The 72,089-nt window shown below is 33.2% G+C and overlaps 1 protein-coding gene across 1 annotated transcript; it reads right to left on the bottom strand.

Annotated features, from left to right (window-relative positions):
• Positions 1–48,943: 48,943 nt before the first annotated feature.
• Positions 48,944–51,787, bottom strand: LOC133194819 (uncharacterized). The gene is made up of 2 exons (XM_061330725.1): positions 51,472–51,787; positions 48,944–49,023 (listed from the first exon to the last, which is right to left on the bottom strand). The coding sequence occupies exons 1-2, from the start codon at positions 51,785–51,787 to the stop codon at positions 48,944–48,946; spliced, it is 396 nt and encodes a 131-aa protein (XP_061186709.1).
• Between the last annotated feature and the right edge of the window lie 20,302 nt (positions 51,788–72,089).

Genomic DNA, 72,089 nt, shown 5'->3' with positions numbered 1-72,089 from the left:
TACAAACAAAATTTTTGTTTCAAAGTATACGGCGTAGTGTTGAACTTTTGCATCTTTGTTGTTATTGAACGACAGAGGAAAGGCTGATCGGGATTTTAAAACACTGCCTGTGTTCATTATAAGAAAACATGGTAAGTATAAATCAGTGTACTCGATTCTTAATCTTTAATTCCTTATGAATCACACATAACATTCACGGTTTATGCTTTAAAACTCCCATTTCATATGTTTGTTGACATGAATTCTCGTCACTTTTAATTTTCACTCGGCAAATATTTGATCAATAGTTACATGTATGACGTCATGGGTTTGGTATTTTACCCCCGTGATAAATACTATTGAAGCTTTTTATACCACCCAAAAACGACAAGATTTAGTTTATATTATGTTTTTGAATTATTCCATTTACTTTTTGGACCTGAAATTAAACTTAAGATATAGATATTAAGAAATCATTAGCTCTAAAGTTCACGTCATACAGTTTACTATGACGTCATACTGTATAGGCAAGTAGGATATCTGAGTGCAGCCTTAACGCAGGTCGCGGGTTTGCTGACGTCATTAAAACTGGGTACGCAATTTATATGGTTTGGGCGACTTTCTTGTGCACATTTGATTATGACGTCACAATGAAAAAGAAATTTCAGTACATCATTATCTTTCGTTGGAATTGGTATTTTACTGTTATATTATTTAAGGCGCAACTTATCACAAATATTGAAGGCTTTTTACGATTTGAATAGTTGATACAATATTTAGATATAACTTTCGTTTGAAATGGTAGTTTAGTGTAATATTATTTATAGAACAAACTGAAGTTATCAAATATAATGAAGGCTTAAATTACGATTCAAATCCAACACTGGAAGTATTAGAAAGCGTTTCATTATTTGTTATTAATCGCATCCCGGAGAGCTCGGAATTTTCGGCTTGTCAGAAAGGTCCGAAAAATCGCGATTGATTAGATATCACATGGTATCGCGAAACGATATTGGCACAAGTTTCAACTGACCTCTTTTACTTTGAACGTATTTGAATTAACTGTTTGTTTAATTAATAAAGAAATCATTATATAAACAATCGCAAATACACCTATTACATTAAAAGTTTAACCTTTATCTTTAAAAAAGACATTTTAAAAATATATTTAAAGGTTTATCACAAATTAAAAACTGCTAAGGTACTATGAAACATAAACTAATACATTTTTTGAGCGACACTGACCTCCTGTAAGTAAACAGAGGCACTTAGGATATGGATTCCCCCTTTCCATTTTTTCTCTTTAAATCTGGGGTCGAGTCACCTTTTTCCTATTTTTGTATTCTAATACCGGCAATTTACTCTTAGACCGTAAAGATGCCCTTAGATGCAGGTGATTTAATCGAAATATTTACTAATCGGGGCACATGAAAATTAAATGGAAATATGGAACGGGAGAAGAATGTGTAAAAAAAAAAAATATTGATGTCTGCATATTTCATGTTTCTTATGCTTTAGATAAATAATCATGCAAAGTTTAAGTTTAAGAAGTGAGTTAAACGACGAGAAAATCTCTCTTTTTATGTATCAGTCGAGACAATATATTTAAAAACAGCTTATAGAGACAAAAGGGATACATTATCGATAGCATATAGTACATGTTAGAATACAAAAATAGGAAAAAGGTGACTCGACCCAAGATTTAAAAAGAAAAAAAAATGGAAAGGGGCGGGAGGGGGAGGGGGGAGCGGTCAATACCCCCAAGCGCCTGTGTAAGTAACGGCTTACAATGCTGTTATCTACAGATTTTATTCGCTGCTTTGCTTTCCATGTCCAACCAGTCGAATTAATGTTATATACATTGAAAGTCTTTTGAAACCAAAAAAAAAAAAAAAAAAAAAAAAAAAAATCTGCCTGTTGATTACGTCAGATAAAATTAATTTTTAGATTCTCGTGCCATTTACCCCTCTAAAAATGTCTCGTTCGTTTGTTTTTTTCCTATTTTTTAATATACGTATAATCATAAAATCAAGTTCAGATTTTTTTGAGTTATACACAGCCAAATGTAGGATACTTATCTACGAAAAAGAAAAGAAAACAAAACAAAAAGAAAAGAAACGATAAGAAAACAACACATAAAGAAAATACACTGAAAGAAACTAAAGGACTGATTGTCGTTTTACGTCCCTTGAGATAATTTTCAATAATATGAGACGTACAAAGAATATTAGAAGAGAAACATGTCTAATAATCATTTCATTGCTATTGAATTATTATGATACGATTCGTGGGTCATATGAAAGCAGATAGACGTGAATAAAAAATATTTTAATTTGTTTTTCTGCGCTGTATACCGAATCGATATTCACGACGTCAAGCGTGACGTCGTGATATTTTATGACGTAGTTCTTAAAAATGTTAAATTTTGCGATATAAAAGCAATTATCTACATTTAAATTACGAGAAAACAAACCCGAAGACATATTTATTTTTTCACATAGATTTATTTCAAATCAATTCTATTTTAAGATACCAGAAGGGGAACAATTTCGTCTGCACCATTTAAAAGTTAATGATATTTTTTGAAATAAAATCTTGCCTGAAAACGAGCCGAAATCGACGTTTTTCCTATATAATTCAAAACAATAACGTCGAAAATGTTACTACAACAATGGCATCTTTGAAATATAATTACATAAAAACGATGCAGACGAATTTTATAAAATTTTCAGAGAATGTAAACCAAAGGTAGAGGAATCATATAACTAATTTTCATGGTATGTTTTCGGACACTTTTAAAAGGCCTGCAAACCCGCGACCTACGTTAACATACCCGCGTAGACAATACACAAGTTGAATGGTACATCTTGTATAAAAGAAAAAGTTTCATTTCAGGGTTAATATACACTGAATTAAGCAAGGCTGTGCACATAAAGGATTTGCCGGAAGCAAAAATACCCTTTAAATTGCCCATTAAATTTTAAAATATTACGATTGTTTGATAAAAATCACAATGTTTTAGAGTTACGTCCGGTTTGTATATATATACACTGAATTAAGCAAGGCTGTGCACATAAAGGATTTGCCGGAAGCAAAAATACCGCTTTAAGTTGCCCATTAAATTATAAAATATTATGATTGTTTGATAAAAATCACAATGTTTTAGAGTTACGTCCGGTTTGTATGAAAAGTCGCGTGACGGTATTAATAGCACAGTCTATGTTGAGAAGTAAACAGTGGAGAAAATTCGGAGAGAAATGTAGTGTAGAAAAAAAAAATAATACCACTATGTAAAGAAGGTACATGTAAACGAAATATTTACTTAACCATCTACTGCTTTAGTAAAATGCTAAAAATTAAACTGCAACATCTCGAAGCGATCGGCAGTTCCATCTGTTTTGTCCATTAAAAAAACAAACATCGTATATTACTACAGTGTTTACTAATGCTCAAAGAAATGCTAATTAACGAAGGTATATTTTATACAACAAAGAAACACACAATTATGCAAACATTTTGACAATTAAATACACGTGTACTCTAAACCTAATGAAAAATGGTTTTTGAAGTCATTTGACACCAATCATAACGCTCAGAAATATTCAACACTGGGTAATCCGACACACTGTCTAATCCGACATTGATTTTATTTCCCGCAGCATGTCGGATAAGACAGGTTTCACTGTACTTGTATTTCTTAATTATCTTATGTTGGAAGAGAATGTGGTCATTCATTTGATCAACAACGTTTGGTTGGTATTGACCCAGTCATTCTTGAAAAGATGAGAATGAGAAAAAAATACAAGTACCAGTTTTACAGCCACAACGTCGATTATGCTTACACCGAGAAAGCCAACATCGAAGTCGGAGAACAAACAAATTATGAGCAGAAAATCTTACTTAACCTTTGGCATGAGAGATGGGGTACTGATTAAAAATTGAAATTATTTTGATATATTCAATATTTTTTTTTTTACGATCGACGTTTTGACGCCCCCCCCCCCAAAAAAAAAAAACTGAAAACTTTTCCTCTGAAGGGAAGCATTTTATCTATTTCGGGGGGGGGGGGGGGGGGGTGGCTGGATACGTACATGTATACTGATGAGAGGAAATTTAATCAACTATCAGTATAAATATTAATGATTGCTTCGGAACATTTGGTTACAATTACATGGCTTTTATATTTATTTATACACGTAAGTTAATGTCAGCTAAGAACTAAATTAACATCTGTTATAGACAAAACAAATAAATTTTTAGCTATTTAGGGTTATCTACATGTATAGATCTATTTGTAAGAACCACTTTTTATAATACAAATTTTCGCTCATGATATATTTGGCACTCTATTTCATTACCATTTTATTCGGATGTCGATCAACACATTTTTTTCCAAAAACCCCGGAGTGCAAAATAAGCGAAATTGGCCAATGATGTTTAGAAATCCTGATTCCGCAATCGCATCATCTCGGGCGTTTCCGTCAGAGGTCGGAAAAACAACTCCGAATGTTTTAACATTACCAGATGTTGAAATTTTATACAAGATGGAGTCGCTTCCTATTTATAAGGGATAGACGGAGTTGAAAGTCCCTTCTAGCTAATTAGTATATTTTAGGTAATATCTTTACATTCAATAAAGTTAAACTCAATAGTCATTTATTTCAAAGTTTGGGAAAGGGGGGGGGGGTCTACATAATACATTCGAAGTTTTTTTCCGTTAGTTGGAAAGGCCCGAGAAGTTGCGACTGACTTATCTTGGTCTAGAAACACTTTGACAAACCCAAATCACGCAGTTTTATTCAAGACACGTGTACAGTGAAATGAAAAAAGTATATTCAATCCAGTTAATTTGAGAAAAAAAATAGTCTGGCATTTTTTCAACCTCGTTCGGTTAATTTATTAATTAATCTTTTTTTCCGTGAAGGAGGAAAGCATGGAAGAAGAATTAAAAAAAAATATTTCCAGGTGTACAAAAGCACCCGTGCATGGACTTCATTTTAGTACTACATATTGTGATTGAAGTTGAAAATAATCAACAAATAGATTTACAGAATAGAGAGATTCTGATTGATATTGTAAATAAAATTAAGAAAATTGAACAATATTTGATACAGGAATTACCTGGTATATATGTACATGAGCAAATCTCTCTGGATTGTATTTTTTTTAAAACTAACCCAGAAAAGTAATGTACGTAAGTTACAAGTCAATTATTTGAACGGTAAACGATACAAATAGTTTAATAGTTTATGATACAAAGGCTGCCGGTTATGATTTTAATATAGTTGTCAAAGTGTATTAATTAAGAATGATAAATTTGTGATATTCAGTAGCTGCACTGAAGTTCACTGGTCTGAAAAAAAAAAATGGGATGGATGACCAGCGACGCCGGTCCGTCAATAAATTGTTTTTTTTTCTCGGAAAGCTACATGTACAGTTCTGCAGTTAGATATTCAAGTGATTCTAAAATTTTCCCAGTGTGTACCTTTTCCGTTCCAATTGATATTTAAAAAAAAATGTTCTATGCATTCTGAAATTTACAGTTCTGGACATACGATATAGGTTTATTGTTATCTACATGTATAACCCGCTACCGATATTTAATCCCACAACAAAATTATGATGTAAGCATTCTATACTTAAAAAAATATCATTTACGGGTTTTGAATTAATTATAAAAACAAAATTCATTGCTTTAAAATCCTGAGGTATTTTATTAAAACTTTACTATCAACCCTGTAATATAAATAGGCATAGTGCAACACAGAAGTCGCTTATGAAGTGCAGACCTTGGCCACGTGACGGAGTTACCTATCAAAAGACAATGTTTAATCCATTTCCTTGTTTACTTTTCAATAAAATAACGAATCATTTTTGAAGTAAGACTGGTCACCCTTATGATTCGTAAGTTGGTATAATCATGATAAAAACCTGTGATGAAAAAAATATGACTGGAAATACTAGTGTTGAAAACGGATTAATTTACTGTTTCAAAACGTAGAGAAAGCGCAAAGCTTGTGCGTTTAATGGTTAAATTAAAGTAACCGCAGATCGCTAGTCCATACGCAATGAATCACCAAGTTAAAAGTAAAATTACACACGGCTGGGAAATAAATTGTTGGTAACGTTAAAACAATTGAAATATGGAGACAACATACATTTAAAATTTAAGACTGATTAAATGCTTAGCGTTTTGTACCTAAATCAAATCTAAGATATTAAGATAATTTATTTGAAAGATGCGATTTACTTAAAGAAAATAATATTTTCCCATAAGTCGTTGTGTTTGTAAATTAGATTTAGAACAACAATGTTTGATCACTGCGCACTGGTTTACATGTACACGATGGACTACTTTGACCATAAGCGATCGAAGGAATGGTTGCGTAATTGTAAACAAACACAAAACCTGGCTAGACGATTTGGATTAAGGCTACTTGTATCATGATCAAATTTAAAACAAAGATAAACCAACATAATCTCAAATACTCAATATTAATAATTGTCCATTAATTGTCGTGTTTACAAAATAGACTTAATACGCCGATTTTTATTTTGTTTACGATTGTAGGTCAATGGTTCACACGCGGTGGATCGCTTTAGATCTTCTCGGCCGCGCGTGATCGAGGGATGGGTTACGTAACGGTAAACAGAATAGAATCTGGGGTTCAGGTGAATGTAAGAATCACGCAGTTAATGACTGTGGATTATTTGACTATTAGAAGTTTTATTGTTACATTGTTTTTAAGTTACATTGTTTGCTTTCAGATTTAAACAAAGAAAAGATACTTGTTCTTTTTTGTACAGTTCCTCTCTCTTTCTCTCTTGGAAGGTTCTTTATTTTAAAACACAATAAAAAGAGAAGGTTGTCACCGAATAATCTGAATAGGAACCAAAGAGCACGTTTAAAACCTAATTTAAAAAAAATTAAGATACAGCGTTAAAAGATGTATTATTTATGGCAAGTTTATTTCAGTTATACGCATAAAGAGTTCTTCTTCACTAGCCAAATGAAAACGGGTCCATGTTTACGGGTCTAGCTTTTTTCCCCTACCATACACAAGACTCGAACAAAATAATATTTTCATGAGACAAAGAAGGTATATAGGAACAACTTTTTATCGACAGCCATATCGAAATATTTTCTCGTGTTTGAGTTATAAAGCAAAAACTTTCAAGGGCCCTAGATCCCTAATTTAAGGGGCCAGCTCCTTTTTAGTGGTGTCAAATAAAAGGTAATTAAATTGTACACAACTTTTATTCTACATGTCTTAATAAAATATCTCTTATTTAAAAGATACAAAGGAAAACATGTGTCAATTTTTGCTCTTTCATGCGTCCTAATTTTTGACCCCTATCTAGCGGCAGTTTGAACGCAGAAAACAAAAAACAAAAACCAATGTTCACAACTTCATTGCTTCTGTTTCTTATATTCAGTAGTATTTATGTTCCAACTTTTGTAGTCTCGGAATATTTGTCTGGAAATTAAAGACCTTAAATTTTCACTTAAAGGGAATTAACTCGAAAGCGGAAGTGGATTTTGGAAAAATGTTATATTATTCTGATAGAGTTATGTAACGTCTATAAACTCTGAAATTTTGATCAAAATCCGTTGAGAAATAAGCAAGATATGAGGCATCAAAGTTAACAAGTAGGAAAAAAGATAAATATTTGGGCTATAGCGGACGTTGATGTCTGGTATTTTGGGTAAAAATGAACATCCAAGTACAAATCTATATATGTTGCTCTATCATCACTGAAAATCTCACGTTCCTGTGTTAAGTGCTTTTCTTGAAAATGCCCGGACAAACTAACCCTCGAAAATCACCAAATCTCGAAAATCTCCGGATCGGAAGTGACGTCATCAAAATAAAAAAATATGTATCTAGATTTTTTATTTCTCTATCAGACCTAAAAGTTTCATGAAAATCGGGCGAGCCGTTTCCGAGAACTCGCGTGCACAAAATCGGTAGGAAAAAAAAAAAACAATAATAAAAATAGTGGAAAAGAAACCTAAGAATAACAGTAAGGTCTTCCGCTGAAGTCGGAAGACCTTAATAATAATAAAAGTGAAAAAGAAACAATAGAATAATAGAAGGGTCTTCCGTTGGAGACGGAAGACCCTAATAATAAGAAGCTTGAAAAAGAAACATAAGAATAATAGAAGGGTCTTCCGCTGAAGACGGAAGACCCTAAAAAAGAAAAGTGAAAAATCAACAATAGAATAATAGAAGGGTCTTCCGCAGAAGACGGAAGACCTTAATAAGAAGAAGCTTGAAAAAGAAACATAAGAATAATAGAAGGGTCTTCCGCTGAAGACGAAAGACCCTAATAAAAACTAGAACAAAGCTCGTTGCAATGCAACGAGTAGGTTTTCCGTCCGATTTACGATGTTGACTGTGATAGATTTACTCAAAAAAAAAAAAAAAAAGGAAGAACATGTACAATTGAATTAAATAGGCGATTGAATTATTCAAAATATGATTAGAAGCACATGAAAGAGTGATATATTTTATTTCAATCCATTTCCGGTTCTTTCAAATTCACTTCCGGTATGACAAGAAGTGCTCAAAACGACGTTAAACGCCACAGTGAGTGTGTAGAAATCTTTCCTGAAATATTGGATGAAAAATATTCATTTTTTGGACAACTTCCGGTTTAGAAGTACAACTTCCGGTGGAAATGAAATGACTTGAAACACTATATATGTCAATGTTAGAAACATTTAAAAATAAAAAAAATCAAAAATTGCATATTTTTAAGCTCCTTCCGGTGGACAACGGAAGTGACGCCGGAGAAAACGAAACACCGGAGACAAATTTACAGATTATGATCTATTATCCCAGAAAGTTTCATGACTCCATCTTCAACCGTTTTTGAGAAGAGGCACAGACAAAATTTCAATTCAAAAAGAGAAAATCAAGTATAACTCGCGACTGGAAGTGACGTCATCAAAATATAAAAAAAAATGCCTTAAGTTCATGTAATTTGCCATCATTGCTGAAAGTTTCATGAAAATCCATCCATGCATTAACGAGAAATCGCGTGCACAAAATCGGTAAGAATAATAATAATAAACTAGAAACTCATTGCGAGCAATGAGAGGTCTTCCTTCCGATTCTGAAAATAAAAAATCACGCTGAAAAAGTGATAAAAGAAATTCAGCGTGAAAATCCAAGAAAGCTAACCATTAACCATTCACTTTTTTGCATCACTTCCTGTCACGACCGGAAGTAACGGCGATACAAGATTTTCTCACGATTCAAATAAACTGATGACTGACTATCAGACCTGAAAGTTTTAGACTTCAGTCGTTTACTATTGCCGAGCAATATTGTGAGAACAAATTCTAATTTTGAGGACAGGTAAACACTCGACCGGAAGTGAATTTTATAAAAATCTCTGCAAACTTTTTCAATCAAAAAGATGAAAACATACATAAAACTCCTAGAAGACTCTCTATTAACCCTGTAAGTCCCAGAGAAAAATATTGAAAAACAAAAAGTTGCAAATTTAACATTTTTGAATTCACTTCCGTTTGCGACCGGAAGTAAGAACGACGAAAAATAATGGTCAATCACCATATCTACATTTGATGCTCTATCACCCCAGCAAGTTTCATATTCATATCTTTAGCCATTCTCTGATGATACTGTTTACTTTCTTTTATTCTTTATGTATTCAACTTTTTATTTCATGTAATTCCATATACAGGCACGTCCATGTAATCTTTTTTCCTGCACTTCTATATACTTCTGCATCAGACCATTTGTCTACTACGAAAGGTTGGTCACGATACATTATTTCGCGCGAAACGTCACGGGTAAATATTCGCGCATTTCCTTTGGAATATATTTTCTATTGAATGGTGATAGCTTCAATGAAATTTCAAAATGTTCTTATAACCTGAATATCGAGCTTGAGAAAGTATATTTATCATATTGTACTTATTATCTATCGTATGGATAAGTAACACTAAAGCATTGATTTAGGTAAGATTTTCTACAAGTTTTATTTTCCTGTTTACCCCCAAAATGGACTATCCCGATTAGTTACACATCTATGAAAAGACTGGAATGTTTCGCCCAATAACATGTCCTGCAACGGTCAAGGAATCTGATACCATTTATGTTCAATAACAACATCTTTTAGAAAAAAAAATATTTATATCAACTTCATTAAACAATCTTTAAAAAAATGGTTTTCTTATTTTTGTCTTCTCTGTTCATTTAATATGACACAAGCCTGCATGGGGAAAAAACAATGGCCACGTAATAATTACTATATATTGATTGCTTTAGTCAGGCAAGTTTCTTGAAAAGCTATTACTTGTAACCATGGTTTAGGATCAGTTTTTCCGTGGTGTAAAACAAAAGGTTGTAGTTATCGTATTTCCACTTGTAGTCATGTCGTTTTTCTACTTTGAGATACAGACAAGAACAATTATAGTAGACGATTGAGGAAACCCCGGATTAAAACTCTAGTTCGAAACAGAATTGCAACGTAATTGTGATGTGACAATCCAACAATTCCTTCACATTTCTTTGATCCTTATGGTACTTTCATTCAAACAAACGCTCGGCTGACTCCGTAAACTCCGACCTACTTATCGGAGTTTACGGAGACAGACGCCATTTTGGACCCGCTTCAAATTTAGAAATGCGAATATCTAGAGTTTGGATTGATCAATTCTAAAACAAATTATATATTAAGCATTTTTAGAAGAGCCTCTATTAACCTTGTTAAAATGAAAGAAAAATATAGAAAAACAAAAAAGTTTAAAAATTCGACTTATTTAAATTCGCATCCGGTAACGACCAGAAGTTTTCCAAATTTTCCTTCTGACGAACAAAGTCCATTTGACGACGCATAATTCCTGAAAGTTTCATTTAAAACCACTGAATAGTTTTTGAGAAATCGCCTGCACAAAATTTTGGGGAAAAAAAATAAGAAGAAGAAGAAACAGTAGAATCACTATAAGGTCTTCCGTGAAGACGAAAGACCTTAAAAAGAAAAGTGAAAAATGAACAATAGAATAATAGAAGGGTCTTCTGCAGAAGACGAAAGACCCTAATAAAGGTAAAAAAGAAACCTAAGAATAATAGAAGGGTCTTCCGCTGAAGACGAAAGACCTTAATAATAATAGGAAAAAAGAAACCGAACGAAAACAATAAGGTCTTCCGTTGGAGACGGAAGACCTTAATAATAAAGGTAAAAAAGAAACCGAAGAATAATAGAAGGGTCTTCCGCTGAAGACGGAAGACCCTAATAATAATAATAAAAGTGAAAAAGAAACAATAGAATAATAGAAGGGTCTTCCGTTGGAGACGCAAGACCCCAATAAAAAGAAGAAACAGTACAATCACTATAAGGTCTTCCGTCTGAAACGAAAGACCTTAATAAGAGAATGCCATGTAAGGTTCACGTCAAAACATGGCTGACGCAAAACAATTCCTGAATTTTCCCCTTCAATATTCGAGCATTTCTGCATTGGACAGGGCTGATGGTTGTTTATGAGATGATAAACTATGTGTAAACTTTCTTAGTTTAGCGGAATCATGAACATTTTCGGCGTGATGAATAATTTGTTTACAGTAGTGATGAGGCTTTCGCGCAACTGCAGGAGCGGATCCAAGGATTTACAAATGAATAAAATTTAATAGAAATGAAGTTTTAATACTTTTAAATATTATTTAATGAAATGATTAATATGCAAGTAATAGATATACAAGAAAACGCGAAATGCTAATGAATGCAGCTGACAATCACTACTTTTTAAAGATAAATTAATTCTAAATAAAATAATTATAAATTCTATAGACAAAACAGAAATAGAATGAATGGTAGCAAAATATCAAATCACATCAGGGGAACCGAATTTTATTAATGAAACTCTTAGGAAGTTCCTGATAAGTTGTAAATTTTATATCTGTGTATTCTACCTGGTTGCTTCGAGGAAGGGGGGGGGGTCTTGAACATAAACATGTAAATTACCCTTATCTTGTAGAAAGAATTAAGGCTTATAATTTCGAAAACGTCAAGAAGAGTTGCTTGTGATATGAGGGTCAAGGTCATTTTATAAAGAATCCAAAACATAAAAGCGAAAAGAGAAAAAAAAAGGGGGGGGGAAGATGACAATGTCTTCTACAGTTGACAAAAAACAGGGGCGAATAAAATGCACACGCATATCATATACAACCGTTTTTATTTAATATAAACTCGTTTCCATGGCAACAGGAAGGTTTTTCTGGCCTATCCCATTCACCAGGTAGGTCTTAACTCTACACCACTTCCTACGTGAATTAGCACTGAGCAGTCCCCGCAAACTATATATACGGGGAAAAAATCAATATTTTGTAGTGTTTAAGAAACGTTGGTCCTACGTTTTCGGAAATTCTAAGATATTTAAAGATATTTAATTCCTTCTTAATCCTCACAAGAAACTGGCAATACGTAAAATCTTCAAAGAGGGGCCTTTACATACCCTATGAATATTACAGCAAAAAGAAGTTAGAAAGACGAAGAAATTGAAAAAATCGACTTTTTAATCCAATTTCTGTGTTGACCGGAAGTATTGACGACGGAAAGAATATTCATGGTGACATCTACAAGTCATTATCCATGATATCTGACAGAGTTAACTTTCATATTTTAAGCTGTTCTGGAGAAATGGAGCGGACAAAGTCCTTTACAAAATTTCGTCTATACAATGATATTAAGAATACTAGAAACTCATTACTAGTAATGAGAAGGTATTCCGTTATACTACTTCCTGTTTGCATGAACATGTCTTCTCCGACGTCGGCATTAGCCTAAAACTGATTTAGAAACAAAATAACTTAAAAAAAATCTTATTTGCTTCGTTTCCTGTCATGACCGGAAGTGATGACGACACAAGATTTTTACACGATGCAAAGGAACTGATGACTACTATAAGTCCTGAAAGTTTTAGACTTCAGTCTTTTACTGTTGTCGAGCAATTGTGGGAACACATTCTAATTTGGGGGACAGGAAAACACACAACCGGAAGTGAATTGAATAAAACTCTGTGATTTTTCCCACGACATTTGTAGTATCTACAGCATATGTAAAAAATGAATTTCAAATACTTATCTGTAAGTGATATTTATGAGAAAGTTAAACATCGAAATAACGTAGTTTATCTCTTAAAACTGGAAGTTTAGATTTTTTGTTTCCGGTGGAATCTAACATATTTCAAAACAGCGAAAGAGATGCAATAAAGTGATGCAAGTTTTAATTTTACAAAGAAAAGTTGAAATTTTCTATTTTTTTTTATCACTTGCTGTGACGACCGGATGTGACGGCTGACGCGTTTAGCCCTATGTGTTTTGCCTTCTCACCAAGTTTTATTACTCCCATAAGTTTGGTGTCTAACTTTCATGCCGTTTCCGAGATCTCGCTGAAATAACTTTTCATTTTGAGGACAAGAAAACACGCGACCGGAAGTGAATTTTACTAAGATATATCACGTCACTCTAGATATCTGCAGTCTCAATAATATATATCAAAATCATTTAAAGAACTCTATCTATAAGCGATATGTTGGGGAAAATTCAAAATCCCTATTATGTAGTTTTTCTCTTATAACCGGAAGTTTTCGTTTTTTGTTTCCGGTGGGACCAACACATATCGTAACTGTGGGAAAGATACAATTATATGATGCAAGTCTTATTCCAAAGGAGAAAAGTTGAAATTTTTAATTTTTTGATCACTTCCTGTGACGACCGGAAGTGACGACTGACGCTCTTAACCCAAATGGTTTTGTCTACTCCTCAAGGTCTAATACTCCTATAAGTTTGGTGTCTAAATCTCTTTCCGTTTCTGAGATATTATCAGTCGTCGAAGTTCTCATTTTGCGGACATTTATACGCGCGACCGGAAGTGAATTTTACAAAGATATTTGACGTTACTCTAGACATTTGCAGTCTTGATAACATATTCAAAAATCAGTTCAAATACTTTATCTATAAAAAAATTTTATTGGAAAGTAAAATACTCAAATTCTGCAGTTTTTCGCTTATAGCCGGAAGTTGACGTTTTTGTTTCCGGTGAGACCAACATATTTCGAATCTACAAATAAGATGCAACAAGGTGATGAAAGAAAAAAATCAAAAAAGAAAAGTTGAAAATTTCGATTTCTTTGATCACTTCCTGTGACGACCGGAAGTGACGGCTGACGCTCTTAACCCAAATGGCTTTGCCTACTCCTCAAGATCTATTACTCATATAAGTTTGGTGTCTTAATCTTTTACCGTTTCTGAGATATGACTCGGACAAAATATTTTTGAAAAAAAAAAAAAAAAAAACGGAAATCGGACATATCTGACGACCGGAAGTGAATTTTGAAAAAAAATGAAAGAAAGACTTGTAGGTATTTTCATTCTCTATTATCCCTGAAAATTTCAAGAAAATCCGTCCAGCCATCTCTGAGAAATCGTGAAAAAAAGAAAAGGAAAAAAAATAAGAAGAAGAAACTAGAAACTCATTACTAGTAATGAGAAGGTCTTCCGTTATACCACTTCCTGTTGGGAGTCGCCTATGTAACACAGTGTTTTGAGCGGTTTTTTGGCCGGTACTTCTAGCGGAAATAATTTGCGTGGACATGTCCTTTCTAACTTCGGTATTATCCTAAAACTAATGTAGAAAGAAAACAACTTGCAAAAATTCACTTTTTTGTATCACTTCCTGTCACAATCGGAAGTAATGGCGACACACGATTTTACACAATGCATTTGAACTGATGATTGACTATCAGTCCTGAAAGTTTTAGACTTCAGTCTTTTACTGTTGTCAAGCAATTTTGAGAACACATTCTAATTTTGAGTACAGGAAAACACGCGACCGGAAGTGAATTGTACAAAAATCTCTGAAATTTCTCTAGACATTTGTAGTATCTACAACATATACAAAAAACATATCAAATACTTTATCTCTAAGTGATATTTATGAGACAGTTAAACATAGAAATAACATAGTTGATCTCTTAAAACTGGAAGTTTAGATTTTTGTTTCCGGTGGAATCTGACATATCACAAAACAGCAAAAGAGTTGCAATAAAGTGATGCAAGTTTTATTTTTTAAAAGAAAACTTAAAATTTTTGATTTTTTTATTCACTTCCTGTGACGATCGGAAGCGACGGTTGACGCGTTTAATCACATACGTTTTGTCTACTCCTCAAGATCTATTATTCTTATAAGTTTGGTGTCTTAATCTCTTACTGTTTCCGAGATCTCGCTCAGAGAACTTCTCATTTTCAGGACAGGAAAACACGCGACCGGAAGTGAATTTTTCAAAGATGTCTGAAATTACTCTAGACATTTGCAGTCTGAATAAAATATCTAAAAATCATTTCAAATTCCTTATCTATAAAAGATATTTATGGGAAAGTATAATTCTCAAATTATGTGGTTTTTCTCTTATAACCGGAAGTTGTCGTTTTTGTTTCCGGTGGGACTGACATATTTCGAAACTACAAATGAGATGCAATAATGTAATGCAAAAAAAGATTCAAAAAAGAAAGTTGAAAATTTCGATTTCTATGATCACTTTCTGTGACGACCGGAAGTGACGGTTGACGCTCTTAACCCAAATGGCTTTGCCTACTCCTCAAGATCTATTACTCATATAAGTTTGGTGTCTTAATGTCTAACCGTTTCTGAGATATGACTGGGACAAAATATTTTTGAAAAAAACGGAAATCGGACATATCTGACGACCGGAAGTGAATTTTGAAAAAATGAAAAAAACTCTTAGGGGTATTTTCATTGTCTATCATCCCTGAAAATTTCAAGAAAATCTGTCCAGCCATCTCTGAGAAATCGAGGGGGACACGAAAAGGGGAAAAAAAAATAATAATAATAAACACTACAATCACTATAAGGTCTTCCGTCTAAAACGGAAGACCTTAAAAACAGTAGAATCACTATAAGGTCTTCCGACTGAAACTGAAGACCTTAAAAAAGTTGAAAAGAAACAACAGAATAATAAGAAGGACTTCCGTTGAGACGGGAGATCTTAATAATAAAAAGAAAAGTGAAAAATCAACAAAAGAATAATAGAAGGGTCTTCCGCAGAAGACGGAAGACCCTAATAATAAAAGTGAAAAAGAAACAATAGAATAATAGAAGGGTCTTCCGCTGAAGACGGAAGACCCTAATAAAAGTGAAAAAGAAACAATAGAATAATAGAAGGGTCTTCCGTTGGAGATGGAAGACCCTAATAATAAAAAAAAACCGTGAGTGACTCAGGTGACCTGAAAAAAGAGGACAGACGGGATTATGCTGGATCATTTCGTAAACTTCATGCATTGAGTTTTACACTGAGCAAGTGTTTAAACATTTTTAAAACTATTTTTACTCAATTCGCAGTTTTCCTTCATTTAAGAAATAAATAACAAGTTTAAGAAGAGGTCCATGGGCCACATCGCTCACCTGAGTAACTTTGGCCATACTGTTCTTTACCAGATTTCCCCCATAGTAATACCTATTGTGGCCCCGCCCTACCCCCGGGGGTCATGACTTGAACAATTTAGAATCTACACTACCCCAGGATGCTTCTACATAAGTTTCAGCTTTTCTGGTCCAGTGGTTCTTGAGAAGAAGATTTTAAAAGATTTTTCTTACATATTTCAATGTCCCTATTGTGGCCCCGCCCTACCCCCGGGGGTCCTGATTTGAACAATTTAGAATCTACACTACTTGAGGATTCTTCCACATAAGTTACAGCTTTTCTAGCCCAGTGGTTCTTGAGAAGAAGATTTTTAAAGATTTTTCCTATATATTTTTATGTAAAACTTGAATTCCCTATTGTGGCTCCGCCCTACCCCCGGGGTCAAGATTTGAACAATTTAGAATCTACACAACTTGAGGATGCTTCCACATAAGTTTTAGCTTTTCTGGCCTAGTTGTTCTTGAGAAGAAGATTTTTATAAAGATTTTTCCTATATATTTCAATGTAAAACTTGGATTCCCTATTGTGGCCCCGCCCTAGCCCCGGGGGTCCTTATTTGAACAATTTAGAATCTACACTACCCCAGGAAGCTTCCATATAAGTTTCAGCTTTTCTAACCAAGTGGTCCTTGAGAAGAAGGTTTTTAAAGATTTTTCTTATATATTTCAATGTACTGTGGAATCATCATTGTTTGTGGGGGATCAATGTTCGTGGATTTCGTGGGTAACCGTTACCCACGAATTAACATCCCCACGAACAAATTTTTTATCAAAGTACTGATTAATTATATCTACCAAATAAACGAGCTGCCCACGAAATTACATCCCCACGAACCAATAAAATTTTGCTTGCCCACGAACATTGACACCCACGAATTTAAATGATTCCACAGTAAAACTTGGATTCCCTATTGTGGCCCCGCCCTAGCCCCGGGGGTCACGATTTTAACAATTTAGAATCTACATTATCCCAGGATGCTTCCACATAAGTTTCAGCTTTTCTGGTCCAGTGGTTCTTGAGAAGGAGATTTTTTAATGACCCCACCCTATTTTTGTCTTTTCTTGATTATCTCCCCTTGTAGCGGGACTTGGCCCTTTATTTTTACAATTTTAACTTTCCTTTACCCAAAGATACTTTGTATCAAGTTTGGTTAAAATTGGCCCAGTGGTTCTTGAGAAGAAGTTGAAAATGTGAAAAGTTTACAGACGGACGGGCGGACAGACGGACGGACAGACGGACAGCTAGACGGACGGACGACGGACAACAGGTGATCAGAAAAGCTCACTTGAGCTTTCAGCTGAGGTGAGCTAAAAACTTCTCTGGGAAATGAAGTGGGTCGGTCACGTGATCAAATCCTTTGAGGGCCGAAGGCCCTCTAAGAAGATTTGATCACGTACTTACCTACTTCATTTCCCAGTGAAGTTTTAAAGCTTGTTATTTATTACTTATGATATACATTTGAGACGGACGATCGAATATAATCGAGCATAAATATTGCACTAACTGTTCGTCGTAGATTTTGACAAATTACGCAAGGTGTAAATCAGCTTGAAAAGCGGTTACGCTTCAAATTCATCTGGCAAAGAACAAGAGCCACGAAGTATCAAAATCCGCCCTGTTACGAAAATAGATGAAACTTTCTCAGTTAATACCCAAGAATCTGTAGATTACAAAACAATTTATTTTTTGACAATATCTTTTCCCGTTTTCTTTTTACAGGTGTTTAAATCTGGTATTGTTTTTCAATGAAAACCCATAACGTCATGACGTTGACGTTTTATACACTGTAATTTCATGACGTTAACGTTATTTATAAGAACATAATGTATTCTGTCATAGAAAAGAATCCACCAAAATGGTTTCTACTTGAAAAATTAAGGAAAATTTATCATAAATTTTGACTTCGAGGAATCGGAAAAATATTCTTTGCTTTGATAACTTAAAGTTATTTTTGAGATTCACTATAATGATTTTAATGAATTAATTTTTTTATACAAAATATGACGCCATGACACTATACAGATTAATACGTGATAAAGAATGTATTACTTCCTAATATAATATAAAGGATTAATTGATTGTTTTTTTTTCCTGTCCCTTTCGAGCATTTTTTTTTTCACTCATATGAGACATCTTCATATACTGGTGCAGGGCTTCAAATTTAGACCTCTACTCAGCACTCAGGGCCATTATATTGAGCTGTGAGGGTTCTTTATCACGAATGCCTACCTCAGAATTTAAGATCTCATCTAATTTACCCATGACTTTCATTTCTAATGTTGGGTGCTTGGTGCTTGGTGAACTTACTTTTGACACGGCTTCAGGAACAAGAATCAAACTTGGTACCTCCCGATTACAAAGCGAGCACTCTACCACAATCGGTAAATATAGGAGGGTAAAAATTACTAGCATTTATTTCAGAGTGTAAATTGGTATTTCATTACTTCAATATAGATATTAATAATAAAGGTTAAAGTCTAAGCTTCCCCTTCAACAACTTTTTGTTATATTGTGTGTAGCAATTCATCCTTTTGTTATACTCCTTTAAAAAACTTATTAGCCAATGAACAGGCCCATAGGAAGCAATTTCAGTTGGGGGGGGGGGGCAGCTTTACATTTTCAGTGTTGGGGGGGGGGCACTATCAACTACAAAAAAATTCCTTGACAAGTCATCAGACGTTTTTATTGAGGGGGCAGAAGCATATACATGTAGTAGCTATGTTTCTATAGTAATCTATATACATGTATCGGCAAAATTATTGGGGGGGGGGGGGCACCCCCCCCCTCCGGTTCCTACGGCCACGATGAAGTTCGAATTCAAATAGAAATTTTTATTGGTTCATGAATGATAATGATTTATCAAAGGATGTGAATGCTAACCAAAGTGATAAACATGAAGAGATTGTGAAGGACATTTGAAAGGCAACATTACTACGATAGAACGTCTGTTTGCTATTTTTATTTTACATGAATTGGCCACAATGAGCAACGTCAATATAAACATGCAGTTACACATGAATGTAGATCAAGATTTCCTTCGGTTATTTTGCATTCATGAAATCTTGAAAGGAGTATCTATATCGAATTTCATTAAAAACATCTATATCAGTATTAGTACTTTATAATAATTAAATAAGCTTCACTAAAAGTTGCACATAATGTATATCAAAACAAATGTAAAATTTCAGTGAGGAGCATACTTTTACTATAATTTCAATTTCTTTCTTACAGGATATGGTCCAGATCGAACTTAAAAGCAAAAACACTTGCATCAGAATTACTGGTGTCATCTCCAAGTTCAAGTGCATTTGTTGTTACAATTCAGCATTTCTCACATTCTAGAGGAAACTGGAATTTGAAAAGTCTACTGTTCGGTAGTTTTGAATACCATTCTTGTACATTGGAAATGGATTTCTTCCTAACTCTGACAGTCATGGATGTTTACAAATCATACAATGTATGTGTTGCTAGTGAAGGACTCGCTGAACGTTAATAAATTTGATGAACCTTTTGTTACTGATGTGAGGAGAAACTGCTTGCTGGGCTGATTAATTTTGAAATTAACTATAATAAATGATTATGTTTAAGCATACATGTATATTTTATTTAAAATTCTTTATAATAAATCTATGTTTAAATGTTCAGTGATGTTATTGATAGTTGTTCCTTACTTGTGACATGGGTACCTTTGAAGTTAAAAATTTTGTTATCTATATATGTACATACCAGTGCATTAATATGCTGTATTTCTAGAAAACTTACCAAATACATTCAGTTTTCTTGTAATTGTTTATCATGTACTAAACAATTGTTCTGGAACCAATGTTGTAGAACTTACGGAAGCCCATTTAGGAAAAAATATTTTTGAATTCGATATAACAAATTGTTGAATTTGTTATAACAAATTTAATTCGTTATAACAGTTTATTTGAATTCGTTATAACCAATTTAATCTGTTAAAACAAATTTGTTGAATTCATTATAACGAATTCCAAAATTGGTTATAACGAATTAAATTCGTTTAAACAAATTCTAAAATTTGTTATAACAAATTAAATTCGTTTAATCAAATTCAACAATCAGGGCCTGTAGAAAAATATATATGAATTCGATATAACGATTTGTCAAATTCGTTCTTACAAATTTAATTCGTTATAACAAATTAAAGAATTCATTTTAACGAATTTAATTCGTTATAACAAAATTTTCAATTCGTTATAACGAATTCAACAAATTTGTTATAACAGATTAAATTCATTATAGCGAATTCAAAGAAACTGTTATAATGAATTAAATTCGTTATAACAAATTTGACAATTCGTTATATAGAATTCAAAAATAGTTTTGATAGGTCCTAAATGGGCTTCCGTAAGAATTAAAAATATTAAGCAACTTAACCCCCTGAAGTTAAAATGTGTTTAGAAATGATCGAGACGTGTTTAGAGCTAAACGTGTAAAAAAAAAGTGAAACAAATTATGTGTTTAGCTAAAAGTGTTTAGGGAGTAAACATGTTTAGCTACTAAACACATGAAGTCTACGTGTTTAGAAATGAGACATGTTTAGAGCTAAACGTGTAAAAAAAAGTGAAACAAATTATGTGTTTAGTTTTGTATTTAGGATCTAAACACTGTTTTTACAGTGTACATGAAATAAACAACAGGTCTACAAGATTAAGTCAGAGCAATGCATCGTATATCCCGAAGGCAAAAACAGAATATTATAGATCTTTTAAAATATACTGCTCGGAAATACATGTATGGAATGAATTGCCATAATTTTTAAAGAGATATCCATATTTACAAAGTTTTAAAGCAGCATATATCAGAAATTATTTCCAGTCTACAAACTGATTAAAATGTATATCTCATTGATTATGTTCAGTTACATCCAAGTTTTACATTACATGTGTAAATATTTTTATTAGACTACATGATTAATATTTATTTGTTTCTGTACATAATTTTGCTGTATGTATAAATATTTTTAAGACCACATTTTGAACTAGTTTTGTAAACTAAATTGCAATCCTGTATAAATAAAGGACATTATTATTATAGTTTGTACCAAAAAAAAAATCTTTTCTTGTACCTATTTCTTTATCTAAATACGGAGATGAATGATTAAGAGATTTTGCGATTACATGACCTAAATCCGATGACTGCAAACAACACATTGAAAATTTCCTTTCTTTATTTCTTTTTTTTTAAATCACGTTTTATCTTGAGAACATAATTACTGCTTGTACATGTATACACAAAGTGATTTGATTGTTTCGTGAATTTCAACCAAATGCAGACGACTGACAGGATTAGTTACGCCTCAGTGCACATGGCACCTGTGACTTTGGGGTACTTGGTTATGCAAATGTTTGTTTTAGCTTAAAATATATTCACCAAGTTAATTCTGATGGCAAATAATTATAATTGTATTTTAGAATATGGCTTGGATGCACTAATTATCATTATCTTTATATTCAAATATTTTAATAAATCGCATAAAATAAACGTCTGTTAGAATAAAGATTTTTATTGTTGACTGTTGAACAGATACTTTAATAATTCATTTCATTCGGGACTCAACATAATATTACAAAGACTAACTAAAAAATAGTAGTTTAATTAAGCAGAATACCAGTTCTCATGCACCTTGATGTCTTAATGAATATATAAAAAGTAAACATGGCAGTGTTCCATAAATTCTTAGAGTTTGGTGATCATACACAGTAAATATCATACACAATATTATCGGTATAATGCAACCGCAGAAATTAAAAACGCAGAAATTAATTTGCTACCTTTCAGGGGTTAAATTACAAAAATTTCCAACCGCAGAAAACACCCGTTTCAATACGTTTCAATACGTGAGATGAGTAGGAATATTTCCATAGTGACCTGATTGAAGTAAAAAAAAATAGTGCAAACTTTTTTTTTCAAAGATGATCGTTGAATGACAAAAATATTTGGCAAATCATCAGAAAATATAATGTGAATATAAAGAATGAATTTGATTTTTGAAAATTCATGAGATACATGAACTACAATTAACGATTCGCGCCTGCATATTTATCATGAAGCGCTAATTAACGCGCTTCTTGAAATATGCCGGCGTGAAGCGTCGTAGGTCACGTCCTCAAAAATTAAATTCATTTCTTAAGTGAATAGCAATGTTCTATATTCTAAATGGTGCACATATATACGTAGGAATTTCCAATTATGACTAACAAAGAAAGTTTGATCCGCCGACATGATTTAACACTTCCACGTGTTTGTAAACAAGTCTATATTTTCAATGGATTACACTGCCATAGGCATAATCAGGTTCCACAATCATGCAAGTTATTACTCCAGTATAATTAAATAAATAAAATTCACAGTTTAGATGCGGCTGCAGAATATTCAAGTGGAACAATGTATGTAAATTTATACATTAAGGAGGTGCAAGATAAAAAAGTGAGATTTCATTGGCCGAGGCACAGATGATTCTCTCAATGAAAAGGGATTCAATACAGGGTTTCATGATCTGGGGAACAATACAGGTTAAATAATAAAATGGAAAACATTTTCGACATAAATGCTATTAATTTCATAATATGTACTTTTCCGTCAAGGTGAAGTACCATCGCAGATTTTCAGTGAACATTGAACAAGTCGGTACCAATTTGCTTATTTTCTCTGGGAAAAAAAGAACTAGAACCTTTAGATTGATATAATCCTTGATTTAATTTGTTAAGTTTGTACGTTTATCATAAAGATTACTGTATTTTCGATAGGATTAGTCTTATAACGTGGACACCCAAAATTTTTCATTTTTGAAACGTTCGTTTATTACCCGGTTTCAACGTTTAACGAATTTTAAGGGAAAAATTAGGAGAAAGGACTTTGAAAATAAAGCATTTCTTATAGTGCTTTAGTTAATTTGGTTAAAGAATTGAACATAAAGCCCCGTAAAAAGAAATGCTATATCACAGTTTTTTATGTGGACAGGAAATTTGTTTTTCCGTTTTTTGTTTTTTTTCCCTTGTGTATTTTTATGTTATACATGTATTCTTGGAGATCAGATTACAATATTCTTACCCACAGATAATCTAATTCTTGCAATGTTTTTTATCTATGAAATGATTACACACACAAGTTATGACCGCCCTTTTCTGATTTTTACTTTTAAATTGTCTTTCTGGATCATTTGCTTAATTAAAACACGAACTGTCTACTTGGCAGTTTACGTCATTGATGAACAGAAACTCTGCTTTATCCGTTGAACAGCTTGGGACTAACCGCTATTGCCTTCATTTTAAAGCTATAGTCTGTTCAAGAGTTCCAATTTACTAGTGCATATTTGCAAAAAGTCTCGTATCCATTTCATTTACCTTAATTTTTGTAAAAAAAAAAAAAAAGGTGGGGGACTAAAATACAATATCATTCAAAAAAGATCAATCATATTGAATATTTAACACATCCTATTTTAACACAGCGTACCGAAAAGAATATTCATTTTCTTTTTATTTGTACGCATTATCTCTGTAATTGAAAAAAAATCTTACCGTATGTGTTAATATATCACTTGGTCTATGTTACATGTTCCTCTGAAGAGTGCGTTGTCAAACAGTGGCCTTATAAACGAAAGACATGCGCATAACTCCTCATGAATATTTATCAAAATAAGCCGATACATTAATTGTACTTATATTTTGAAAAGAGAGGTTTTTAGGGGAACCTTGACTTGCATCCTCACATTATATTATATGGATGTATAAAAACTACAGACTCCATTACTCTTTTTAATTTTAAAACAATATGCTGAAGTCGTTAAAAGTAAGCATGTAATTCAGTATTTATTATGATTATATGAATTTAAATCTTGATTCATTTCCATAAATGTGCAATTACATACTACAAAAATGTATGGCATAACTAAGGTCTTTATAAAGTTGCAAATTGAACAGAAAAATATACATAATTATGGTTTCTTTTTCCATCATGAAAAGCAGAAAGTTACGCTGTATATGATAATTAAACCTGTATATGAATAAGCAATGAAGACAAAACGCCAGATTATATTGCAAATTTTTTTATTTCTCATATTGCATGAGGCAAAAATACTTAAAGATAAAAACGTAAAATACAAATAAAATACAAAAATTGTAATATTATGATAACATATATAATTCATTATTCCTAACAAGACAAAAGACATGCAACAACCTTTAAAGTACCATATACATAATCTCCACAAAACAAAAATACAAAGTAGACCTGGCCTCGTATGGGGTCAACAGTCCCACCAGGAAAGAGAACTCTTTCCTACCCACCTAGGCCAAGCAATGGCAATATATATATATATATATATATATATATATATATATATATATATATATATATATATATATATATATATTTATTATACCTCTGTGAATTTTTTCTATTTAAAAATATTACGAATAAACATGCTATTTTTTCCAAACAGCCCCTACTGTGGAATAGTTTTTGTGCTATTTGCCCACGGTGAAATAATCATTAAACTTTTCACCGGGAGCATTCTGTTTCCCTCGCTTTTCATCTAGGAACTCTTCTGGTTTTATACAGATTGTGACGTAACACAAGTAAAGACTGCTTCGGTATAATAAAACACTTATTTACTGACTATTCGGACAATAGCAAGTTTATCGTTCCCCTCGACAGCAACTGTTTCCCTCGGCTGCGCCTCGGGAAATAGTTGCTGTCTTGGTGAACGATAAACTTGCTATTGTCCTCATAGCCAGTAAATAGGTGTAAAATATATATATATATATATATATATATATATATATATATATATATATATATATATATATATATATATATATATATATATATATATATATATATATATATATATATATAAAATTTCAAAAACAAAATGAAGAACCGGTAGGGTTTTGTTGGGTGTATTAAAAATAATAATCCAAAAAAATCACAAAATATTTTCTGCAAGCGCTTTCGCCATGTTAGGCTCTTCAGGCAGTTATACAGTTATACAAATGTCAGGTAGATTACTTGGTAACGTCCAAAAGCAATAGTTCATTGTGACGTCATAATAGATCAAGGTAGCGTAAAATTGCCGTATTAGATAATGTACAAATATTGCATTAACTTGAACACATATTATACATAAAATCTTATAATATATTATAAAAAAAATATCATTTGCGATTAAGCTTTTCATTTTTCAACTTCCCAATGAAAATGAAAATCTGCGTTTGGCAAAAGAGGACTACTTTATCAAACTCTTTAAACCAAAGCTTAATCGCAAATGATATTTTATTTTATTTTATAACATATTTGGTAGGCATAATATTGGGGATAGTTCACACTGTTTCAAAGAGACATTTGACAGTAAAAAAAAAAGCTTTGTACTCAATGGCCACCCTATTTTTTGACAAATAAGTGAAAACGACAGCGTGTAACAATATCCAAACAATTATTTTTAAAAATCAGAAATTGTAGTTATCCACGTTTGTCTGAAATTCTAACAGATAAAGAAACCTGAATCCATTGAACCCCAAAGGAAAATTTACAACAAGATGCACATGACCAAAACAGCAAAGGTCTGATAAAAGTTTGTTTGTTCGTTTTGTTTGTATGTTGTTTAACGTCCCTCTCGAGAATTTTTCACTCATATGGAGACGCCACCACTTGCCGGTGGAAAGCTGCAAATTTTGTCCTTTGCTCGGCACTTACGGCCATTGAGCAGTGAGGGATCTTTATCGTGCCAGCACCTACTGCGACACGGGACCTCGGTTTATACAGTCTCATCCGAAGGACCGGTCTCCACGTCCCACAGTGGGATTCGAACCCGCGACGTAAGGATCAACTCCTTACTTCGCGACTCTAGAGCAGACTCTCTAACCACTGCGTCACGCGGGCGACGTCTGATAAAAGTAAAGAATTGCAAGAGCACAAAGAAAGTTTTATATTGGATAGAAGTGCATAAGTGACCTCATAAGGTCACCTTATATTGAGCATCATTTAATAGACCACACGTCACATGAAGTTGTATATAAATAAAGACAATAAGTTAAAAAGTGTGGTATATGAAGAATTATTTCCCAAACTCAGACACTGATTTTAATGACAAGAAAAAACAAAAACCCTTACCAAACTGTTTTGTTTGCTGCAGACGACCTGTAGCAAGTCTGCCGCAAGTTTGCTGCAAACAAAATTGTTCGCAGGAAGAAAATTTTCTTGATCGCAGATGATTGCCGCTAGCTGCGATCTTGCGGCAAACATTGCAGCAGTTGCTGTAAGCTTGCAGCAAATTAGCAGGAACTCAACATGTTTACAGGAACATTGCAAGAAACATACAAACCAATCTGTTGTTTGCAGCAAGTTCGCAGGAAATATTTAACAAATTGAATGTTTGCATGAAGTTCGCAAGAACAGTAAACAAGTCAAATCAGCCAATGAAATGCAGATTGTACTGGGGTCAACACAGAATTCGCCATTTTGAAATGTTGGAACTGAAGTTGTAGATGTTTCAGTATTTTGCTAGGAATATATACCATTTTGAATGATTACGAAAGCATAATTCTGGATGTAGGTGTACATTGGCATACACAACATCTAATTGGTAAGATTTGATTTTGTTTTATTTTGATATGAAACAATTATCTTTTAAGCATGTTTAAGTGACTGATGTTCTTGCTAGGTCAAATCTTAATCTAATTATAAATTTTAATCTTTATTTTAATATCACATTTGTATATTTCTTTAAATGTGTTAAAGTTTCCAAATCAATTATAGTAAATGTTTATTTGCTTTCAAATAGATTGGTATTAACTGTAAAATTTTATTCTTAAGTGATGTGCAAAGGTTTTTAATTTTCTGTACATGTCAAAAAAAAATTATATTTTTATTAAGAATAATATGTGAACATCGTCTAGGAACATAAAGAGAGACTATCAACACTGCAGAAACTAGCTTGCATCATTTCAGACACATGTGGTGGATTTTCTCTATAATTAACAGATTAAGGTCAGGACAAAGGCTTTCTGCGAATTTGCTGCTTGTACGCAGAAACGTGCTAAAAACAATAATTATATTGCTTGCCGCAAGTTAGCAGCAATGTTTGCCACAAGCTTGCAGCAAGGTTGTCATATTTGGAAAATCCTGTGTTTGCTGCTAACTTGCAGCAAACCTCATTTGCATGGTAAAATGTTTGCTAGAAGCTTGCTGCATACTTGCCGCAAACTTGGTGCAAGCACAAAGGCTTTGTATAGGCTGTCATGGTTTCTTTAGCTTCATTGCAGCAAGCTTGCAGCAATGTCTGCAGCAAGTTTGCAGCAATGTTTGCTGCAGACTTGCAGCAAATGTTTGTAGGAAGGCAATATTTTTGGTAAGAGAAGGTACACATTTCCATATTCACTAATTTTTTTTCGTCGGAATGGGGTGTGCGTGTTTGGACAATTTGCTTGTCTTCATATACATGTATATGATTCTTAGAAGCAATTCTCATGGAGTCCGTGATTTTCTAGGTCTTTTTTTGGTAAGTCTCTTTTTGGTTAGTTTTGTTTCCCCATTTGCAGAGAAGCGAGGGTGGTGATTGGAATTCAGCATCTCCCTTCCATTAATTTTTCACTTATCAATTACAAGGGGAACACCTGTTCTGTAATACCAATAAGGAGGCCAGAGGTATATTGATAAGGTCGCCTATTGTGGTATGATATATCATTTGGAAGACCAGGAGTCACCTAACATAATATATTATCAAATCATTAAACCATTGTCTTAAAGTATTTGTGAAAAGTCCAAGGGGGCATGATCATCCCCCCTTTTCCCGCTAGATCTGCGCGTGCAGAGACAAAACGTCACCTACTCTGATATTTTAATAAGGAGACCAGAGGTTAGCTAGTGTGTTACTTTGATACGGCCGCTTAACGTTAAACATCATTAGGGACTTTAAAGTCTGATCATGAATTTTTTTAAAGGACATAACAGATAGAACTGTCGATCGCTTCGAAATGTAGCGATTTTACTTACTGACAGTAGATATTAAAGTAAAAAGTTCAACCTTCTCTCCACAATGGTACGTTTTTTCTATCCTATTTTCTCTGATTTTTCTCCACTGTCTACTGCTCAACAAAGAATGTAATATAAATAGCGTCACGCTACTTTTCATTCAAACAGGGCGTACAAGTAACTCTAAAACTATTAATCAAACAGACGTAATATTATTAGAATATAAATTTTAATGAGCAACTTTTTTAAAAATTATTTATTTCTTTCTCCATGGAATTTTTTTTTATAAATACAGCCTTGCTTAATTCAGTGCATATTAACCCAGAAATGAAACGTTATTTATCAGACAAGATGTTGCCTTCAATCTACACGTTACACAGTAGTTCGCCATACTCATGTTTTCGTAACATGGAGGACTCTGACTGCATCTTTAGTTTTAACTCCAAGCTGAAATTCTTTTTAGTTTGTAAGGTAAAGGCGATCTAATTATCTGTATCTAAAAATTATGTACTGTTTTTATTTTCTATTGCATGGGTGCCTTTTTGTCAATGCGCGATTAAAAATTGATAACATCAAAGAGTATCAGATTGCCTGTTTAAAAATTCGAAAAAATGAAGATAACGAACAGTGATCGATCTCAAAATATCTATGAACAGTACAATTACATTATGAGGGCATAAAACACGGACCACTGGAAATTCCAGAGGTTGGATCATGTGTCTAGAACAAAGAATTATCCATCAGAGTAATGTGACCTGCACGTTCTCTGTAACAAAATTAATTTTTTTTATCCATAATTGATGATGTTCGAATTCCCCAAACTCTCATAAAGCATAATTCGATGCATATTCGAATAGTGTGATTTTCCTCAACTCGTGTAACTTTATGTCCTTAAACCACCTGAGCCCTCCATCTTATACATATTAATACATAACACAGAAAGAACAGGTTATTTTGCACTTTGCCACCATTGTGACTTTATTAATTATCCCAAATTTAGATTACATATAATTACGTAGATCACATTAAATGGTTATGTAATAATAACCTTATTAAAAAATGATATACAATTATAAATATTTGATTATCTACCCAATTAATATTTTAAATCAATATTAATCAATAATTCCAATTAATTATCTAATTAATGATGTGATTACATAATTTCTACAACATCTATTCCTTGTGGTCTGAAACAGCAAATCGTCGGCGTCCTGTAAGAAAGTAAGAACCCACGCTACATCTAAAAAGACGCACCCACAGTTTTCCCGCGAACAATTCCATTGGTTCTGCCTTGCGACACTGCCTTAACTGACCATATAAGAAGATGCCGGCGTAAATTGCAAGCGCGATAACTCCAGCTAATGTGACAAAATAAATTATCAATTTGCATAAAGTATTTTAAGAAACCTTAAAATTCTTTTATCCATAATTGATAATGTTCGAATTCCCCAAATTCTCATAAAGCATAATTCGATGCATATTCGAATAGTATGATTTTCTTCCACTCGTGTAACTTAATGTCCTTAATCCACCTGAGCCCTCCATCTTATACATATTATTACATAACACAGAAAGAACAGGTTATGTTGCACTTTGCCACCATTGTGACTTTATTAATTATCCCAAATTTAGATTACATATAATTACGTAGATCACATTAAATGGTTATGTATTAATAACCTTATTAAAAAATGATATACAATCATAAATATTTGATTTTCTACCCAATTAATACTTTAAATCAATATTAATCAATAATTCCCATTAATTATCTAATTATGTTCCCCAAACGGAGTTTGGGAACATATTGTTAAGGTCTTCCGTCTGCACGGAAGACCTTATAGTGATTCTACTGTTTCTTATTATTATTATTATTTTTCTGACCATTTAATTTTGTGCACGCGATTTCTCAAAGACTACTAGATGCATTTTAATGAGATTTGCAGGAACAATGTGTTGTAATCTGAAGTTATTTTATCCGAGAGATTTTTTGGAAAATCACTTCCGGTGCCAAGTTACAGACCATTTTCTGAATTTAAAAAGACATTTTGTCCGCGGATAATCTCAAGAACGGTAAAATATATCAATGTGAAACTTTCAGGGATTATATATCGTGATAAATCCTAGCCGGGATGTGACTTTTTGTTCGTCGTCGGTACTTCCGGTCGTTACCGGATGCGAATTTAAAAAGTCGAATTTTCTAACTTTTTTGTTTTTCAATATTTTTCTTCGATTTTGGTAGGGTTAATAGAGACATTTCTAAAAAAGGCTTAATACATAATTTGTTTAAAAATTGATAAATCCAAACTCTAGATATTCGCATTTTAAAATTTGAAGCGGGTCCAAAATGGCGGCTGTCTCCGTAAACTCCGACGAGCAGGTCGGCACTCGGAGCTCCTCGGGTGGCTGGTACCTCGCACACTCAACGGTGTTCTACCATTTCGGGTTTAATCCCGATTATGTCTGAATTTTCTTTTTCATTTTTTAGCTCTAATTTACGCTTCCATCTTTATAAGTGATGTTTTTTTTCTGTGTGAATCCTGCGCTATTTTCATTTGTTTTAAATAAATCTTTAAAAATCCTTGCATTTTTGTGAAGGACCCATGTTATATTTTACGGACATTGGTAAGTCAAAGTTTTCCTGAGAAAAAAGGTTAAATACATGGGTTTTTTCACTTATTAAATAGTGATTGAGAGTGATCTCCCGTGTAGAATTCTCTAAGAAATGAAAACCAATAAAGCATATGTTTACAGAAGTAAACAAAGAGCACGTGTACTTCCTTCAATGGGTAGAATCATCTATACAGCAAGAAAGAAATGGCTTTGTTGTACATTGTATTCAGGAAACAAAGAGCCAACAGGTCTTCATTTACCATAGTTATGCTCAGTATGCTGGGAAAGGAAAAGATGTGACATATGCTGAAAGGTAGACCGACTGAGATCAGTTTCTAGGTTGTATGAAAGAAGCAGCATTTAGTAACTACGAATAAAAATTGAAATAAATCCATGCCAATATTTTTATGACAATTTGTTTCAATCAACAGGTAAAAGATTAAAACACCAAAATTTTATGAGTAATAGACTTTGAGGAGTAAGCGAAACCATTTGGATTAAACGCATCAGTCGTCACTTCCGCTTGTCATAGAAAGTGATCAAAGAAATAAAAAAAATTCAACTTTTCTTTTTTAAATTTAAACTTGCATCACTTTATTGCATCTCTTTCACTGTTTTGAAATATGTTAGATTCTACCGAAAAAAAAAAACCCCGTCAATTTCCAGTTTAAGGAGATAAACTACGCTATTTTTATATTCAACTTTCTCATAAATATTTCTTATCAATAAAGTGCTTGAAATAATTTTATGTATGTTGTAGGTACTGCAAATGTCTAGAGAAAAGTCAGAAATTTTTATCAAATTCACTTCTGATCGTGTGTTTACCTTCCTCAAATTAGAATTTATTCTCACAATATTGCTCGGCAACAGTAAACGACTGAAGTCTAAAACTTTCAGGACTGATAGTCAGTCATTAGTTTATTTGAATCGTGAGAAAATCTTGTATCTCCGTTACTTCCGATCGTGATAGGAAGTGATGCAAAAAAGTGAATGGTTAATGGTTAGCACGTTGGATTTTCACGCTGACGACCAGGGTTAAATCTCCAGAGTGTCTGAATTTCTTTTATCACTTTTTCAGCTTGAATTTTCCTTTTTATTTTCAGAATCGGACGGAAGACCTCTCATTGCTCGCAATGAGTTTCTAGTTATTATTCTTATTCTTATTTTTTTTTACTTTCTAATTTTGTGCACGCGATTTCTCGAAGACTATTAAATGGATTTACATGAAATTTTCAGGAAAAGTGTGTAAGTTGTAACATGAACTTGATCTATCTGAGAGATTTTTTGGAAATTACCTTCCGGTGCCAAGTTACAGACCATTTTCTGATTTCAAAATGACATTTTGTCCGCGGATAATCTCAAGAACGACAAGAGATAGCAATGTCAAACTTTCAGGGATTATAGTTCGTGATAGGTACTAGCCGGGTCGCTACTTTTCGTTCGTCGTCGGCACTTCCGGTCGCTTACGGAAGTGATCAAAGAAATCGTAAAATTTCAACTTTCCTTTTTTAAATTAATACTTACATCACATTATTGGATCTCTTTTGTAGTTTCGAAATATGTTGGTCCCACCGGAAACGAAAACGTCAACTTCCGGTTATAAGAGAAAAACTACATAATTTGAGTATTTTTCTTTCCCATTAATATCTTTTGTAGATAAAGTATTTGAAATGAATTTTAAATATGTTATTCAGACTAAAACTGTCTTGAGTAAAGTCAAATACTTTTGAAAAATTCACTTCCGGTCGCGTGTTTTCCTGTCCTCAAAATGAGAAGTTGTGTGAGGAAGATCTCGGAAACGGTAAGAGATTAAGACACCAAACTTATATGAGCAACAGACCTTAAGATGTAGGCAAAACCATTTGGGTTCAGAGCGTCAGTCGTCACTTCCGGTCGTCACAGGAAGTGATCAAAGAAAACGAAAATTTCAACTTTTCTTTTTTTAATTAAAAATTGCATCACTTTATTGCATCTTTTTCGCAGATTCGAAAGATGTTCGTCCCACCGGAAACAAATACGACAACTTCCGGTTAGAAGAGAAAAACTAAATAATATGAGTTTTTTAATTTCCCGTAAATATTCCTTATAGATAAAGTATTTGAAATGAATTTTAAATGTGCTATTCAGAGTGTAAATGTCTAGAGTAACCTTAAATATTTTTTCAAAAATTCACTTCCGGTCGTGTGTTTTCCTGTCCTCAAAATGTGAAGTTGTCTGAGCGAGATCTCAAAAAACAGGTAAAAGATTAAAACACCAAAATTTTAAGAGTAATGGACGTTGAGGGGTAGGTGAAACCATTTGTGTTAAACACGTCAGTCGTCACTTCCACTTGTCACAGAAAGTGATCAAAGAAATCAAAAATTTTAACTTTTCTTTTTTCAAATTAAAACTTACATGACTTTATTGCATCTCTTTTGCTGTTTTGAAATATGTTAGGTTCCACCGGAAACAAAAACGTCAACTTCCGGTTTTAGAAGATAAACTACGTTATTCTTATATTTAACTTTCTCATAAATATCGCTTATCAATGAAGTACCTGAAATGATTTTATGCATGTTGTAGATACTGCAAATGTCTAGAGAACAGTCAGAGATTTTTATAAAATTCACTTCCGGTTGTGTGTTTACCTGTTCTCAAAATTAGAATTTAGTCCCACAATATTGTTCGGCAACAGTAAAAGACTGAGGACTAAAACTCAGGACTGATATTCAGTCATCAGTTTATTTGAATCGTGAGAAAATCTTGCATCGCCGTTACCTCCGGTCGTGAAAGGAAGTGATGTAAAAAAGTGAATGGTTAATGGTTAGCACGTTGGATTTTCATGCTAACGATTAGGGTTAAATCTCCAGAGTGTCTGAATTTCTTTTATCACTTTTTCAGCTTGAATTATCGTTTATATTTTCAGAATCGGACGGAAGACCTCTCATTGCTCGCAATGAGTTTCTAGTTATTAAGGTCTTCCGTTTCAGACGGAAGACCTTATAGTGATTCTACTGTTTCTTCTTTATTATTATTTTTTTCCCCCCTTTTCTTGTCCCCTCGATTTCTCAGAGATGGCTGGACGGATTTTCTTGAAATTTTCAGGGATGATAGAAAATAAAAATACGCCCAGGCGTTTTTTTCATTTTTTCAAAATTCACTTCCGGTCGTCAGATATGTCCGATTTCCGTTTTTTTCAAAAATATTTTGTCCCAGTCATATCTCAGAAACGGTAAGAGATTAAGACACCAAACTTATGTGGTTAATAGATCTTGAGGAGTAGGCAAAACCATTTGGGTTAAGAGCGTCAGCCGTCACTTCCGGTCGTCACAGGAAGTGATAATAGAAATCGAAAATTTCAACTTTTCTTTTTTGAATCTTTTTTTGCATCACATTATTAAATCTCATTTGTAGTTTCGAAATATGTCAGTCCCACCGGAAACAAAAACGTCAACTTCCGGCTATAAGCAAAAAAACTGCATAATTTTAGTATTTTACTTTCTCATAAATATTTTTTATAGGTAATGTATTTGAACTGATTTTTGAATATGTTATCAAGACTGCAAATGTCTAGAGTAACGTCAAATATCTTTGTAAAATTCACTTCCGGTCGCACGTTTAAATGTCCCCAAATTGAAAACTTGTCCGAGTAAGATCTCAGAAACTGTAAGAGATTTAGACACCAAACTTATAGGAATATTAGACCTTGAAGAGTAGACAAAACCATTTGGGTTAAGAGCGTCAGTCGTCACTTCCGGTCGTCACAGGAAGTGATCAAAGAAATAAAAAATTTCAACTTTTCTCTTTTGGAATAAGACTTACATCATATAATTGTATCCTTTTCACAGTTACGATATGTGTTGGTCCCACCGGAAACAAAAAACGACAACTTCCGGTTATAAGAGAAAAACTACATAAAAGGGGTTTTTAATTTTCCAATACATTTCCCCTATAGATAGAGTTCTTGAAATGATTTATATATATGTTATTGAGACTACAGATGTCTAGAGTGACGTGAAAAATCTTAGTAAAATTCACTTCCGGTCGCGTGTTTTCTTGTCCTCAATATGAAAAGTTATTTCAGCGAGATCTCGGAAACAGCATGAGATTAAGACACCAACCTTATAGGAGTAAGAAACCTTGGTGAGAAGGCAAAACACATAGGGTTAAAAGCGTCAGTTGTCACTTCCGGTCGTGACAGGAAGTGATCGAAGAAATCGAAAATTTCAACTTTTCTTTTTAAAATTAAAACTTTCATCACTTTATTGCTTCTCTTCCGCTGTTTTGAAATATGTAAGATTGCACTGGAAACAGAAACTTTAAACTTCCGGTTTTAAGAGATAAACGACGTTATTTCGTGGTTTAACTTTCTCATAAATATCACTTATAGATAAGTATTTGAAATATTTTTTACATATGCCGTAGATACTGCAAAAGTCAAGAGAAAATTCAGAGATTTTTATTCAGTTCACTTCCGGTCGTGTGTTTTCCTGTCCTCAAAATTAGAATTTGTTCTCACAATTCTTCGGCAACAGTAAAAGACTGTAGTCTTAAACTTTCAGGACTTATAGTCAGTAATCAGTTCATTTGCATCGTGTAGATATCGTGTGTCGTCATTACTTCCGGTCGTGACAGGAATCGAAGCAAAAAAGTAATTTAAGTTATTTTGTTTCTACATAAGTTTTAGGCTAATTCCGACGCTGGAAAAGACCTGTTCATGCAAACAGGAAGTCGTATAACGGAAGACCTTCTCATTACTAGTAATGAGTTTCTAGTTATTATTATTATTATTCTTATTTTTTAGACAAATTTTGTGCACGCAATATCTCGAGAACTATTCAGTGGTTTTTCATCCAACTTTCAGCGATAATGCGCTTTAAAATGCCATTGTTACATTTGAAAGAATTTTGGAGAAATTCGCTTCCGGTTCCAAGTTATGGACATTTTTCTGATTTTGAAATGACATTTAATCCGCGCGAGATCTAAAGAACGGCTAAAGATATGAACTGGAGACTTGTTGGAGAGCATAGAACATGACTTCTAAATATGCGGGTTTGCCTTTTCGTGCGTCGTGAGTACTTCCGGTCGCTACCGGAAGCGAATTTAAAAAGTCAATTTTTTCAACTTTTACGTTTTTCAATATTTTTCTTTGATAGGGTTAATAGAGACTCTTATTGTAATGCTTAATATATAAATTGTTTTTAAAATTGTCAACTAGAATACATTTTAAAAATAGATTTTTTAGACAAATCTTGTGCATGCAATATCTCGAGAACTCTTCAATGGTTTTCCATCAAACTTTCAGGGATAATGCGCTATAAAATGCCATTGTTACATTTGAAAGAATTCTGGAAAAATTCGCTTCCGGTTCCAAGTTATGGACATTTTCTGAGATCTGAAGAACGGCTAAAGATATGAATTGGAGAAATGTTGGAGAGCATGGAACATGACTTCTAGATGTGCGGGTTTGCCTTTTCGTGCGTCGTGAGTACTTCCGGTCGCTACCGGAAGCGAATTTAAAAAGTCCATTTTTTCAACTTTTACGTTTTTCAATATTTTTCTTTGATTTTAGTAGGGTTATATTCCTTCATAGATGCAAGTTACCGAACATAATAGGTATCAGAATCCTTGAGCGTCATATGGCGAGACGTGTTTTGTTGCAAAACATTCAAGACTTTTCATTAATGTGTTACTAATTGGAATAGTCCACTTTGGGGGTTAAGAGGAATATAAAATGTGTCAGAAAACTTAGCGCTGCCTTTATGTTACTTGACCGTATACGATATGTTATATGTACAGTGTGATAAATAAACATTCTTAGGCTCCAAAATCAGGCTATAGCAACATATATATATTTTTTTTAATTTCATTGAAGCTATCACGTACACTCATTCAATTGAAGACACATTTCAAAGAAAAGGTGCGAAGATTTACTCGTGACGTTTGGCGCGAAATAATGTATCTTGACCCGCCTTTCACAAATGGTCTGATGCAGTAGTGTAGAAGTACAGAAAAAGATTACACGGACATGTCTGTATTTGGTATTGCATAGAATAGAAAGCTGAATGCATAAAGAATAAAGGAAGTAAACACAATAGTGTTTTTTTAGTTTTTATCAGTAACAGATTATTTTCTGTTATCAGTTATTGTTAAAACTCAAGTAACAAATCCGATGTAAATCTACTAGCACTTGCACAAAATTTAGCTGGCTAGTTTTCATCCTATAATTCCGCACTATAGGAAAAAAAATTAACCTGCCTGACACTCGTTACTTCAGAGAATGAGTGCAAGGTAAACATCGATAATGGCTGGTACATTGCGCTAGTGTAGTGGTTTCAATATTAAAGAACAAGGTTCACTTAGGGCCTTTTTTGGTCCTGTGAATTTCAGAAAAACTGAAACTGCTTGGCTTTAGTTGACAATGCATTAAATATCATTTAGACCTTTGATGACTGCGTATCTATCAAAAATTACGTAATTTTCTGGCTAGCATATGCATTAAGACGTCATGAAATGCGTCATTTTCCTCGTATCCTGAAAATTTCTACAAAACAGCAATTTTTAAAGCTATTTTTCGATATCGATATTTAATATAGGACGTAACCTCTGATCTTAAATATGCAACTATTAAATGATAGAACTATTTCTGAGGATTACAAAACCTGTTTTATCATTTTAGATCAGAGGATGCGCTCATGTTATTTCTCGTCTTTCTTTTTTAAATTAAAACTTGCATCACTTTATTGCATCTCTTTCGCTGTTTTAAAATATGTTAGATTCCACCGGAAATAATCGTCATCTTCCGATCTATTGCTCGACAACAGTAAACGACTGAAGTCTAAAACTTTCAGGACTGATAGTCAGTCATCAGTTTATTTGAATCGTGACAAAATCTTGTATCGCCGTTACTTCCGATCGTGACAGGAAGAGATGCAAAAAAGGGAATGGTTAATGGTTATTTAGCACGTTGGATTTTCAGGCTGACGACCAGGGTTAAATCTCGAGAGTGTCTGAATTTCTTTTATCACTTTTTCAGCTTGAGTTTTCTTCTTTTTTTTTCAGAATCGGACGGAAGACCTCTCATTGCTCGCAATGAGTTTCTAGTTAAGGTCTTCCGTTTCAGACGAAAGACCTTATAGTGATTCTACTGTTTATTATTATTATTTTTTTTTCCCGTTTTTTGTCCAAGCAATTTCTCAGAGATGGCTTGGTGGATTTTCTTGAAACTTTCAGAGTTTATGACAAATATAATAAACTTAAGACATTTTGAAGGATTTTGCAAAATTCAGTCCCGGTCGTCAGATATGTCCGATTTCCGTTTTTTCAAAAGAGATCATGTCCGGACGAGATCTAAAAAACGGCAAAAGCTTAAAACACCAAACTTTCACGAGTGATAGATCATGACAAGCAGGTTTGCAGAATTGGTTTAGATCCGTCAGTTGTTACTTCCGGTCGTCACAGGAAGTGATCAAAGAAATCGAAAATTTCAACTTTTCTTATTTTAATTAAATCTTGCATCACATTATTGTATCTGTTTTGCAGCTTCGAAATATGTTGGTCCCACCGGAAACAAAAACGTCAACTTCCGGTTATAAGCGAAAAAGAACATAATTTTAGTATTTTACTTTCCCATAAATATCGCTTATGGATTAAGTATTTGAAATAGTTTTTAGATATGTTATTTAGACTGCAAATGTCTAGAGTAACTTCAAATATCTTGGTAAAATTCACTTCCGGTCGCGTGTTTTACTGTCCGCAAAATAAGAATTTGTCAAAGTGAGATCTCAGAAACTGTAAGAGAATAAGACATTAAACTTATAAAAGTAATAGAACTTAAGGAGTAAGCTTAACCCTTTGGGTTAATAGCGTCAGCCGTCACTTCCGGTCGTTACAGGAAGTGATCAAAGAAATCAAAAATTTCAACTTTTCTCTTTTGAAATAAAACTTGCATCATTTAATTGAATCTCTTTCACAGTTTCTATATGTGTTAGTCTCACTGGAAACAAAAAACGACAACTTCCGGTTATAAGAGAGAGACTTTGTAATCGGGCTTTTTAACTTTCTCAAAAATATCTCTTATTGATAAAGTTTTTGCAATGATTTTTACATATGTTATTGAGACTGCAATTGTCTAGTGTGAAGTCAACCATCTTAGGAAAATGCACTTCCGGTCGCGTGTTTTTCTGTCCTCAAATTGAAACATTGTTCACCTCATTGCTCAAAAACAGTACATGACTGAAGTCTAAAATTTTCAGATCTGATAGTCAGGCACCAGTTTATCTACATCATGTAAAAATCGTACGTTGCCGTCACTTCCGGTCGTGACAGGAAGCGATGCAAAAAAGTGAATTTTTAAAGTTTTTTACTTTTTACAGAAATGTTTGGCTAATGCAGATGTTAGATAGACCATAACCATGCAATTTATTTTCACCGGAAGAGCCAAACAAAAAACCGGAAGTTGTCTCAAACATGAGCAGTTTTTCATAGAAACTTTTAGAGAGGATCAGTTGTGAAAAATTTAGGTGTAGAATGAACATTTTATTCGTTTGGAGCACTTTCGTTCATGACGAAGTACATAAAGAAAACAGGAAAGTAATTCAGTTTGTTTTTTATTTGTATTTACATATCTTTGGAAGCCTTGAGATAACTTTTGTTAATTATTTAGAGTAATCTTATTGACAAGATTGTGTTTTTTTCTGAAGAAGTCAAGAAAACGGAAGACCTGTTATTGCCTAGGCAATAAGTATCTAGTTATTATTATTATTATTATTATTTTTTTTTTTTTGACCAAATTTTGTGCAGGCGTTTTCTCGAAAACTATTCAGTGGTTTTTCGTGAAACTTTCAGGAAAAATTAGTCATTGTATGAACTTGTTTCATCACAAGGAAAATTTGGAAAATTCCATTTTGGTTCCAAGTTACGGGCAATTTCCTGATTTTAAAATGAAATTTTGTCCGCGAATGTTCTCAAGAATGACTAAAGATATGAACTGGAGACTTATTGGAGAGCATAGAACGTGACTTCCAAATTTGTGGAATCACATTTTCGTTCGTCGTCGGCACTTCCGGTCGTTTATGGAAGTGATCAAAGAAATCATAAAATTTCAACTTTCTTTTTTTAAATCAATACTTACATCACATTATTGCATCTCTTTTGTAGTTTCGAAATATGTTGGTCCCACCGGAAACAAAAACGCTAACTTCCGGTTATAAGAGAAAAACTACATAATTTGAGTATTTTTCTTTCCCATTAATATCCTTTGTAGATAAAGTTTTTGAAATGAATTTTAAATATGTTATTCAAACTGCAGATATCTAGAGTAACATCAAATATCTTTGTAAAATTCACTTCCGGTCGCGTGTTTTCCTGTCCTCAAAATGAGAAGTTGTCTGAGCAAGATCTCGGAAACGGTGAGAGATTAAGACACCAAACTTATATGAGCAACAGATCTTAAGATGTTGGCAAAACCATTTGGGTTCAGAGCTTCAGCCGTCACTTCCGTTCGTCACAGGAAGTGATCAAAGAAATCGAAAATTTCAACTTTTCTTTTTTTAATTAAAAATTGCATCACTTTATTGCATCTTTTTCGCAGATTCGAAAGATCTTGGTCTCACCGGAAACAAAAGCGACAACTTCCGGTTATAAGAGAAAAACTACATAATTTGAGTATTTTACTTTTCCATCAATATTTTTTCTAGAAAAAGTATCTGAAATGAATTTTAAATATGTTATTCAGACTGCAAATGTCTAGAGCAATCGTAAATATCTTTCAAAAATTCACTTCCGGTCGCATGTTTTCCTGTCGTCAAAATGTGAAGTTGTCTGAGCGAGATCTCAAAACCAGGTAAAAGATTAAAACACCAAACTTTTATAAGTAAAAGACCTTGAGGAGTAGGCAAAACCATTTCGGTTAAACGCGTCAGTCGTCACTTCCGCTTGTCACAGTAAGTGATCAAAGAAATCTTAAAAAAAAATTAACTTTTCTTTTTTAAATTAATGCTTGCATCACTTTATTGCATCTCTTTCGCTGTTTTGAAATATGTTAGATTCCACCGGAAACAAAAACGTCAACTTCCGGTTTTAGGAGATAAACTACTTTACTTTGATATTTAACTTTCTCATAAATATTGCTCATCGATAAAGTACTTGAAATGACTTTATGTATGTTGTATATATTGCAAATGTCTAGAGAGAAGTCAAAGATTTTTATAACATTCACTTCCGGATTCGTGTTTACCTGTCCTCAAAATTAGAATTTGATCTCACAATATTGCTCGGCAACAGTAAACGACTGAAGTCTAAAACTTTAAGGACTGATGGTCAGTCATCAGTTATATGAATCGTGAGAAAATCTTGTATCGCCGTTACTTCTGGTACTTCCGGTCGTGACCGGAAGTGATGTAAAAAATGAATGGTTAACGTTAGCAAGTTGGATTTTCACGCTGACGACCAGGGTTAAATTTCCAGAGTGTCTGAATTTCTTTTATCTCTTTTTCAGCTTGAATTTTCGTTTTTATTTTCAGAATCGGACGGAAGACCTCTCATTGCTCGCAATGAGTTTCTAGTTATTATTATTATTATTCTTTTTTTATTCTTCTTTCTTCTCCGGTACTTTTTGTTCCGCGAGTGTTCTCGGAAACTGCTCATCCAATTGAGTTAAAACCTTTTTAGGGTTAATAGGTATGTTGTGTAGATGTGCGGAACGAAGGTCATTTTGCGCGCACATGCATGCATGTGCGGGCGCGTGCAATGAGTGAAATGGCTGACATAATTTATATAGCCGTAACTTTTACATTTTTTATGAAATGCTTTGAAACTCATAACATAAGTATATATTAGTAGAGTAAACAAGATGAAATAGTTGAATTAGCATGAACTCACGCGCATGCACGTGCGCTTCGCTCTGATTGGCTGAAACAAAAGTCTCAATATCTTCCTTGTTTTTTGACAAAATACTTTGAAATTTAAAACATAGTCATACATTAGAAGGTTCTACAATATAGTATATAAGAATTATCATGAAAACACGCGCATGCGCGTTTGCTGCAATCTGATTGGCTTAAACTTTAAATGGATATATCTCTCTTGGTTCTCAACAAAACAGGATGAAATTTAGAATATAAATTGGTATAATGGAATCCTACATTATGCTACTATCAAAATTGAATGCAAGACCATGCATGAGCGTGCGCGCACGTGCAATGCGAAAAATGACCAATATAATTGATATAGCCGTAACTTCTATACTTTTTGATGAAATGCTTTGATACTTACACTATAGAGAGATACTTAGAGTGTAGAAAAGATGATATGGTCAACATGCACATGCATGCACGTGCGCGCGAGTGCAATGCTAAAATGACCTATAAAATTGATATAGCTGCAACTTTTATACTTTTTGATGAAATGCTTCAATACTTATAATATAGAGAGATATTAATGGTGTAGACAAGATGGTTTGGTCAACATGTACATGCATGCACGTGCGCGCGCGTGCAATGCTAAAATAACCTATACACTTATATTTGTGAAAAGGTCAAGGTCAAACATGGAGTAGACCTTTTTTCAGCTCTAGTGTAATATTATGGTTATTGGTTAATTGAGTAATTTTGAGGAGGGGATTTGTGATCCTACAACTGTATAAATGATCTGTGGACACTAATTTACCAGTATAGAGTGATATACAAAGTGAGTTAAAAAGTTTTCTTTGTGTGATTCATTCATAATCTTTGTACCTCCATATTGACATCTACTCAGTTTATCTAAAGTATTGAAGTTATACTGGAGATACCTGACCCTCCATAGCAAAACAGGTCTGCAAGAGTAAATCAACTTTTATTGATTACAAAACTTTGAAATACTCTTTAAATCCAATATTCAGGATATATGTCAAAATGTCTCTAAATACTGGTAAGCCTAAGAATAACAAGAACTTTGCTACAAGCAAAACCATGGGTCAGGGCTCAGGAGCCAGAAAAGGTAGTGGTCTAAATTCTGCTGTATCCTCTAGTGGACAATCAAGACAGCCTAGTAATAAGAGATTCAGAGAAGGGAGTGAGTCAGGGACATCCTCAGGAAATATTACCTCAATAGATGACACTAATCAGGATCTATCCCAACTTAATTCTCTGCTAGATCAACTCACCAAAGATGAGGAAAGCACCAAGAAAGTGATAAACATTATTCTTGGAAAACCTACAATAAAGTCGTGTATTAGTGAGCACTTCATGTCAGAAATATCTGACATACACAATGAAATGAAGGAACTGAAGAACAGGGTGGATAGTATGGAGCAGTATTCACGGCGCACATGCCTAAAATTTTCTGGAATACCTGAGGAACAAGGGGAACAAACTGGCAACATTATTCTAAAGATTACAAATCAGCTCATTCTTCCCTCAGACAAACCCATGGAAATACATCAAATCAGCAGATCTCATAGAGTAGGCCCACCCAGGGATGATAATATTCCAAGAGATATTATAGTGCAATTTGTAAGTTACCGTGACAAAGCCAGAGTGTTTGGAAACAAGCGGAATCTGAAGAACTTTAATCAAAATCCATCCAACAGATACAAAATATTTATCAATGAGGCACTCACGAAGAAAAGAGCCAAACTCCTATTTGAAGTCAGGAAACTTGTAAAGAACAATCAGCTGGATAGTGCATGGACCTACGATGGGAAAATAATTGTCAAGACATTAAAGAAGAAAAAAATCACCATAGAGACCGATGAAGGCTTCCAAAAACTACAAACTTTTCTTGAGTCACCAAGTGATCCCTTGTCTCCTGAACTGCATCAAGATTTTGTGCCACTTACCTCAACTCCTGCTAATGCTGCCTATAGGGACTAGACGTCTTACGTATTGACTTTTGCCGATACGAATCAACCATTCGACGGCCGTAAACGTTGAAATTCCTTGCAGCATATTTGGTGCAAATCTGTCACTATTCCACGTGTGAAAACACTCCGGGTTACTGGAGCGCTTGTACACGGTTACTTGTATGTTTCACGCAGAGCAGACTAATTAACGAAATACATAACCAGGCCATGTATTTAACACACTGAATAGCTATTGTTATTCGCCATATACTACATCAATATGGTTTTCAACTTTACTGTATATACATGTATTTATATTGTATACTTTTTATTTGTTATGTTCTACCTTTTTTCACCAATTTTTTTCAACTCGGTTCTAACTACTTCCCAAGGCTCAGTAGACTGCACTTTCTGTGTTTACATTTGTTCTATTGCACGCAAAGTGAAAGTTGTTAATTTTATAATGGTTGTGGCATTTCTTGACCATACCTATTTCATTTTTGACACAAATGACTGAGATTTACCTATATTATTTCCCACAACCATGCGGAAAACTATGTGTAAGGGATGGCATTTTTAAAGGTATGTCCCTATATTATAATTTTGTAATATATTATTTACTTATTATAGGAGGCATTGAAACCAATCCAGGTCCTAAATTGAACTCCAATATAAGAATTATACATAACAATGTTTGTAGCCTTCTCCCTAAAATTGACATTATATATAATGAGTTATGTGATTATGATATTGTTGCCATTACTGAAAGCCATTTAGATCATTCTATTACTGATAACGATATTGAACTTGATGGATTTCAGGAACCTGTTAGACTTGACCGTAACAGGCACGGTGGTGGTGTCATGCTTTATGTAAAAAATAACCTTAGTTTTAAGAAACGTGATGATATATTTACCTCCAATATTGAAATTATATGGGTTGAGATTGAAAATGGCAATCATAAATTTTTAGTTGGTGTTATATATAGACCACCAAGTGCAAAAGCAGATTTTGTGAATCAGCTTGCACTATCCATAGAAAGTGCTTTGAATATTGAAATACCAATATTTTTATTAGGTGATTTTAACTTTGATATGTTAGCTGATGGTAACAATGCATTTAAACACATGTTAAAAAATTTTTCTCTGTCAAATGTCGTTACAAAACCAACAAATTTCTCAACATCAAAAGGTACATGTATTGATCTTATTATCACCAATGCTGTTGAAAGAATAGAAACTGTAAATGTCTTAACACCTTTTTGTAGCACACATAGTCCAGTTGGTGTTGATCTGCATTTTAAAACTTTCAAGCAACATTCATATAAAAGATACATAAGAAATTATGCAAATGCTAACTATACACAACTATGCACAGATTTGTCAAATGTTGATTGGAACAGGGAGGTATTTAATACTCATAATATTAATGACATATATGACAACTTTATGAAAGTATATAACTATTATGTTGACAAAAATATACCCAAAAAAGTAGTGACCATTCGACCTTCAGATAAACCATTTATGACAAGTGCTATCAGATGTAAGATGCGACAAAGAAATAGAGTACATTACAAGGCAAAACAAAATAATAACGAATACCAGTGGAGTAAATACCGTCATTTAAGAAATGAAGTAATAAGTATGGTACGTAAATCAAAACAGGTCTATAAAGAAAAAATTACTTCACAAATATTAGATAGAACAATTCCACCTGGGAAATGGTGGCGAATTGTAAAGTCTATTACTAAATTCTCTAAAAAACATATTAAACCCCCACCAATAAAATCCAGTGGTAGAATTTTTATACACCCTATTGATAAAGCTAATATACTCAATAAACACTTTGCAGAAATATCACATATTGATGTTAGCACAGAACCCCAATTACCTCCACAAGGGCCAGGTCCACCATATTCAATAAACACAATTCATATCACACCCCAAGATGTGGAGGATCAATTAAAAAATATCAACCCATCTAAACCCCCTGGACCTGATGAAATTTCTCCACATATACTAAAAAATATAATTCCTTCAATTACTGCACCCTTAGCAAAATTGTTTAATGCATCATTAACCAATAAACAGCTTCCTCATATATGGAAACTCTCAAATATTACACCAGTCTATAAAAATAAAGGGAGTCCTGAAGAGCCAGGAAACTACAGGCCAATTGCTTTAACAAGCATTCTTTGCAAGATTATGGAAAAAATTATATTTAAATATCTTTACAACTATATGCTAGAGCATAATCTTCTATCTAAAAATCAGTCTGGATTCCAACCTGGAGACTCCACTGTAAATCAACTTCTAGAGATATACAATACTATTATAAGCAGTTTAGACCAGGGTAAAGATGTAAGATTTGTATTCTGTGATATATCAAAGGCATTTGACAGGGTCTGGCATAAGGGATTATTATATAAGCTTAAGCAAAATGGTATTGCAGGAAATTTATTGGACTGGATTGAAAATTATCTTACTGATCGTGAACAAAAAGTTTTATTAGAAGGGTACTCCTCAGTTAGAGAAAGTATAAATGCAGGTGTTCCACAAGGCTCTGTATTAGGACCATTTCTCTTCTTAGTATATATCAATGACATAACTGTAAATTTAGAAAATCAAATTAGGTTATTTGCAGATGATACTTCTTTGTTTGTTATTGTAGACTCTGATACATTAGCCCCTACCATCTCTTTAATAGATGACTTGGAAAAAATTAAACAATGGTCCAGACAATGGATGGTGGATTTTAACCCTAATAAAACTGTAAATGTTAATTTTACACGGTCAAATAAATCACATCCACAAATTTCATTTGGTCACACACATAACTACATAGAACAGAAACAAAGTCATTGTCACCTTGGACTTATAATGCAATCCAATGGCGGTTGGTCCGAACATATCTCCAAAATATATGACAAAGCATGCCAACGTTTAAATGTTCTTCGCACACTCAAATATAAACTAAACAGGGATTCCCTTATTAAAATTTATATTGCATTCATTAGACCTATTTTAGAATATGGTAATGTAGTGTGGGATAATTGTACACAGGAGCAGAGTAATCTATTAGAAAGTGTACAAGTAGAGGCTGGGCGTATCATTACTGGACTAAGGCGCAATTCTTCGAAACAAAATTTATATACAGAATTAGGATGGGAAACACTGAGTGAAAGAAGAACTAAACACAAGCTTACACTTATGTACAAAATACTTAATAATTATACACCTGAATATTTGCATGATATGGTTAAACAGTGTCTACCTGTTTCACACAATTATGCTTTACGCAATAGTAATTTGTATCACATACCAATCACTAGAACAGTTGCATATTATAATAGTTTTTTACCATCTACAATTAAGTTATGGAATGATTTGCCAGATAGCACGAAATCTGCAACAAGTGTAGCTAAATTCAAACAAAGTATTCAAAATAAAAATCTTGATGATAAAATAAAATCAAAATTATACAGTTACGGACAAAGGAAATTAAATATATTCCACTGTCAGTTGAGAAACTTGTCAAGTAATCTTAATGCAGATTTGTTTAATCATAACTTAGTTGGTTCACCTAAATGCTTAAAATGTGGTTATTCTTTTGAAGATTCTGTTCATTTTTTCTTTCAATGCCCATGTTATGATCTTGCCAGGAACTCTTTGATCACATATATGATTGATCATGACATACCAAGAGATATCAATATTGTATTGTCTGGTTATGATTGTCTATCTCTTAAAGAAAATTTGTTATTATTTGATCAAGTTCATAATTTTATAAAAAATACTAAAAGATTTTAGAATGTGAAAATGTAATAAGCATTAATGTGCAGCATGTACACTGAAAGTACATATACATATATGGCTCTGAGCCTCTTCCCCTTTTCCGTTATCCCCACCCTCTCTTTTTTTTCTCTCTCTCTCTCTCTTTCCTTTCATTATTCCACCTTATTGTTCAATTCCCCTCTTTTTTCAATTTTGTACATTGTATCCTCCTTAAAAATTAGTCTAAAATACATGTCTTTGCAAAAGTTATGATATATATTATTGTAACATTTCATGATTTGTACCTTGATCTTTAATGGAGAGAACTTATATAGGCCATTTTGCCTGCTGTTCAATCCATATTCATTGTATATACATTTATGTATATCATGAATAAAATACTTCTTAAACTAAACTTATATAACCGTAACTTTTAAATGCATCTGATTTCCATCGACCTAAGAGTCTTATTTAGCTGTCGCTCATGCCAATATCCGCGCAATGAGATGCCATGCCTATCCGGAAAGAATGACTTGTTATTCGACTCATGTCCATGTTTGCAAATGAGAGACAGTTTTTCAGTATTGTGGAAAATTTACACCTAGAAACTGGAATATTTGGCACATAGCAAAACAGTGACCCATTTTGTATCCCTCTTAAACTTGAATTATTATAACTTTTGAGGCATTGAACTGGACAATGGTTTTTGCTACTTGCTGAATGAATTGTAAGAAAAAATGGTTTACCCATGTGATGTTTGTATGTAATAAATTTGATAATAATCTTGTCTTGTTCAATACAAATCTGATTGATGTGAAGTAAATTCCTATTGATTACTTTCTGGTAAGATGCTATTTCTCCAACCCTTAAAAACCCATAGAAAGCTAACAAAAACATTGCTTTGAATATGGCCGATTCAAATGCATTAGAAACTGTAAATGGTAAAACGTCGCATATTTGATGTAAAATATTTTTGGTAATAGGTATCCTAACATCTTGTGAAGGTTTCAGTTTGCGGGTTGATAACAGTAGTTTTTGTATTAAAAAGGATGAGCATGGATCCCCAAAATTTTTAAGCTTATGAATGTAACTAATAGCTGAGAGGTAAGATGTAATAGTTGATGCAGCGTAGTCCCTCGAAAAGAGGTATGCGACATAATATACTAATATATGTTGTTTAACTGGAAGCTCAACCAAAAACCCATATTTCTTTGCAAAGTTTTGAAAAACTGTCCATGCATGGGAGTACGAAGCTGTTAAGGAGCTTGCGAGACTGGAATATCAGGAGTCTCTGGATGTCACTTGTCAATTCGGAAATTTTGGAAGTGGAGCACGTTGACTGGGTTTCTGTCGGCCCATGGCGCCAGTTGCAAGAACTGATTTACCTTAGAACGAGAAAGACAATCACATAGTAAATTTTCTTTTGAAGTCAAATGCTTTGCTCTGAAATAAATGTTATATTGTAAGCATGTCGATACTAGTTTTCGCAAAAGAAACATGATATGTTTATCATCAGACGTTTGCTTATTAATGACATGAACCAATGCTTGATTGTCAGTCTGACAGTCTTAAACAAAATGCACTTATTTGTCATAAATTTAGGCCAGACTTGTACTGCCAGGACTATGGGATACAATTCTAAGACTGCTATGTTTTGGTACTGCCAACTACTATTCCATTCTCCTTTAAACCACTGACTACCAAAACCTGCAGCATATCCAATGACACCTGAGGCATCAGTATATAACTTTAATTCATTTGAACTTATTCATTTATCAGGGAGAAACATTGAAGAACCATTGAAATGGCAAAGAAAATCCAACCAAACATTCAAATCCTCCTTAACTTCTTTTGTCATTCTTATTCTGTAAAAGTGCTTTTTGATTCCAATGGTCAAATCGATTAGTCTTCTTAAAAAGCCTCTGCCTGGCAATACTACATTACAAGCAAAATTCAGTAAGCCTATAAATGACTGCAGTTCTGTTAATGTTAACTTAGTTTGTTCCAAAGCAAATTGAATTTTCTTGACACACTTGAAAATTTTGTCTTCTGGAAGTCTACATTCCATTTTAATTGAATCCAATTCATAACCCAGATAGGTTATCACCTGTTTGGAACCACATGTTTTTTCAAGTGAAATAGGTACCCCAATATCTGTACACATAGCCAAAAAAGTTTTGAGCTTGTAAACACACTGTGTCGGTGATTTGTTTACAATAATAAAGTCATCAACACATGTGAAATGCAAGATATACACAATTTATTTTGTGCAATCCATTGCAAAGCTGGTGAGAATCGTTCAAATATTTTACAAGATGAACTTAGACCAAACTGCAAACAGGTATCAAAATAGTATTTGCTTTCCCATTTAAACCCGACAAACTTAAACTGTGTGTGGTGTAGATTAATTACTCTAAATGCCGACTTAATGTCTGTTTTACAACAGAATGCACCTTCCCCGCATTGTTTTATAAAATGAATCGCATCTAAAATTGATGAGTATTGAACAAATGACTCATCCGGTGGTATGCCATCATTGACAGATTGGTTTTATGGGTATGATAAGTGATGAATCATTCTATATTCACCCGGCTCTTTCTTTTCAACTAAACCTAATGGTGAACATTGTAAATTAGGAATTGGTTTACTTTGAAAAGGGCCACAGTGGCCCTTTTCACAAAAAATCTTACGACTAAGATGAAAATTTGACATCTATGTAATTTTTTGTTTAAAACATATATTTATTTTTTTCTTAAATACTTTTACTAGGTAACTTTAGTCTTACAGAAATGTAATATTTTTTGAGGCCCTACTACAACTTAGATACCTGTTGAGGAATAGGAAAATTTTTGTCTTAGTCGTAAGATTTTTTGTGAAAAGGGCCACAGTGGCCAAAATTTCTTTTTGTATTTTTTGATCAATAATTTCAGGTTTTGCAAGAGCAGAATTCAAATTCTTAGACTCTATTCCCGGACATTCTCCTTCGAATCCTAAATAGAACCCATTTGAAAAACCGTCAATTAAATATATAGTTTCATCTTTATCATAACCAGATAACCAGTGAGCAAGTCTATTTACTTTGATTGGAGTTGGACCCTTGCTTGGCAGTAGAGTTTGTTTTTGTTTGGGTAGACTGTTTATTTGGGCAACCTGTTTGGTTTTGATATTTTTGCATGACACGAAAGGGGTGCTTAGTTGGTTTTGTACAGTGAATAAATGGGTGAGCTCCTGCACAGTTATAGCATCTATGCTGAAAACGACAGGACGTTCCTGCCTGACAGTGTTTACCCGAATGATATTGGAAGCAGGCACCCTTGGGAATTGATCTATACTGTAGGTCTTTACTACCTTTGCTTGGTTTCGTTGTCTGGGTTGTTGTCAGTCTGGCATTGACATACAACTCCATGTGGACATCCCCCAGGCAACTTGTCCCTGAGCAACGAGCATTCTAAAGTCTATATTATACCCTTTCCAATTGCCCTTTGCATCTGCTATCTCCCTGACTGCTTCTAAATGCTTTGCAAGTTTTGCCTGTTGATCAGTGTACTTCATGCAATAAATTGCAGAAAATCTGTTCCATGCAGTAAGCCAGTCATGCATGGAGGAGACAGATGCGTCATTTGATGAATCATTCTCCACCTGTTGGATTGTCAACTTACCAGGACTGTCGCCATCCTCAACTTGTAAAGAAAACTTACCTTTCTTCTGCGCATCTTTTGAAAGAAGTTTTATGAAGTCAACATACTGGTTTGACCATATTTTGGACTTGAGTTGGTCCGACACCCTAGCATCTATTGGGACTGCTGTACTAACAAAACCACTGGGACTCTAACCTGCTATTTTTTCAGTATGGTTAATTACCAAGGCTTCAACCAATTGTTGAATAGCTTGGTCATTGGGTGTACTTGGGGCAGTCGATTCTGACCCACAAATAACAGAATTAGTTATGCTTGGATCATTATTGACAGAAGCCCCCGAAGTATTATTACTAATACTCCCCTGACTAGTGGCTGTGGTGCTGCTGGTCACATTACTTATTAGCGTTGTCAACTCCTCTCTGATTGTAGCAGTGACCCGCTCGGTTACTTGTCTGGTAATGGTTTCCAGGACATCAGGGGATAGAGGCGTAGCTGTCGCGACCGCTTCCATATTTGTTGATACCCGTCGTCTCTTGTTTTGTTGAGAGGCAGGAGTTTGGCACTGTCCGAGATTTGCTAGATATTCTCTTTGGTGGCATGATTATATTTGTTGAATAGGAACCTGAAAGTTCAATAAACTGCATTTGGTTAGTGTACATTTTCATAGATATTGTTCTCTTCTATTGATCACTATAAATAGAAAGGAAAGCGACTTTTTGCAGCTTTTGGTCTATCGAAACATCCCGAAAGTTTGCGCATGCGCGAAATCCGGAAATCATCTTACTTCAACATGGCTGTAAGAAGATGCGGCTTTGCACTTCGGTGTATTGTTTTTGCTGTGGTAAGCTTAGTTTTCTCCCCAGTACTTAAAATATGATAAAAATTATAAAACTTGCATCTTTGATATTTTTTTGTAAACTTTAGTTAATGATTCATTGAAAAAACACAAACAATTGAGCAGTTTCTCCGTACTCTGTGAAGGTGCTTTATTAAAAATGAATGAAGTAGGCCTCATATTATCATTAAACATTATGCTTGTGCCTTATATAATTAAAACAATAAGAAATGATATTTTTTTTTCAATATTTAACCATATATCTGCAATTAACATCAGCTTTGTTTGGAAATCACCATTTTCCCAAGGTCATTGCTTGACATTGTATGCAACTTTGTCTCTGTCAATGTCAATAGTCAGTTCTATTAAAAAAAATTGTTTGAATTATTCACAAAGACATTTTAAGTGTTTGAGAAAAGTGTTCTTATTATCAATACATGCTTCTATCAAGTGATTCAATGAATTCAAAATATTACCCACTGAATTTTGTGTGGAAAAATTTAAAGACCAACACTTTTCAGGTCAACCAAGTGAATTTTTTAATTGGTAGGATGGGATATGATTGTGCCCCCCTCCCACCCCTAAAAAAGGAATTGTGTGAGAACTACAATTCAAAATATTTTTCGAAATGTTATGAAAATAACATTGATTTTTTTTTTCTGAATGGAAGTGGGAATGGTAGCCCACTAAAAATCTGCAAGTACCCTATACCTTTTACCCAGCTGATATCAGGATTTTATCAATTAAGTATTCCTTTTTAGAAAAATTCAGTAACATATTTACTTAATTTCCATCCATGTGGTAGCTCCTACTTTTTTCCACCTGTTTGTAGATGTTGCATGTCATAATCATTTTAAAAGCCCTGGTATTTAGCTTTATTTTTTCAAGGGTTCATAATCAGGGATGGGGTCAATAATTAAAATTACTTTGACTTTTTCTTCAATTAAATTACAATTTAATTACATGCTTTATAAGATATAAGACGTAATTAATTAAATTACACTTACTTTGAAAGAGTAATTAATTAATTACAAATTACATTTTTATTTTATACAATTTTTATAAATCCTTGTGAATGAATATAGATGTATGAAACACCATTGTACAAGATCATGCAGCCTCTGTACAAACAATACAAGAAATAAATATGACTTTAGAAATTGTGCATCTTTATGGTGTTATAACTTTCATTTTCGAAACATTCAAGAATTATCTGTGATCAGTTAGACACTGTTTCCTCCACACAGAACCTACATGTACACAAATTGCATGCCTTGTGAGACTTATTTAGAGTAAATGAGTTAAATGAGTAAACGAGTAACTGAAACTCCTCAGATTATGCTCAATTGTAGATAATCTGAACTTCCAAATTTGCTTTTAATGTTGAACATTTTTACTTCTGTATAATATTTGGATGTAACTTTTTCAGATACAAATTCCAAAACTTTATTCATAAAATAATTGTTGAATTGAAAGTTATTCTTTTCTAAAGCTAGTGGAGCAATTTTAATTTAAATAACCACCTCTATTGTTCTTATCTTCCAAATCGTGGACTGAATGTCTCTTTTTAGGGTTGATTTGTTTTGATTGCAATTTACAGCTGTGATTTTGAGGGCAGTTATCTCTAGCCAAAAAGAGAGATCTTAATGACACACACGGTCCTATTCTTTTAGAATTAATATTATTGATCAAACAAAAATGAATGAAATGTTTCATAGCTAAATAGATAGGTTGTACAAAATTGAAAAACTGTTCAATTAGGGAATAACTGTCTTCTAATTTGGTATTTGCGACCGTTAATGCAGATTTAACAGTCGCAAACTGAGTTTTACCGGCACATGTAAGCGGAGCCGGTAAAACGGATGTTTACGACCATTACAGCCGCAAATACCAAATTAGAAGACACTTATTCCCATTCTAATGCATTTTATACATTTTGTTTGATGTTTATGTCTTATTTTGTTGAGTTTTGTTGCATAAAATACGTTATCGAGCGTTGTGTTTTTACGCGGCTCTATTGTAACATCACGATTAGAAGCTTCCACTTTCTTTAATGATCATTTAACTGCCTCAAACACCACTTCATTGGCCAGTCAAAATGTGTTTTACAAAACAATTGCATTAGAATTACAAATTACATCCAACTACATCATCAGATTGCTTTATTTTTAAATTATTAACATTAAATATTCCCCATATTTCTGAGCCATAAAGTAAATTAGGTTTGATTGTGTGATCAAAGACATTTAGACTGGTGGATATCCCAGGATTTAATCTAAGGAAATCTTTTCGTAGTTTGAAGAACGCTTTTAGTCCCTTTTTGTATAATTCAAGTTTAGCCATTGAGAAAGTCCCCGAGGCTGTGAAATGGATCTCTAAGTATTTATAACTTGATACACATTCAATATTGAAATTTTTGTAATGAAATTTATGTTTAATTGTTCTCACAGCTTTATTATAAATAATAATTTTTGTTTTATTAGAATTTATTTTCATACCCCAGTCAACACAATATATCTCTAAAGAGTTTAATCTTTGCTGAAATCCTTGTGGTGATGATGAAAAAACTACTATATCATCTGCATACATTAAACAATCTATATTTTTTGAGTGTAACTTGACAGAGTCTATACAACTTTGTAAATATGATGGCAAATCATTTATAAACATTTTAAACAAAGTGGGGCTCAAGTTATCTCCCTGACGTACACCTAATTTGATAGGGAATGAGGAAGTAAGGAGATCAGCATACTTGACACATGCTTCACTTTTCATCTACATATCATTAATAATTATATAAAATTTATTTCCAACATTATATTGTAGTAGTTTCAGTTTCAAACCATTATGAACAACACTGTCAAATGCCTTATGAAAATCTACAAAACAGGCATAAAGTCTACCTTCTTTTGTGTTACAATATTTATCGATTAAACATTTGACAATAAAGCAATGATCTGACGTTCTGGCATGTTTTGTGAATCCAACCTGGCAAGGGTGTATTAAATTGTTCTCATTTAAAAAGTTATCTAGTCTTTTATTTAAAATGTTATTAAAGAGTTTACCAAGATTACTTGTTATAGTTATTCCACGGTAATTATTTGGATCACAAGGATCATTTGATTTAAATATAGGAGTAATATAGCCTTTTGCCCATGTCTCTGGGTAATAACCACAAGAAAAGCATAGGTTAAATATATTCAGTAAACAGGGTAATATTATTGTATGCCCACTTTTCAGCATTTCATTTGATATCAGATCTAGTCCTTCGGCTTTTTCATATTTCAATGAAGCAATAGCTGCTGAAATTTCTTTTACAGTTATTCTGTTGTCTAGCTTATTAAAGATGTTGTACGATTCCATTTTTTCTGATAGTAAGGAGTTTAACTTTTTAAATCTATTCTCAAAATTTTTATCAACTGTTGTATGCAAAGATTTAAAATGATTTATCCATTTGTTAGGTTCAACTGAATAGTGAGTTGAGTCAGCTTTTTCTGTCCTTGGATCATTTACTAGTTTCCAGTATTGTTTGGGGTCATTTATGTGCAGAGAGTCTAGTCTATTTATAATATCACTTCTAAATTTCCTATATTTCATTTTCCTTAGTTTATTGTACTCCCTGTATAACTTATAATAATGTCCTCTGATAAAAGGGTCCTTCGGGAATTTAGAATAAAGTTTACCCTCAGCAACAACTCTTGCTCGCATTTTTCTCAGGTCAGCATCAAGCCATTTTAAGGTCTTCCGTTCACAACGGAAGACCTATAGTGATTGTATTGTTTCTTTTTATTATTATTATTATTTCTCCCAAATTTTGTGAGCGCGATTACTCAGAGGTGTTTCAATAGATTTTAGCAATTTTTCACTGGATAATAGGTTGATATGTGAAGTTTATATAAAATTCCGTTTTTTGAAAAATTCACTTCCGGTCCGAAGTTATGGCCGTATTTCAAATTATAAAATGCATTTTTGTCTGGTGTTTTTCTCAGAAGCGGTTTGAGATAAAGATGTGAAATTTACAGGAGTATTAGATCATGATATTCTCTTTGTTTCTACGTGATTTATGTTTGTTTCCGGTACTTCCTGTCTGAACCGGAAGTGAATTTTTGTTTCGGACAATTTTCGACTTTTTTGCTTTTCAATATATTTTGAAGGTATTTTAAGGTGTAATAGAGATAGGTCCACAAGAACCAAATATATAATTTATTTTGAAATCAGATCACCCGTTTTGTAGATTTCAGCTACTTTCGTTTTGCATTTAAAAAATCAAAGTACTGAAAGGGCATTTCTTACTTTTAATTACATGAAGGTTATAATTACATGTTTCTTTGCATACAAAAATCTATACATAAGTATCATATGTATAACGCAGCACTGTTAAGGCCAAACAAAAAAAATATGTGTGGTTCCGGTTACACTTCCAAAAAAATTAGGGTAGGTAGGTAGGGAATTTTTTTTTTATTATTTTTTTTTTTTTATCAAAATGATTTTCTTAATTTTTCTAAATTATACCTAATCACTGCTTTGCAAATGGTATTTAGGTGTGGTGTGATAATAAACTAGTCAATATTGGTAGGGGACACCTACATGCTAGCTTGCATTGGATTTAACACTATTAAACACTAGCACTATGTTTTGCAAGGAGGCCGTCATTGCTGAAACTAAAACTTAAACCGGAGTCATTGATGAAAATAGGGGAAAAATCCGGAAAAAATATGAAAATTGCCAAAAAAAAGTTTAGGGTCGGGGGTATAAAATAGGGAAGGTCGGGTAACCGGAACCACACATATTTTTTTTATTTGGCCTAAGGCGTAATTCGAAGAAATCAACAGAATATAAACGTGTATAAATACATACCTTTTTAAAATGAATTTAATTTTGTAAAGGTACTATATTATCTTATGACTTTAACATTCTTTGAAATAACATTGTATACCTCGCTCTATACTGAATTTGGTTTGGTCACGTTATTTGATAGTCACGTGATAAATGCATGTAATGTGTACTGTATGTAGGTCACAAACAAATTTCAATATCGCAAGGGCATACCCTAGTTAAAATTAAAAATCAAAGTAATAGATTGTTTCTACATAACTTGTAGTTTATGGAAAGTGCTGCTGCTTTAAATAGAATTCGCATTTTATTAGTTTAAATTTCATGTTATCTTGCTAATGTCGAAATATGTGTGACCTTTACAAAGTATTTTATGTAGTTATTAAGTTATGCTATCGATTTCAGGAAAGCAGCAGCACTTTTCAAGTTAAGGAATATGTCCATTATATGTTTTCAAAAAGTGGTCAATTCAAGATCTTTGAAGTGTATACCCTTGCGAAAAGTCGATTTAATGAGGCACCTCGGCGTGAAACATGCACACCCTGTAGACAAAAACACGGTAGAATTAATTCAATACATTCTCTCGATAGTTTTTAAATAATGACATTAAACAAATGTTTCAGATTTGTATTAATGGTCTACCTAAGATTTTCAAAAAATATTCTGTTTAATAATAAAATGCATTTTTCACTGTGAAAAAATTATTTGATCCGCCTCTCACTGCACATAAAATGCGTCAAACTTTACCATGATGACGTCATGTCGACAAGAACATTGCGATCAGTGACTTGTTTATATCTTGCTGTGTGGGATTCAACTAGCGACAAAACCGAATGCAGTGGTAAGTTTTGATGTAGTTCATTACTCTTATGCAGTTTAGATTCGCAAATTATTTCATTTTCTGTTATTATGAGGAATTGCTATATTTGTGTGATGTCACAGTAAACTTTTCCCGTATAAATTAGGCCCCGCCCCCTTTATGCAGCCTTAACAGAGCTGCGAAGGATGAAGATTACATTTAATTGCAGTTAGTTATGGAAGCTATTTTCATTAGCAAGTAAAAATCAAAGTACCACAAGGACTGAAAGGATATTTACTTTTTTTAATTTGACTTACGTATCGATGTTTCTGCAAATGCAAAGGTCAACTCATAAACTCATGTTTTATAATTTGTCATGTTTATATATAAGGACGGTGGATACTTTCATTTTTGTAGTGAAAATCAAAGTACCGTAAGAACTAACATGTTGTTTTCTAGATACTCCCCCTTTAACTTTTAAATTTAAAAATAGCTTAAATATGCTTCTCTTAATGAAAAACCTGCATACATACAATATCATATATAAGGACAAAAAATACATTTATTTTTGCAGTAAAAATCAATGGACTGCAAGTACCGAGAGGACAAATTCTGGATTCTTTACAACTTTTAAATGATTACATCTTGTACATGTTTCTCTACATAAAACAATCAATGCAAACGGTATCAAATAGGAACGGAAGACTTTTTTGTTGCCATGGCAACAAGATTCTAGTTTGTTTTTATTTTTGTTATTTTTATCCTTACATTTTGGTTTTTTAAGAGACAAGTCAGCTGCGGATAAAATTATATTTTCAAAATCAGATATTACTTCAGATACTTTCTCCTTTGTACTTATAGCTGATTTGTTAAGGAAACTTTTAATTTTAGCTTTAATTTCAGGTGAATTCAGAGCTTCTTGAAATTTTATATCATATCCTTCTGTCCAGGTGTAATTGATAGGGGTCTTAGACATTACTTCTTCTGATCTTGGGGAGAATGAATGTTGAAATTTAGCTAATATTTCCCATGATATCTTACAATGACAGTCTGACAGGATGGGAATGAAGTCTGAAACTTTAAAATATAGTATCTGATTTGATTTTTTCAGATGATAATAAATAATCAACTGTACTCTGCCCTAGAGGATTGAAACATAAGAATTTCTTATTCATCTAATAGTAATTTCATACTAAGTGGTTTTTTTTAGCATTTCAGGCCTAGTGGTGATTTCAAGGAAAGGGGGGATTAAATCATTTTATTTGAACCTGATAAGGACTTGAAAATGTTATAGGCAAATATGAATTTCTTTTACAAAACACATAAGTAATTTACTTCAATTCTTATAATGACATGTTGTAACCTTAAAGTTTCCATTTCTCAATTTCCTATATTGCATTTTCTTAATTTCAGATGACAGTGTATTCCATATATGGAATGACGAAGGATGGATTTGACCCTTTAGGTCAATTTGGTGTCCAGTAAGTTGCTTCAAATTTATACAGTCAGACAAGACATATATATTTAGATATGCATTCCACTCAGGTGACCTATTGCTATCCGTTTTCGTCCGTCGTCGTGCGTCGTCTGTCATTAATTCTTTGAAAATCTTCTCTGCTCCTGGGTATTTAGCAAATGAACTAAGTACATAGTTATGATGAGAAAGGGTGCCTCTCTAAAATTGTGAATTTCATGGCCCCTGGGTCAGGGGTTCTTGTGCTTGGGTGGGAGTCTATTGATTAATTAGCAAAAATGTACTAATGCTTTGAAAATCTTTTCCTCTGCCCCTGAGTACTAAGCAAACAAACTAAATGCAATAATATAAATGTAAATGTATTAGGGATGGCAATTTGCATTCGGTTAACCGATTACTCGATCGGAACGATGGCAATCGATTAGAAAATCTGTAATCCGTTAATCGGGAAAAAATAAAATATTTGTTCAATTGAACACATTTTTTAAAAATTTGTTTAAAAAAAAAAGAAATCTCTGCACAAAGGATGATCATTTAGGATTTAACCAATCTAATTTGGACGTACACGTAATTAAGAATCTCCAGATTGAGACCGTTGCGTATATGTAGTGTTAATTACTGTGAAAACACCATGTCGTTACCCAGACTGTCCTGTAATTCTTTAATGATAATAATTGAATCATTGAGCACTGTGAATTGGTGTGTTTGTCGTTTTCCGTTTTCAATCCAATTTCATTATTAAACAAACATTGTATATCCATGAATTAAAGGCTATAGAGTTCACATGTAGTTTTGATTATCATAGTGAAAATGCAGAAAGAACTTGTGTGACATCTGCTCTGGAAAATTATCAAAGATTTTTTTAGGTTTTTTTTTGATGGTTTTCTGAGTTTTTTTTCTTGTCTACTGAAATTTAAATAAAAAATATATACCCGTAGTTTTCTGATCCAGAATCGAGACTAATGGAATGTTTTAACTTTTATCGTCTTATTTGGGTCTATTTGACGTATATATGGACAGAGCTACTTGAAAAACAATTGTCAAGAAAATGTGAATTTTGTTACGATTAACGGTTAATCGGTCGGAACGTCTTGCAGTTAACCGATTAGCAATTCTGTAATCGATTGACATCCCTAAAATGTATTAAATATAATTATGAGTAAATATGCCTTTTCTTTGCTTCTGGGTATCAAGGAGGCAAAAAGAGTACACAATTGTTATAAGTGAAGCAAATGAGAGTTACTCCCCTTTGCTAGATGTTGTTAATCAAGAAATCCTTGTATATAATTTAATTAACAGGTTATTTGATTGAATGAGAATACAAGAAAGAATGTTATATATTTAGAAACGAAATAAAAATTAATGTTTGGTTTAAATGAGCAAAGCATTCTCAAAGTAAGATTCTTGCCTGGAAAGCAATATAGAAGATTGACATAAAGATTATTTATATATTTAGCAAAAGTTGTAATTGTACATAGTATGTTTACACTGTGGTGTTCTGTTTGACAGTAGATGAGTTTTTATTACTGGTAGAGTCATGGTTGACAAGAAACTTGACCAAGTTGTTTTATACTTTATCAAAGTTAATAAAAAAATCACAGAGAGTCAGGGTGACTTATTGTAATTTGTGACAGTGGCAAATAGCCATGTTGTATAACCAAATCTGTATGTACTGAACTGTATGATAAGGCAAGTGACAAAAACATATCTGTATATATTGAATATCTAACACAATAGGCAAGTGTTCATTATATATGAAAGTACAAAGCGTCGAGTTTGATCTGATGATCCGCGCCTGTCAACGAGACGTGATACTGCCCTTCGGATCAAGTTACGTTATAATGATACATTTATTATATACCCCTTTAGAACTAGCAAAATATAATAAAAGGAAACTTTTTGGATCAATTCCATAACTTTTATCCATTGAACAAACCATTTTGTCAAGGAACTTTATGATGCGCGAGAATAAAAACGTCATTTATCTGTGTACTACGTCATCAGTTTCAGAGAGGGGTGATATGGATTAAGAAAACCACAGTGTGGTGATCCGGAACGTCGGATCGCACCGTCACGTGATTGCATAAATTCAACAGTAAAACTGAGTGACAAACAGTTGGGTATATAATAAGTACCGTTATTTGTATATTTTGCATTCATTATCATCCCTGTAAGACTTGGGAAAACCAAGTATGATCCTAAGGAGATCACTCGGGTCTATCACGTTACAATTAGCAAAGGTAATTTTACCAGATTTTCAAAATTCTTGGGCAAAATTGCTTTATCTATTAGTTAATTCTGTTTTTACTTTTATGGACCCTTTTCAGTCTTGTTTTATACTCAGGTGACCGTTAAGGCCCTTGGGCCTCTTGTTTCCTTTATATAAAGAAATTACATTTCATGTTTTGATGCAATTCAAACTTGATGTGACATTATTAATATATACAAGTTGACAATAATAGTAGAAATCTGAGAAAACAAGTTTCTTTTGTTTTAAAGACTTCTATGCAACTATGGGCATAATGTTTTGTCTGAACCATATGTCATTCTGTATTTCTGTCATTAACTTTCACCTTCCTAATAACTTTGAACTACAGAAAATAATAGAGACTTTATAAATAGAAGAGTTCTAGGAATGCACATGTATATAAGTTTAGAGCATTAATATTTTTCATTACATTTTTACCTCATCCAGTTTTCTGAGGATAGGAGAAAGTGTTTGTTTGTTTATTGTTTAACGTCCCTCTCGAGAATTTTTCACTCATATGGAGAAGCCACCACTTGCCGGTGGAGAGCTGCAGATTTATACCTATACTCGGCGCTTACGGCCATTGAGCAGTGAGGGATCTTTTTTGTGCCAGGATCTACTGCGACACGGAACCTCGGTTTTTATGGTCTCATCCGAAGGAGCGGTCTCCGCGTCCTACAGTGGCATTCGAACCTGCGACGTTAGGAGAAAGTAATAAAATGCATGTAAATCAAATTTTAATGATTTGGGATCAGTACTGGGGGCATTCTATAAAATAATACATGATTAGAATGCTCCACATGTGGTAGAGTATATTATTGGTACATCCTGACAAACTTCAAACTGCAACAAACACATAGATGTAGATATTGAACACGCGATTTTTCTGCTGGTACTTTCGATTTTGATTTCAGATACTTGACCGATTAAGATGCATGTAAAAGTTAAATGATTGGCGAGTGACTTCCGGATTTTTACAACGAAAAAATATTTGGGTCGGTGATGAAATATAGGGTCAGTCGGGTAAACGTACACTTACATATTTTTTATTAGGCCTAATTTATTAAAATCCTTTCAATTCATGTCTTTCATTAGCGATCTGGCACTCTGTAGGTTTACCAAAAAAGTAGTGTAAAAAATGTAAACATGAGCATTAAAAATTTGAGAAAATGAGTATTAAAAGTCCCTTTTGCACCATGTAATGTAATAAATTGTGCAAATAAAGTGCAAAAATCAACAGTTTTCTGCTTAGAGGAAATTCAAAACATGGTCATTTCTTTTAAAATGCATTAGTACTGAAAGTAATTTTTGAATTCAAATGAGTAATTAACATAATCAGGCACCTTTAATGTTTTGTGAAGTAACAATGGCACCAGCAGCAAAGCATCCTCTTGCAAAGAGCAAATCTATTTATAAATCAAGGCAGTATTCAAAATTGATCCTGATAAAAATTATGTCACTACCGTTTCGCACAAGGTCAAACTAACACATGCTTAAACACACTCACAAGTACATTACTATATCCCCTCCAACTCCTTAGCGAGGGAATAATAAATATAAAATTTATTATATTTAGGCCAAAAAATAAAAGTCTTGTTTCCTGCTACCAGCCTGAAAAAAAATAGGGTAGATAGGTAGGAAAATTATTTTATTTTATTTTTGCATTTTATTTTTTCCAACAGCATTTTTGGGATATGAACTAATACAAGATCAAATTAAACACATCACAGGTCAATATTGTCTTTTAAAATTAAATTTCATGTCTTTTGATGCACAACTCAAGTGGTATTTTATGAAAGTCCATATTTAAAACAGAGAATTTCATGAAATGCTTGTTTTGTATTAACACAGAAACTGATTACAGTGACAGAACGAAGAAATTTCAGAAATTCCAATTTTTTTTCTTCCAAAACTAAAAAAAAACTTTAGGATCGGGTGCAAAAAAATAGGGTCGGTCGGGTAGCAGGAAACAAGACTATTTTTAATATTTTTGGCCTTATGGAAGTCTATCAACTTGTATATTTCCAGCCTAAATAATAAAAATGCTAGGGTAAAAAAAACTTTCAAGTAATCTCAGTCACATACAATACCATAACCAAATTCCTTCCATTTTGCCTCAGTCAATATCGATAATTTTCTGGTGAATAACCAAAGATATTAAGCATAATTGTAATATTTTTAGTGATACATAAAAACTACAATCTTTGTTCTGAATATGGTGACAATTCAGACATAACTGCCCTCTGGTTTCTAAAACAGAAACTCCCCAATTAAAGTTTAAAATACCATATAACTTTGGTAACTGTTAAATTCATTCTTTAAAATTACGTTAAAGACAGGTTATAATGTAAAATATGAGCAATGATAAACTATGAAAAATTATATCTGATTGAATTTTTAAGTTTTCATGCATCAGTACTCGATTTTAGGAACCAATCGGAATACAGATACCTGGACAGCCGGAACCAGAAGAGATAGCTCCCATTCAGAATTCAGTAAGTTTTGAAAAGTTGCTTTTGTTTTTATGCCCTGCCATGAATATGGACGGGGCACATAGTGTTTGTCATGTCTGTCTTCCATCCGTATGTCTTTCTGTCACTATGCATTTAGCTCAGTTTCAAAGAATTTATTTAAGATACCTTTACAAACTTCATACACTGATATATTGATAAAAGCCATTTTGGTTCATCAGCAGTTTCTGTCCTTGATACAAATTGATGGCAACAATTCAACTTCATCAACATTTTTTGACCTTGACATTTACTTTGACCTCACTTTTCTTAAATTAGGGAATAACTATCATCTCATTTGGTACTTGCAACTGTTAATGCTGATTTAATGGTCCTTTTTACTGACTCAGCTCTCAATTAAAAAAAAACAAACTAAAATGTTATCAAATCTTGTATGCTTATACTGTATATAAACTAGATGAGAGCTGATTAACTGCATTAACTTTTTTTGACCTTGAACTTTCCTTTGATCTTGACCTTGCCTTTCTCAAATTTGTTTTCTGCTCAAAAAAAACTATCCCAGATATTTTTTATGTAAGTTTTTGCACTGATACAATATTTGGTTAGAATTTATCAACTATGTTCATTTTATTTATCTTGAACTTCCCAATGACCTTTGACTTGACTATTTATTGTGTATTAAACTAACTTATAAAGAAACCATTCTGGTATTTTCAACAAAGTCTTGCACTATTACAAATTTTCATGTTGTATTATTAATGAACCCTTGGCGAGGCATTTATGTCCTATCAACATATTTCCAGTTTTATTTAATCACAAATTAAAGTGTCTTGAAATATGCCTATGTGACAATTAAGTGTGTGTGATTTACACACCAATAATTCATACAAAACCGGAAATATTCCTTAATTATACTACATGAGAAATGATTACTTATTTTATTCTAATTTCTAAACCAACAACTAACTTTTTTTTTTAAATCGCTTTTTTTTAAACAAGAGAAAATATCTCAATTTTCTTTCTTATGTTTTTTTTAAATTGTTTTTTATTTTTTACAAATTACTTAAGCTGTGTTAAAGCAACTTCCTAAAAAACAACTACTAGTTAAACCAGTAAATATGGGTAGTGTTTCGGCAGTCTGTGACATGGTTTCAATTCCCATCGCTACCAGACAGCTAGTTACTTTTCAATATTTAACTTTAAGTTACAATTTTATGCATGATTTTAAGTGGTGATGGCTACTAATATGTTTAGGACTTCCTATATTTAGAATTATTTGTTTTATACATGTACTAGGTCGTTTGCTAGGGGATATAATACACACAAGCTAGATAAATATACAGTATTTCACTGAAGCTTTTGATATTTTTATTGCAGCATGTTTTTACCCAACCAACTATAGTTTTACTCCTCTTTTGCCTTTCATTCAACTGCTTTATCAGTCAAGGGCACAATGGAAACAAGTTACTGTAAAAGTATTAAATGATATAATTTTGGGTTATTTGCCCCTGATTTGGTTTTTAGCTCACCTGAGCAGAGGGCTCAAATGGGCATTTATGACCACAATTTGTCCTGCTTTCTTCAGCCTATCTGTCAACGTTTCACATTTTAAACTTTTTATGAAAAACAACTTAGCCATTTTCAACCAAACTTACATCAAAGCATCCTTGGATAAAAGGAATTAAAATTTTGGGCCATCATCATCACTTCCAAAGGGATATATATATAAGAATTTGTGAAAAATTAATGACATCTTTTAAAAATCTTCGTTAAGAATTATAGGGTCAAAAGAGTTGAAACTAGTGATGGGAAAGTGGAAAAAATCAGATTATAATTGGTTATAATCATTTTTTTTTTTAACTTTAATGAAATAAATATAAAAAAAGTTATAATTATTCAGATTTAAGTTCAGACTTTTACAAAAAAAATCATTTAAATATAACATTCAAAAATGTTTAAGTCAGTGGATATTGTTATTTCTTTACTGTAAAAAAAACAGTACAGTTACAGTTCTTTACTGTAAAAAAATCTCTAAAATATATTGAATGAGATTTTATACAATTATTAAAAAAAAAAATCTCATTATATATATTGAATGGGAATATTACTGATATTTGTCCCACCTTGCATTACATGTATTTATTTCTTGGAATTACAAGTTTTAAAAGCAGTTATCCAGAAACTGGACTTGTATTCCTGATTATACTTATGTTTACAGATGGCTTGTACTAAAAGGGCTTTCTCGTGTATAGTAAAACCTTGTAATAGGTTTTCTGATATATATTCAATCATGGTGTAAAAATATCAATGTGGCATGGATACATTCGATATTTTGAATATTCACAATTACTTAAAACTCTTTGCACTTGGATAAGGTAATAAAGTATTGCAATATTATTTTATGTTCGTGATGTCGGTGACATTTATTTTGTATTCGATTAGTCACATCCAAGAGCTCCTAATGACCAACCAATCAGCCCATCACTAGTTAAAACTTATTTGATTTCAGGCTTTACTTAATAGTGTAGAATGAAATAATTAATTGACAGGGTAGTGTGAGGCCACATTATGTGATTTAAGATTTACATAATAAATATATAAGGAAAAATCTGCCTATGAAGAATAGCAGAACCATAGGGATTCGGGTGAGCCTTGTAACCTCTCGATTGATTTTTGGTAATCTGTTTGGGATAATGTGTGATAACTGTATATGTATGTATTGTTTAGGAAATTTATGCTCTTTTGATTCAATTTTGGCAGACATTTATTTTGAAAGAGAAATAAAAGCTTCCATGTTTCAAAATTGTTACAGATTGCAGATCCAGTTCATTTCGTAATTGACCAAATCATTAATAATGAAATGCAACTTCAAATGGTAGATGATTTTGATTTAGAAATTACACGTCAAAATGAATATTTAGGAGTTTTGGGGCTTTTCAGGCAACCTATCATAGGGGATGGAAATTATTTATTCAGAGCAATAAGTTTATCATTGTTTGGAGATCAAGACCACCACCTCGAACTTAGAGAAACAGCTATCAATGAAATTCAACAAAATTTAAATGAATTTAGGATGTCTTTCTATCATGATAGTGATAATATATGCCAATGACTGACCAAGAAATTGAAATAGAATTAAATAATTTGAGGCAGTTTGGGACATATGCTGGTCAGGAATGCATTTTAGCTTTGTCAAGACACTTTCACATTAACATTTTGGTAACATTTGGTGGTGATATAGATAATCCAAATGTGGTCACTCATGAACACAACTTTGGTCAATCAGATTCGCAAATTCACCTGGTTTGGACAAGATTTGGGGGTGGGCATTATGAAATTGTTTTAGAAAATCCTGCATTGCATATTAATGAACAATCGCAAAATGACTTATCTAAATCTAAACCATCTAGTAAATATGTATGGAAAGAAAATATGTATTGTAGGAAATATGACTTGTATATTCTGGTAAATCAAAATACACAGCAGTCAGGTGATTACATAAAAAATATACATTCTTATGGAAAAGAAAAAAGAACCTGAAGTCAGTGAAAAAAATCAGTGTAGTCAATGTAAAAAAAAATCTATGATAGGTCAACTTTACTTATACATAAAAAAAGTGCATGAAAAAGAGAGTAAAAATCATGAAAATAGGGTGTCATGTTTTGTACCATCATGTGATTTAAATTTTTTTCATATAGAGAACCTAATTGAACATTTGATCAATGCGCACAGTGCCGATATTGAAACTGAAAATTTGGAATTTGAGAATATGGGGGCTTTTGATAAATTTAAGGAGGAGGAATCGTTACAAAAAAATACAAGGTTTGCAGATCAATTAAAACAAATAAAGATGGCAGCAAAAATTTCGTTTTAATTTGTCATAGAGATGGTAAAAAAAGATGTATAGATAAAACTGGAAAAAGAAGAAATAACAAGAAAGGTTCGTGTAAAATAGAAGGTCTTTGTTTGTCAAGAATGTCGGTATCTTTTGGGATAGATTGAACTGTCAAAGTAAAGTATATCAAATCGCATTCCCATTCCCTAGATTTTGGTCAAAGTAAATTTCTTCCCATTCCCGAAAATATAAAAAGTGAAATAAGTACAATGTTGGCCTTGAAAATTCCTATTAGTAATATTCTGGATAAAATAAGAGAAAATTTTTGTGATAGTGATAATCGTGAGGACATGAAAGGAATTAAACATTATCACTTAATTGACTGGAAGACAATTCACAATAGTCGATTCTTCGGTCATTAAGCACAGTGATGATGCCACATCAACATTTTTGCGTGTAGAATCTCTTAGGAAAGAAACATTTGATCCAGTTTTAATTTATAAACAACAAGATGTAGTGGACCAAACATTAGGACTTGATAAAGGGGATTTCATGTTGGCAATTATCACAAAACAACAACTTACCATGTATGAAAAATTTGCCCCCATTATTCTTTGTATGGATTAGACCCACAAAACCAATATTTATTCTTTTAAATTAATAACACTGTTAGTTCCAGATGAATTTAGAAATGGTTATCCCGTGGCATTTTGTATTTCAAACAAAGAAGATGAGAAAGCAATTAATTAGCATTTTTCTTCAGTCAGTAAGAAACAGATCACCTCAGACAAAAGTAAAAATTATAATGACCGATGACGATAATTCAGGGTGGAATGCAGCTCAAAAGGTATATGGGCCTGATTTAAAACAATTTCTATGTATTTGGCATGTTCATAGAAATTGGAGGCGAAGAATTCAGCAACACATCAAAGAAAGTCAACTTCAAACTGAGATTTATTACCTATTATGTTCAGCTTTACAAACCAAATCAGAAAATTATTTTAATCAATATATATAGAAGGTTTAGTTAGGAAGTTAGGGGAGGTCAGCCCATCTTTTTTGAAATATTTTCAGAATTTTTATCTTTGTAGAAAGGAAAAGTGGGCTATGTGTTTTCGAACTGTAGAATACTACAATGTAGACACAAATATGTTTCTTGAAAGCTTTCACAATCAGTTGAAAAATATTTATTTTGAAGGAAAACGAAATCGCAGAGTAGATGGGCTTGTAGAAACATTATTCCAGATTGAAAATAATCTCTTTTTCAAACATTTCACAAAGAAAACCTACAATTTACCATTAAAAGAAGATATTAAAGTTAATGACCGTCATGAAAATAGTTACAGCATTTCAGATTCAGATGTTTCACAAGTAAATGAAATTTTTTTTATGATAATCTCAAAAAATGGTATTTATACAATAGAAATTCATTTCCAAACCTGCCCAGAATCACAATGTGCAGTCAAATGCAAGAAAATTCCATGCATAAATTTATGTCGTCATCTCTTAACGTGCAACTGTCCTGACTATAATCAAGGAAACATATGCAAGCACACTCATAAAGTATTTGGTATCATTAACAAAAATAAAGAAACAGACGTAGAAGGTCATCAGATACCAACTAGTAATGTCCCAGATAAGGTCCAAATGATTAGTTCATCAATTACCTCACAATCCAAATTGACCAAAATCAAAGAAATTCAAGACAAATTAAAAATAATATCAGGTCAGATCCAAAATGACAAATCTGTTCAAGATCATAGGCTAGACAATGTGCTTCTTGCTTTGAACCATATTATATCTGCAAATGAGGGTTGCAAAAAAATATCAAGGTCATTCCTCCAGTTCTCAAAAACTGAAAAAATATCAAATGCCATTAATGAGAAACAACCAAGATTTAGGCGTACAGAAAAAAACAGCTGGTAGAAAAAGAAAAGCACCTTTACGAAAACCTCCGAGGGTGAAAAAATAAAACTTTTAGAGAATTTGCAACAAAACCAGGATTTTGAAGGTGAAAACTCCATCTCTGATATGCAGAACTCAGATTCTGGTCAAACGTCAAGTAGAGATAACGAACAAGGTACAACTTTACAAATATCTGAGTTAGGACCATCTGTTGCCCCATATCCTCCACTAAGATTAGTTCATCCTTCTCAGCCAGCAAACTTACCCATACAAACTGAACCCTTATTCAATGTTTTTCAGCAACAAGGTCTACCCTCTTCATACAGAATACCCCCATCTTTGTATGGCAGAAGAATAACAGTTATCCAAAATAACAGAAAACAAGATATATAATATTTCATGTACCATCAGAAAAACCCGATGAAAATATTTGAGTGTAGTACTCGTTTTAGCTCACCTGAGCTGAAAGCTCAAGTGAGCTTTTCTGATCACATATTGTCCGTCGTCCGTCTGTCCGTCTAGCTGTCTGTCTAGCTGTCCGTCCGTCTGTAAACTTTTCACATTTTTGACTTCTTCTCAAGAACCACCGGACCAATTTCAACCAAACTTGTCACAAAGTATCCTTGGGTGAAGGGGATTCAAATTTGTTCAAATGAAGGTCCACGCCCTCATTCAAGGGGAGATAATAAAGAATTAGTGAAAAATTAATAGCATCTTTTAAAAATCTTCTTCTCAAGAACCACAAGGCCAGGAAAGATGAAACTCATGTGGAAGCATCCTCAGGTAGTGTAAATTTAGGTTTGTTCAAATCATGACCCCCGGGGGTAGGGCGGGGCCACTATGGAGGATCGAAGTTTTACATAGAAAAATATAGGAAAAATCTTTAAAAATCTCCTTCTCAAGAACGGCAAAGCCATGATGAGTCATATTTATATAGAAGCATCCTCATGTAGTAGATTCAAATTTGTTGAAATCAGGACCCCCGGGGGTAGGGCGGGGCCACAATGAAGGATCAAAGTTTTATATAGAAATATATAGGAAAAAACCTTTAAAAATCTTCTTCTCAAGAACAGCAAAGCCATGATGAGTCATATTAATATGGAAGCATCCTCAGGTAGTGTAGATTCAAGTTTGTTCAAATCATGACCCCCCGGGGGTAGGGCGGGGCCACTATGGAGGATCGAAGTTTTACATAGAAATATATAGGAAAAATCTTTAAAAATCTTATTCTCAGGAACAGCAAAGCCCTGATTGGTCATATTTATATGGAAGCATCCTGAGGTAGTGTACATTCAAATTTATTCAAATCATGACCCCCGGAGGTAGGGCAGGGCCACAATGGAGGAACAAAGTTTTACATAGAAATATATTGGAAAATCTTTTAAAATCTTCTTCTCAAGAACAGCAAAGTCCTGATTGATCATATTTATGTGGAAGCATCCTCAGGTAGTGAAGATTCTATTTTGTTCAAATCATGACCACCGGAGGTAGGGTGTGGCCACAGTGGAGGATCAAAGTCTTAAATAGAAATATATACGAAAATATCTTATTCTGTAGAACTGCACCCCAGGGATCGGGTCGGGCCACAATAGGGAATCGAAAATTTTATATAGGAACATATAGGAAAATATCTTCTTCTCAAGAACTGAAAACCATGTTTAGTCATTTTGATATGGAAGCATCCTCAGGTAGTGTAAATTCAATTTTGTTCAAATGATGACCCCTGGGGGTAAGATGGGGCCCAATGGGGGATCGAAAGTTTTACATAAGAACATATAGGAAAAAATATTTCTTCTCAAGCCCCCCTCCCCTCCCCCGTTAATCTTTTCAATACTGAACTGATTTGTGCTTTTGCCTAGCCAATGTGCTCAGGTGAGCGATGTGGCCCATGGGCCTCTTGTTTTGTTTTTTTTTACCATAAACAACCAGTTTGCATAAAATTTGCACTATCACACAATTTGCATAGAAAATTCTACCTAACTGACAAACTTGCATATGTGTGTAAACCTCCTCTTCTTCCATACTTTGCAGTTTTCAAAGATATCCTTTGCAATTCAGAAATGCAGATCTATTGGGTCATTAGTTCATGGTTGCATGTTAATTACAAATTGGTAAAGGGTTATGATTTTTTCAATTCATTTTAAGTTTTAAAAGTTAGGATTTAGGTTATTACTTTTTTGGACATATCTAGTTGACAGCTGTAACTGGCATAAAGTCAGTTCAGTAGCAGATTGGCAATGGTAGATGGGCATTTCCAGCTTTGCCCTAGGCCAGTGTCTAGTTGCAGTTTGTCAGCTATCTAAAATCAGAATATTGGGATGGGAACAGGTGTGTAAGAGAGTGTCTAGTTGTAGTTTGTTAGGTCAGCAGTTAACTGCTAGCAGCATATTAGGAACATTACTCAGATTTTTAT

The sequence above is a fragment of the Saccostrea echinata genome, unplaced genomic scaffold (genome assembly GCF_033153115.1).
Source record: "Saccostrea echinata isolate AGI-Se365-2 ecotype Australia unplaced genomic scaffold, CSIRO_AGI_Sech_v1 ptg000029l, whole genome shotgun sequence".
NCBI classification, from domain to species: domain Eukaryota; kingdom Metazoa; phylum Mollusca; class Bivalvia; order Ostreida; family Ostreidae; genus Saccostrea; species Saccostrea echinata.
This window is presented reverse-complemented; position numbering and strand designations above follow the sequence as displayed.

Bases quoted from the DNA above. Each gene is read 5' to 3' on its own strand.
- LOC133194819 (XM_061330725.1), bottom strand. From the start codon at position 51,787: ATGGAAGCGGTCGCGACAGCTACGCCTCTATCCCCTGATGTCCTGGAA. The intron at 49,024-51,471 runs GTTAGAGTCCCA...TCTCGTTCTAAG, and splicing joins CCATACTGAAAAAATAGCAG to GTAAATCAGTTCTTGCAACT.